The sequence below is a fragment of the Gobio gobio genome (assembly GCF_949357685.1).
Source record: "Gobio gobio genome assembly, chromosome: 2".
NCBI lineage: Eukaryota > Metazoa > Chordata > Actinopteri > Cypriniformes > Gobionidae > Gobio > Gobio gobio.
Genome location: NC_137098.1, coordinates 75,102,832 through 75,174,920, shown reverse-complemented (window position 1 = coordinate 75,174,920; position 72,089 = coordinate 75,102,832). Strand labels below are relative to the sequence as shown.

General features: G+C 40.9%; 1 protein-coding gene across 1 annotated transcript; it reads left to right on the top strand.

Moving 5' to 3' along the window:
* Window positions 1-36,063: 36,063 nt before the first annotated feature.
* Window positions 36,064-70,182, top strand: LOC307118767 (uncharacterized protein; the record flags this gene model as incomplete). The annotated part of the gene is made up of 11 exons (XM_079804535.1): window positions 36,064-36,153; window positions 36,226-36,298; window positions 44,751-44,789; window positions 44,971-45,208; window positions 45,684-45,823; window positions 47,731-48,022; window positions 49,290-49,435; window positions 54,363-54,433; window positions 55,357-55,456; window positions 66,638-66,757; window positions 70,157-70,182. The coding sequence occupies exons 2-11, from the start codon at window positions 36,265-36,267 to the stop codon at window positions 70,180-70,182; spliced, it is 1,206 nt and encodes a 401-aa protein (XP_079660661.1). The 5' UTR covers window positions 36,064-36,153; window positions 36,226-36,264.
* Between the last annotated feature and the right edge of the window lie 1,907 nt (window positions 70,183-72,089).

Sequence of the window (72,089 nt, the reverse complement as noted above, 5' to 3'; positions counted from 1 at the left end):
AAGCATGGTCCAATCCATGTGTCAGTTTCGCATATGCCTGAAAGAAATCAGAAGGTAAACATGGTTTTTCATTGGGGCCCCACCATTGATTATTTTTATACACACAGCCTGCATCTCTCCATTTTCTCTTATCATCAACAGATGCATGCTGTTGCATCGCTTCTATGTCCCCTATTTCCTCATCTAGCCGTGCTGCTGCGGTTATCTGAACAGGAAGCAGAGCCGCAGCCTTTGCAGCTACATCTGCTTGTCTGTTTCCTTTGGAAACGTCATCATTTCCTGAGGTGTGGGCCAGACATTTACACACTGCCACTTCTTTTGGCAACATCAAAGCATCCAACAATTGACCCACCAGCAGGTGATTCAAGATCGGCTTTCCATCTGCTTTCAAAAACTTTCGATGTCTCCATAACGAGCCATAATCATGTACAACGCCAAAAGCATACCTTGAGTCAGTGTAAATTGTAACACGTTGGCCACTTGCCAATTTGCATGCTGCAGTCAGAGCAACCAATTTAGCAGCTTGTGCTGAAAAATGTGATGGCAGTGGTTGTTGTTCCAGAACCTCAGTTAATGAAACAACTGCATAACCAGCTCTGTTTTTGCCCAATGCATCTTTACTGGAGGATCCATCCACGTAAAGAATCATGTCACTGTTGGCTAAAGCCTCATCTTGCAAGTCTGGTCTTGGACTCGGTGAGGTAGACATGTTGATTACTGATTGCTGATTTGAATGACATGATGATTGGATAGATCATGTGGATGTGTTCCTCCTGAACTCTGTTAATAAAAAATAATTTATGTTGTTTCATACAACTTCATGCACATTTCACTGTACCTAGCTAGCTCTACCTCTTCAGAGGATTTTCAATCTCAGCCTACAGATGGGGAAGTTACCGCTGCTGTGTAAAAAAAAATGTCTGGTGCCTGTACCTAAAGCCGGGCGCTCAAAGGAGATTAATGATTTTAGACTAGTTTCACTCAGTTCGCACATTATGAAAACATTGGAGCGACTACTTTTGCGCTTCTTAAAACCAGCAACTGCACTGGCTCAGGATCCCCTTCAGTTTGCTTATCAGGAATGGATTGGAGTGGATGATGCAGTCCTGTACATGCTGCACCGGGGCTACTCCTACCTGGATGAGCCTGGTTGTTACGTGAGGATGCTGTTCTTTGACTATTCTAGCATTTAATACCATCAGGCCACCCATCCTAAGAGATAAACTTGAGTGTATGGGGTTGATCCCTCCTTTTCTACATGGATAACTGACTATCTGACAGAATGGCCACAGTTTGTCAGACTGGGGAACTGTGTCTCTAAGACGGTGTTGAGCAATATTGGGGCACCCCAGGGGACTGTCTTAGCACCATTCTTGTTCACTCTATTCATCGGACTTTAAATACTACTCTGAGTACTTGCATTTACAGAAGTATTCTGGTGATACAGCTATTGTGGCGTGTATCAGGGATGGACAGGAACGGGAGTACAGGGAACTTGTGGTGGCCTTCAGTGATTGGAGCAATAAGAACTGCCTCCTTTTGAACACAATTAAGAATAATTTCTACTTTCGTAGAGCTAAGACACACCTGCAGCCTGCAGTTTGTATATGTGGAGAGCCCATTGAGGTGGTGCAGTCCTATAAGTATCTGGGTGTTTACCTGGATAATAAGCTGGACTGGTCCCTAAACACGAACACGGGCGCGAGTAGGCTACAGGATGGGAGGGGACAAAAAAAAAAAACGTTTTTTTTTAATCACTAAACTACTGGTTTTATTAAGCAAGTCATTGAGTCGTTCATGCAAATGATTCGTTCAAACGGCCAATTCATCAAGAATGAGACAGATGTTTGTGAATGAGTCATTGAATCTTTGACTCAACCGACTCGTTCAAAACACTGAATCATTCAAAACATGATTGAGTGTTGCTCTGAGATGCGCTACTATGCTATGATCTTGTTTGGATTCATCGAATCTATTTTCGCTGTTAAAATAGACCAAAACAGTCATTATTTTGTCTAAAATGTAAGTGACTCAATATTATTAACTTGTCTGTTGAACTGTCATATGAAATCAGTGTCACATTTTCAATCGTGTGGTGATGGTAAATTAAGTGATGGTCAATTGTCAGCTCTCTTGGTCGTCAGGGCGTGTGATGTATGTTGCTGAACTGTATTTAAATGTAATAAATATAAAAACACCACATTTTGAAATTAATTGCAGTATGTCAATTTAGTTTATTTGTGTGTGCTGCGCTCATAGACTTTAGAAAACGGAGCTCATTTGTTTGATTTCTTCTCGAGAAGCTGCGCAAGCCTCAAAAGTTTAAGGTCCTTGCACTCTGACTGAGTCCGAAACTGTCGTATTTGTTTTATTCATATTCGTCATTTGGTGGCTCTCAAAATATTTGCTACGGATACGAAAAATGCAGAAAATCGAACCATCCGAATTAATTTTTATGACGGACGGAAGTTTCAGAGGCTGCAAGCGTATAAAACGTGAGGTCGTATTTAGTTTATATATATATATATATATATATATATATATATATATATATATATATATATATATATATATATATATATATATATATATATAAACGAATAAACTAGTCAGAATATAGGCTACAGTTAAAGCTTTCCTTTAGTTTTTGTGAAATGCTCACACTCACGCACGCAGCCACGCACACACAAACATGTTTAAATACTTTTCTGTTGTTAATCAATAAATAACAATAAATTGTTGTAACTGCAATATCTCCAAGTTTTGTCTTTCACTGTAAAAATGTCATGATTTGCAAATGCAAAGAGAGTACCGCCAACTTTTCCCCCCACTTCAAGCACTGATAATAACACAAACAAATCATCCTCCTGGCGACTTTTTTGTTGTTGTCAAAAGCGGCAAATCCAGCAATTTTTACTGGTGTTTTTGGAGACTTTTGTGGTGTTTGGAGACTCGAAAGCACAAATCACTCTACAGTTAGGTCTACTGTGTTCAACGAGCAGCGGGTGCTGCCGTGAGCCCCTCTCCCGTCCAAAAGCCCTCACAGGCAGTCAGTCTCTCAGTAGCCTCGCGCAGCAGTCAGAGCAGAGAGGAGACACACACCCCTCTGCGTCCAGGCTGCAAATGAATCACTCATGGCCGCCGCCGTTCCCGCCCTGGCTTACAGAGCGGGGTGTAAATGTAAATGTTCTCTCACTCTCGCACAAAAATAAATCACTGCATTTAAATTGACTCACGGCATAGCACTCTGTTACTACCCTTGAGGTCTGTGGGTGTTGTGTTTGTTGTTGTGGGTGTGTTTTGTCTCTCTTGTGTAGGTGTGTGTACCCGTTTGCTGAGTCTGACGTGGAGTGAATCCCGCAGCTGGAGCTGATCTGCGGCAATTAGTGGGATGTATTTAGCGTAGCCAGTGAAGTGCGCGGGGTCTCTCACTTTTTCTCTTGGCGACTCGTGACCGACTGTGTGGATTACTGTGTGGATTACTGTGTGAATTAAGACTACTGTGTGAGTTGCTGTGTGGACTGTAGCGAGATTGGCTGGGTGCTGCTGACCATAATGTTTCCTCGCGCCGTCTGTGGGAAGGCAGCTGTCGGACCAGTGTTCCCGATCAGCTAGAAGTTGGGGTGGTTAGCAGCGGGTATCCCTCGCGGGTATTTCATCCGCGCGGTGGGAGCCGTGCGCACTGTGTGTTGTGGTGTTGCTTATGTTTTCTGTTTAGCATTTTGTGATAATTTGTTAATAAATACATAAACATGAGACATGTTTCGAGTCATCCTTGGTTTTTCCATCCTGGGTATGTCTATTTGTTAGTCCCACTCCCCATAGAAAAGGGGGTGGACGTAACACACTCCATTCACTCTAGTCTAGTCTCTTGCCAAGTTCGCTTGTGCCAGCTCTCGCTAGTCTGTTATCAATCTCGATTTACATAGGCCTTTACTACAAAACCCCAATAGTCTTTTTAAAGACTAAACCCACAAACATTCTTGTTAAAGATTAGATCAAATCTCAGCCCTAGCCAGTAATTTTTTTTTTAACTGCTAGGCAGTAGCTACACTTAGCTAAAACTACCCACGCAACTAAGACACACACACACACACACACACACCCACACACACTGAGGAGGACTACAATCGTTAAGTATTAAAATAAAATCTGAATTGTCTGCAAAATAATTATTTTGTTTGTTACATTAAAGATCGTGCCTAAGTCCCGACTGATTAGCCCCTGATACGTCTCTCAACATAGCCACACACACAGTTACAAATTGCCTAAACTTTTTTGAAAACACATAACAAAAATGGAGAAATTTCTTGTGAGGACCAACAAGCCAACTGACGCACAACCAGCTGCAAAAAAGCTTCGAAGGTACGATGAAGCATACCTGCAGTTTAGGTTTACAGTCACGGCTGATCTGAGACCTCAGTGTGTCGTGTGTGCCGAGGTGCTGGCAAACGACAGTATAAAGCCCTGCAAATTAAAAAGGCACCTCAAAACAAAGCATGCTGGCATTAAAAATAAACCGGCTGAATATTTTAAAAGAAAGCTTGATGGCCTCCATCAGCAACAGGCAACCATTTCAGTGCACAGCACTGTGTCTAAACAGCTCCTAACTAAGGCTGGGCAATTTTATAGATTCTGCGATATAAATTCAATATTTTTTCTCCCAAGAAAGTATCGATTTTTAAGCCGCGAGTATCGATACATAAGTCCCATTCAAATCCCCGTGTTTACCCCCATTTGCGTTGCAGGAAGAGCGATTTGGTCAGCCAGCCGCTAGTATCGCTGTAGAGCAAGTTACCCGTACTACTAACTTTACACAGACGCCGACGTCTACCTCTTCTTGTTTACGGAGATTAAAAAAAATGGCGCAGAATATAAATCCAGCGCCTTCATGCTTAAAAGCAGATGTGTGGGAGCACTTTGGGTTTAAAAAGAAGAAGGAAAGCGACAACTTAGACTCAGGGGTCAACAACATGAGTCGCCCGCAAGGACCACAGTCGTTGTCTGCGGGTCTGTTCTAAAAATAGCTCACCATAGCAGCTGCATTCAGTCGCTTCCGTGTTAATTTAAGCGCAGGGCTCCAGACTGAAGCCGAATATATACTAGTGTCTGTAAATGATAAACTGCAAAATTACTCCTGCATGTTCTGCGTCTGTGTGGATGACGGGCGCAGCGCGCGCAATCGCTCTTGTAGTCTCTGCCGACACACTGAGGGAAATGATGGCGCCGCCGTGCTCGGTCGCCGTTCAGGTCGCTCCGCTAAGACTTTGCTTTTATTTATTATTCTACTCTCTTTTACTCTCTATTTTTTCCAACGGATCATCTGCTTTGATCTGTTACGACAGCAAAACACTTCTGGAAATTGGTTACCGCTACACTGACCTGTTTCAGGACACTTTCTCCAATCTTCCATCTGAGATTCGCCGGGACGCCGAGTTGAACAATGGCCACTCGAGTCGACGGCGAAGATTCAAAAAACACCGCGGGAAACGCGCTGGGATCCGCAACAGACTGAGAAAAAGAGCATTCAGTCCTCCTCTCCCGAGCATTTTGCTCGCAAATGTCCAATCCTTGGAGAATAAGATGGACGATCTTAGAGCCAGGATAAGTTTTCAACGGGACATGAGAGACTGCAACATCTATTGTCTGTCCGAAACATGGCTCACGCCAGCGGTCCCGGATACAGCCGTGACGCCGTCCGAGAACTTCTCTGTTTTTCGGATGGACAGAACAGCCGAGGCCGGGAAATCTAAAGGCGGTGGAGTGTGTTTCATGATAAACAAGAAATGGTGCGATCCTAGGAACGTCTCCATTCTTTCGCGATCCTGCTCGCCTCACTTGGAACATTTAACTATCATGTGCCGGCCTTTCTACCTACCGAGGGAGTTTTCCTCGGTCATCTCCACTGCCGTTTATATTCCACCACAAGCAGACACGGGGCTGGCTTTATCTGCCCTCCATGATGTGACCAGCGGCTTCATAAACAAACACCCCGACGCTGCTTTCATCGTCGCGGGTGATTTTAACAAAGCAAACCTAAAGAAAGTATTGCCAAACTTTCACCAGCATGTCTCCTGTCCCACACGAGGAGCAAACACACTGGATCATTGCTACTCTCCGTTTAAGAACGCCTACAAAGCTCGTTCACAGCCAGCTTTTGGCAAATCGGACCATGCCGCCATTTTCCTCACACCGGAATATAAACAAAGGCTCGTTCAAGAGCCCCCGGTGAGGAGGGAAGTCAAACGCTGGTCATCCCATTCAGAGATCACGCTACAGGCAGCTCTTGATGACGTCGACTGGGACATGTTCCGCGCGAGTTCTGAAGACGTCAGCGAGTTCACAGAAGTGGCGCTCTGCTTTATTAACACACTGACAGAGCAAGCCACACAAACAATAACTATAACGTCCTTCCCTAATCAGAAACCGTGGGTGGACAGTTCAATTCGCACTGCAGTAAACTCGCGCACCACCGCTTACAATGCCGGTCTCCTAACGGGGGATATGAGGGAGTACAAAGCGTCATGTTACGCCCTCCGGCGCGCCGTTAAAGCCGCAAAACTCCGCTATAAAGACCGAGTGGAATCTCATTTCCAACTCAACGACTCCCGGCGGATGTGGCAGGGACTAAGAACCATCTGTGCTTTTGGAACTAAATCCTCTGCAGAGGTGAGAGCTGATCCGTTACTGGTGAACGAGTTAAACTCTTTCTACGCTCGCTTTGATGGTAATCGCGGCAGCGCGACTCCGGCGAGTGACGCGTCAGAGAGAGTCCCTCAGAGCAGCAACGGTCACGTGATCTCTGTCTCGGAGGACGAGGTTCGGAGGGCACTCAAACGTGTGGATGTCAGGAAAGCTGCTGGGCCGGATGGTATTTCAGGTCGTGTTCTGCGGTCCTGTGCTGATCAGCTCGCAGGGCTCTTTACATCCATATTCAACGAGTCCCTTGCTACATCTGTTGTCCCCACCTCCTTCAAACGATCCTCCATCATCCCTGTACCTAAGATCAGTAAACCCTCTTGCCTAAATGACTATCGTCCAGTGGCTCTCACATCTTTAGTCATGAAGGTCTTTGAGAGACTCATTAAAAACAACATTTGCTCCTCCATTCCTGACACTTTGGACCCTCTTCAGTTTGCCTATCGTCCCAATAGATCGACTGAAGATGCCATTTCTCACGTCCTTCACTCCTGCCTCACTCACATCGACAGCAAAAGTGGGAACTATGTCAGGCTGCTATTTATTGACTATAGCTCAGCCTTTAACACCATAGTTCCCATTAAGCTAACACACAAACTCCTGGATCTAGGCCTGAATTCTTCTCTCTGCCTCTGGATTGAAGATTTCCTCACTGGCAGACCCCAGGCGGTGAGAGTAGGCCAGTTCACCTCCACCTCCATCACCCTGAGTGTTGGAGCTCCACAGGGCTGTGTGCTGAGTCCCCTGCTCTACTCTCTCTACACCCATGACTGTTTGTCCACACACAGCTCCACCTCGATCATCAAGTTTGCTGATGATACTGTTGTCCTGGGTCTCATCTCCAACAACAATGAGACGGCATACTTGGACGAAGTGGAGCAACTGACATCATGGTGCCAGGACAACTGTCTCTCTCTGAATGTTAACAAGACCAAAGAACTGATTGTGGACTTCAGGAAGAGACAGCATCGGTCATACTCCCCTCTCATGATCAGCGGGACACCGGTAGAGAGAGTGAGCAGCTTCAAATACCTGGGTGTGAACATCTCCGAGGATCTGACCTGGACTACACACATCCAGACACAGGTGAAAAAAGCCAGGCAAAGACTGTACCACCTGCGCCAGCTGAGGAAATTCAGGGTTTCACCAGCCATCCTGAAAACTTTCTATCGAGGGGCGATAGAAAGTGTCCTGACTCAGTGCATCACAGCGTGGTACGGGAACAGCACCAGTCACGACTGCAAAGCCCTGCAAAGAGTGGTGCGCTTATCCGAGCGCATCTCAGGCTCAGCTCTCCCGTCTCTGCAGGACATCTACACCAAACGCTGCAGAGGTAGAGCTACTAAAATCATCAGAGACATTAATCACCCTGCAAACTCTCACTTCACCCTGCTGCCATCTGGTAAGCGCTTCCGTAGCCTGATGGCAAAGACTGAAAGACTCAGGAGGAGTTTCTTCCCCCAGGCCATCAGACTCCTGAACTCAGTCACGTGACTCACTTCACCCCCGCACACACATAAACATCCAGTCTTTTAACATTAACATCCACATACTGCAATTGCACTGCACTTTACGTCCCTATTGTTACTGCGTAACAACCTGTAATAAACCTTGCACATTATACTTCTTTATATATACATATTATATATTTTATGTTAACCACTTATTTTTAAGTCTACAGTTTATCTCACTTATCATATCCACATATTTTTTATATTTTTATTTTTATCTTATTTCCTATTTTTATCTTAACTTGATTTATTTATAATTCTACTTATGTTAATACTTTTTATTCTAATTTTATTCTATTTCTATTTAATTTCTTGTAACTGTTATTTGCACTGTCCATGGAGCGGACCTGTTTACATTTCACTGCCAGTTGTATATTGTGTATATAACTGTGTATGTGACAAATAAAACTCTTGAATCTTGAATCTTGAATCTTGACACGAACGCATAAACCGTCACTTCATGAGAATTTACCGTTTCATTTGAGAAAACTGGGTGCGTCTCAATCAGCTCCTGGTTCAGTAGTCAGGGCACTGATCAGGACACAAGTCAATGGGCTGACTCCCTGATCAGTGCCCTGACTGAACTAGGGAGCTGAATGACTGAGACGCGCACCCACTGTCATATCATCACGGCAACCCGTCAAAATAAAAGTTCGGTTTAACGTGAAGAGATTGACTACAGATTGTAGCCTACAGTAAATTTAGCTACTTCTCTATGTAATAATAATACGTCTCTACTAACAATAATAATTATGAAATAAATAATACTAATTATATAATTATTAATGGTTGCTTATTTTTCACTTGATCTTTCATTTATAAACAATGTTTACTTTTAAACAGCATACAGCCTTTACATGTTTATGTATTATTTACTTGTGATTATCATCATATATAATAAAACATTTATTTAAAAAAAAAATAGTGGTATTGTACCGACTACTGGAACTACTACTATACTCTTTCAGGAGAATTATGATGCATTATTTAAGAGTTTTAAGTATTATATAACATGAGTAGCTCTTTTTTTTTTTTTTTTTTTTTTTGATATCTTTATTTCGAACATGAGAGAAGAAAAAATAATAATAATAATAATAAAACACAATAATGTTCTAACATTTTAAAAGGAAAAAAAGAAAAGAAAAAAAAGTAAAGAAGAAAATTAAATTTAAAAAGAAAACAGAATCTTACTTTTCTGTATATACATGCTTCTATCTCATCTACGAAAATAGAATGCAAATGGGAAATGTCTTTGACATAACCAGCTGTGAAAATAGTGTGAAAACACGTCAATGAAATTGACCCGGAGGTATTTATAGCCTCGGCCGGTGACGTCATAGGCGCACCTGCTGCACAAGGCTATAAATAGATGAGCTTCAGCTGGAGCAAAACAGGTCTTTTTGTTTTCAGACCAACTCTGTGTTATGGTGTGTTACAAAGTCTCTGAAAAAAAAAAAAAAAAAAAAAATCTCTCTCTCTTTTTCAAGACTCAACTAGAGATCTTTGTTAGGAGTTAGTTTTCAACATGGCAGTGTGCAGATGTTTCTCTCTCTTTCTCATCTCTGTTACAAAGAAACATTAGTGGAAAGAGTTCTAGTTAAATCTAATCAGTTGGAAACGAGTCAGCAGAGTAAAACGCTGTATATCCATGTTCTCTTTCAAATAGAACTGGATGCGCACGTTTATTGCTGTGTGTGTTTGGGGAAGGGCATGCGGTCGCTGCATTGAGTCAGACGAGTGCAAGCATTGCGAGCCTTTACAGTTAGAATGCTTTATGCTCGTCTTGGCTACTTTCAGTCCGCACCAGTTTTCGGAGCTCTCGAATGGGTTTGTTGACGAGCAAGAGACGGGTCTGTCCCTTTCGCTTGCTCGCTCACCAAATACATGTTTCCCCGCGTGATCCCGAAGCGCGCTCCGGCGTTTCTTCGGCTCGCGCGGGGAATGATGATGAATCTCTGGGTCCGCGGACCTCGAGCAGCCGCCTGCGATCGTTCCTCACATGATGGTGAATCCATACGAGGAATTTATCGAGGTGGTTGTTCACGCGGTGGCCAGGGCAGTTTGTCTGGTACCGTGAATGAGAGATCCCCGAACGCAGTGAGCTTGAGGTTTCTGTCTAGAAAAAACATTTACTTTATGTGTTTTTGTACCCTTGACATCGACATTTTCGACTATCATGGGTGTGAAATCCTGTGGATATGTGAGAATACCCCAGGTGTGAGACGCTCACGAGCTATGGAAGCTAATATATTATTTTATATGGAATATATATTGTATATGATTTATATAAGAATAATAAATATAAAGGGACAGGCTGGTGCTGCGCTGCACACTATGGCTGTCTTGCAGGCATATCAGGCTGACCTTCTGAAGGATTTGAGTGGTTCATTTGGTGACTTAGTTAACTCTGTAGTGGCCAGATTTAAAGGAGTGGAAGAAACATGAAGTGTTCATTCAGTTTCTTCCTCAATGCACTCAAGGGGAGGGGCTATCAGCCACACAACCTCTCTTCAGTCCTTCAAGATTTAGGGGGGTAATAAGCAGAGTGTGGCGAGTCGCGCTCTCCCTTGTAAAGACTGGAGACCGGGTCGTCATCCTCAACATCCTCCCAGGGCAGACCTCGGGACTGTCATCAATATACGAAGTCCGGTGGTCTGGTGCCCAGTCTGCCCCCACGGGACAGGGCGTGTCAAACATTTGCTCGCCCCACCCCGTTATCCTCAAAACTACTCCATCCCCGCCGCCTCTGGTGATTCGGGGGGGGCAGTGGTTTCCAGTGAAATGTTAGACGTTCAGTGTTTAAATCCTGCTATCATCCAGGACATAGAACGTCTAACATCCCCTCAACAGGAAGTGTTAAAATTGTCACTCTCAGAGTCTCAGGCAGCGTGTGAACTCCTGCCAGGCGTTTCTGCATGGGTGTTAAGCACGGTAAAAATTGGTAAACTAATTTATTTGTCATCCTCCTTGTTTGAACGGCATGGTCTCCACTTCCGTGAAGGCGGAGTTGGCGTTCGTACTGTCACAAGTGACAGCAGTTACTTCCTGGTCCCCAGTAGGGTGGTGGTGGGGGGGGGGGTTGTCCAATCTCAGATCTTCGAATCTTAAACCGTGAAGCAGTTAAAGTACTTAAGATCAAGATGTTACAGTGAAAGCGGTCGTGTCGCATATTCAACATTGTGATTGGATTCAGCACGATTGATCTGAAGGACGCATGTATTCGCATATAAAGTCTGCCACAACACAGGAAGTTCCTGAGGTTCGCTCTTGGGGGCAAAAGCTTACCAATTTTGGGTCTTCCATTTGGCTAGCCTTGTAACCGCACGTATACGAAATGTATGGATGTATTACCGGCTCCATTGGGATTCCGGGACATTCAAATTTTGAATTACAGAGGCGATTGCTAAAATTAGCACAATCACATGAGATGGTGCTTCAACACAGTGTGTTAGCTCATCTAGTTTCTCTAGGGTTGAGACTCAACACCAAGAAAAGTGTTCTTTCTCCTGCCCAGAGAACGACTTATCTAGGGTTTGTTCGGTTTTTGGTCACAAGGTGGGTTGACCCAAGATCTTACTGATCATCAGCACCAGAGTGTTAGGTCTAATGGCATCAGCATCCACGGGTTTCCCTTTGGGGTAGTTGCACATAAGACCGTTTCAGTTGTGGCTCAAAGCCAGAGGACTTAGGGCCAATCCTCAGGCAAATAAAGTGGCGCGCCATGTGGCTTTGTACACTAACTATGTGGTTCAGACCACGGTTTTTGCCTTGGGTCCCACTCTAGGCGTGCCTTGTCGTCGCAAGTTGCTAACAACGGACGCTTCCCTGACGGGCTGGGGTGCGGCCTTAAGTGGTCGTCCAGCCCAATGGGAATGGGAGGGTCATCAACTCGAGTTGACGGCTGTATTTCTGGCCCTGAAATACTTTCTCCCCCAATTGAGGGGCTGTCATGTCCTCGTGCGGGTGGACAGTACAGCTAAATATCTTATATATAATCACCAGGGGGGTCTGTGCTCACGCTATCAGAATAGCGAGACAGATTTTTCTCTGGGCTCAGAACAAGTTCCTGTCACTCGAGCAGTGTGCATTCAAGGGCGGTTGAATGTGGGAGCAGATTTACTGTCCAGACAGAGTTACAGAAAACTCCAGAAGTAGTCAAGCAGATCTGGATCAGATTTTACAGAGCTGATCACTAGGGGTGTGCCAAAAAATCGATTCACAGAAGAATCTAGATTCTCATTTGCAACGATTCAGAATCGATCTGAAATGTCCAAGAATCGATTTAATAAATTAATAAAATCAGCTGGCTGTTCGCCTCCGCCCGGACGTCACCACGCAGCCAGTTTTTTAACGCGAGCGGCAAATCACTAAAACAGAGAGGAAGCAAATATGGATGAGAGGGAGATCCAACCAGCCCCGTCTTCACTTAAACCTAAAGTTTGGCGTCATTTCGGTTTTTACCGAATGCCTGGAAGCACTGCGCTGGACATGACACACACAGTGTGCAAGCTTTGCAAGATGAAGACCAAGTACTTCGGCAGCACAACAAATGCGCGGGCTCATATTACTAGGCATCACCCGGAGCTAGGGTTGCCACCCGTCCCGTAAAATACGGAATCGTCCCGTATTTACAAGCAAAATGACTTGTTTTTCACAGGTCCACACATAGTTCAATAAACACATACGGATTTTGCAGTGTGGAGAATACTGATAGCAAATATAAAGAAATCAATTTCACAATAAGTAGTAGCCTACAGGAGCTCATTTGTGCGTGGTTGCGTTTTAGCGGCTTTGTTGCCATAGTCTCGAGAACATGCGCTATGCGTGTGCCTGTAAACTTGCGCGTTTTTTTAAAAACATGTCGAGCTTGCGTTAAGTTGAGGTTGGGTCGTGAATGGGTGTCCCTTATTTTGCCACACTGAAGGTGGCAACCCTACCCGGAGCTCAGCGGCACGGAGCAGAGTCAGCCGCCAGCTGCAGACCAACGCACACTGCAGTGTTTCACGAAACTCCCAGCACTTTATTTTCATAACTTGTTATATATAAGTTACTTTGTCTGACTGAGAAATATAGATTTTTTTTGTCTTCACCGGTTGTGTTCTACATGATATTTGTGGTAGACTGCAACTTTCCTGGGAAATGCATCTATTTTCAACCATTTTGAAGAAGCACTTGTTCCAACTTATTTTATCGCTAGCTATTAATGAGTAGCAACCAGAAAATGTTTTTGATAAAAGGCACTTTCCTGAGAATTGAACTTAATAAATTTGAAAAAGACACTTTAATGTATTCGTTTGTCATTCTGTATAGCAAAGCAGATGAGAGTAGATCATGATCAGAAACCTGATTAGAAATAATTATGGATAAAATCGAATCGTTTTGAATCGAAAATCTTTTTGAATCGAAAATCGATTATGAATCGAATCGTGGCCTCAAGAATCGGAATCGAATTGAATCGTGAGATGGTAAAAGATTCCCACCCCTACTGACCACAGGGAGTGGACCTCTTCGCCTCTTCTCAGACAGCGCAATGTCCCTGCTTCTCTCTGTCACCCAGCCCCGCTGGGTCTGGATGTGATGGTTCATACATTGCCCAAAATGCGTCTGTATGCCCTCCTTCCAGTCGCTCTGCTCCTGGGAGTTCTAGCCAGGGTTCGCCAACAAGGGTCTTGCTTCTTATCGATAGCGCTGCGTTGGTCGAACAGGGTTTGGTTCTCGGAGATAGTGTCTCTCATCAACGGCTCGCCTTGGGCAATTCCGGTGAGGAGGGACCTTCTGTCTCAGGCAGAGGGCACGATATTCCAATCCAGGCCCGACCTGTGGAACCTTCATGTTTGGCCCCTGAAGGGCACCAACTGAGGGACACGGGGCTTTCGCCTGCAGTTATTGAGACCATCCTAAGTGCTAGAGCTTCCTCCACTCTGAAAGTTTATGCTAATAAATGGGGTGTCTTTGAAAGGTGGTGTACGACACAATGTAGATTCAGTCAACTGCCAGGTTACTTCAGTTCTGGATTTTCTGTAAGAAAAGTTGTCATCAGGCACCTGCCCCTCCACTCTCAGGGTTCATGTGGCCGCTCTTTCGGCTTGCCACGCCTTGGTGGATGGGGTGCCGCTCGGGAGACATCCTCTACTCGCTCGCTTCATTCGTGGGGTAGGCGGTTGAGGCCACCTGTTAGAACCAAGATCCCTTCATGGGACTTAGCTTTAGTCCTCGAGGGTCTGGTTGAGACCCCCTTTGAAACATTAGCTTGCCCCTCCACTCTCAGGGTTTATGTGGCCACTCTTTTGGCTTGCCATGCCCTGGTGGATGGGGTGCCGCTTGGGAGGCATCTTCTGCCTGCTCAATTTGTTGTGCCAGGCAGTTGTGGCCTCCATTAAGAGCCAAGATCCCTTCATGGGACTTAGTTATAGCCCTCGAGGGTCTGGTTGAGACCCCCTTTGAACCTCTAGAATCAGCGTCTGACAAACTTCTGACTCTGAAGATGGTTTTTCTTATGGCTATAACTTCTCTGAAAAGAATTGGGGACATGCAGGCTCTGTCAATATCGCCATCCTGCTTAGACTTTGCCCCAGGTTTGGTGAAAGTGATTTAGCATCCCCACCCTAACTACCTGCCTAAGGTTCCTTTGTCGACTGTACATCCTGTCACTCTAGAAACCTTCTGCCCTCTGCCGTTCACAACGCCAGATCAAGAGAAACTTCATAGACTGTGTCCAGTCCATGCTCTTCAGGCCTACGTCCACCGCACTAGCCAGTGGCGTAAGTCAGAGCAACTGTTTGTTTGCCATGGGGGCCGTAACAGAGGTTCTGCCACCACCAAACAATGTCACATTGGGTCAGGGATGCTACTGCTCTTGCCTATGAGGTGCGCGGTCAAGCTTTGCCTATAGGATTAAGGGCTCACTCCACCAGGGGAGTCGCCTCTTCTACTGCGTTAGCAAGGGGTGCTCCTTTACAAAGTGTTTGTGATGCAGCAGGTTGGTCCTCTCCGCACACATTCATAAGACTTTATAGCTTGGATGCTCATGCCACTCCGGGCTCTCATGTCCTTGAGTCGACATCACAGGCTAATGCCTGAGGCTTCTTGCGTTCTTGTGCACACCTACACAACCGTAAGGGGTCCAGGCACCATCAAGCACGGCGGCGTGGGTATTCTCGTTCCCATTTGCATAAGCTTATGCAGCATTGAGTGTAGCTTTTGAAAGGGAACACTTGGGGTTACTTGACTGTAACCCTGTTCCCTGATAAAGCGTAACTAGATGCTGCATTGCTAGGCCGTGCTGATGATGCTTCAGGACTGGTCTTCAAACAAAGAAGATCTAGTTTGCTCCAGCTGAAGCTCATCTATTTATAGCCTCGTGCAGCAGGTGCACCTATGACGTCACGGGCCGAGGCTATAAATACCTCCGGGTCAATTTCAATTTTGTTTTCACACTATTTTCACAGCTGGTTATGTCAAAGACATTTCCCATTTGCATAAGCTTATGCAGCATCTCGTTCCGCTTTATCAGGGAACAGGGTTACAGTCAAGTAACCCGAAGTGTTTTCCTTTAAATAACATACATATGCCTACACCTACGCATATACATATACATATACACATACACATCTACATATATATATACATACACATATACACATCTCTATATATACACTGTTACGTCTCCCTATTAAAAATAAATGTCTAGGAGTAACAGGGTCAGTAACATGTAAAAATAAAATAAAAATAAATGAACGGGTTCAGTTACTGATGAATTACGTGATAGCATGAATCAGGCAGAGACAGATTTGAACTTAAGTCTTTTAGTAATTCAAAATCATAAGTGAACACCCAATTGATTTACAAAGTAATAATGATCGAGGAAAGGAATATTTACAAAATATATACACACATATAGTGAAACAGAACACATAAGCAAGGGACAATGAGCGGTGCTAAAACAAACAAATCAACAAAACAAAACATTCACTAACTTATTTAAAGTCTTCAACTAACTAAGAAATAAAGACAAAAGTAAACCCTACACAACTATGCTACACTAACTAACAAACATAAATACATGGAGTAGCATCCGCTCCTTACCTGGTGTGTATAGACAATTACAGAACCTAAGGTGTTGTATAATGTAAGTCACGTGACATGCTTCTATCCCATCGCTCTGTGTCTGAGAAAAATAGTAATCAAGTTCAAAACAAATCAGCAGAACAAACTTAAGGTTATAATCAGAAAAAGAATCTTTCAAAACAAAGTATAACCAATCAAACATCAATCGGGGAGGCTGGAAACAAACAACAAGACAACAAAGCAATCAAGAGAAAACCACGCCCCCCCCTTCCTCTGATCACTTCCGGGTCTTTATACAAGGAAGGAGAGCTCCGATTGGTTCTTTGGGAGGGATGTCACTCAGGAACAGATGATGATTGATGTTCAAAACAACCAATCATGAACCTAAGAATGAAGGATAGCTGAGAATAGAAAAAGAAAGAGAAAACAACAACCAACATACGTTGCGGACGTAACACCCACCTCCATAAGAACAAACTTCTATAGATCATATAGAATTTGAGAAAAATAAAAAAAGACAAAGTCCAAGAGCTCACACCTCTTCAAACTCGGGATAACGCATCTGCCACCACATTATCTACACCTTTCTTATACCTTATCTCCAGGTTATAATCTTGAATGAGGAGAGACCATCTCATCAATCTCTGGTTCTGATTGTACATGCATAGAAGAAAAGTCAGCGGATTATGGTCGGTATAAACTGTTACAGGAAGAACAGTAGAGCCAACGTACACATCAAAATGTTGAAGTGCTAACAGTAGGGCTAAAGCCTCTTTCTCAATAGTAGAATAGTTACGCTGATGTTTATTAAACTTCTTCGAGAAGTAACAAACAGGATGATTGATTCCGTCCTTACCCTCTTGCAACAACACCGCACCTGCTCCCACCTCACTGGCGTCTACTTCCAACTTAAACGGTGTGGAAAAATCTGGGGCAGACAACACGGGTTCACTACATAGCAAAGATTTAATGTTGTCGAAAGCATTCTGACACTCAGGTGACCATACAAAAGAAGTTGAAGGGCTAAGTAAAGCAGTTAAGGGAGTTGCCACAGAAGAAAAATTCCGGCAAAAACACTGATAATACCCGGCCATGCCTAAAAACCGACGCAACTCACGTCTTGTAATTGGCACGGGAAAATCACTAATAGCCGAAATTTTGGCTGACAAAGGGCGCACTTCACCCTGCCCCACCTGTTTACCTAAATAGGTCACTGTTGCCTTTCCAATCTCACATTTAGCAAGATTAAGTGTTAAAGACGCTCTCTCTAAACGCTCAAACACACTTTCTAACAAGGAAATGTGCTCAGACCAACTTTGTGAATAGACGATCACGTCGTCAAGATACGCATGACAATTAGGAACATCAACAAGTACTAAATTAACCAGCCTTTGAAATGTAGCAGCTGCGTTTCGCAAACCAAATGCCATAACGTTGTATTGCAGAAAGCAATCCGGTGTTACGAAAGCCGAAATCTCTGATGCCCTAGGGGTCAATGGGACCTGCCAGTATCCTTTAAGTAGGTCGAGTTTACTAACAAACTTCGCCGAACCTACGCTATCCACACAGTCTTCCATCCTCGGTAAAGGAAAACAGTCTGGAATTGTTACATCATTTACACGACGATAATCAGTGCAAAAACGTTTCGTTCCATCTGATTTTTGCACCAAGAGGCACGGGGAACTCCAAGGACTAACACTAGGTCTGGCCAATCCATTTTCCAACAAATACTGGGTCTCCTGTTTCATTATAACTCTTTTAAAAGCATTAACCCTATAAGGATGTTGTTTAATTGGTTGGGTCTTACTTAACTGGATATCGTGTTGCAGCACATGTGTAAGTGTAGGAACATCACCCAAAACAGAAACAAATTTGCCAAAAAGTTCCACAACATCTTGCCTTTGATCGACTTCAAGATGTGCTAAAAAGTTCGGCAAATCCGCAAGAGTTTCGGAATTTGTTAGCCTAGCTGATAATAATGGAGTATCAGCCTCCAATACTCCATCTAAATCGACACCATGATGTTCAACCACTGGATTCGGCTCACACGCAACCCCTACTGGAAAGACAACAGGGCTTTCATCTTTCGTAGTAAGAGATTTTACATTAGAGTCACCTCTAGTATGATAAGCTTTAAGCATATTAACATGGCATATTCGTTTCTGACGTCTCCGGTCAGGAGTTCTCACCACATAATCAGTTTCACTCTTTTTGTCTAGAATCTCATACGGTCCAGAAAATCGAGCCGATAATGCAGATCCAGGGATGGGAAGCAAGACCAACACTTGATCTCCAACTGAAAAAGATCTAGACACAGCATGTTTGTCATAACGAACTTTCATTTCCCCCTGAACTTTAGACAAAGATTCTCGAGCAAGGGTACAAGTTCTCTGTAGTCGTTCCCGGAACTTGCTTACATAATCCAGCACATTGGGTTTCTCCTCAGTCTCAATACCTAACATCCTCTCTTTCAGAGCCTTCAAAGGTCCCCTAACCGTATGACCAAAAACCAACTCTGATGGGCTAAACTTAAGAGATTCCTGTACAGTTTCCCGAATTGAAAATAAAAGGAGTGGAACGCCTTCATCCCACTCATTCCCTGTCTCAATGCAATATCTCCTCAACATTGCTTTTAGAGTCTGGTGAAACCTTTCCAACATTCCCTGACTTTGGGGATGATATGCACTAGATGTACGGTGTGTAATGCCTAGCGACTTGAAAACTTGAGAACACAGCTTGGATAGAAAGTTCGTGCCTCGATCAGTTTGTACAACCTTTGGTAATCCGAAAGTTGAGAAAAACTTAATTAAAGTTTTAACAACTACCTTGGCTGTAATCGTACGCAGAGGAATAGCCTCTGGATACCTGGTAGCAGTGCACATGATTGTGAGCAGAAATTGATTACCAGATTTTGATTTTGGTAAAGGCCCAACACAGTCCACTATCACGTGTTCAAAAGGTTCCCCCAACACAGGAATTGGAATTAACGGAGCTGGTGGGATCACTTGGTTAGGTTTTCCTGCATATTGACACACATGACAGGTCTTACAATACTGAATTACATCACGTTTAAGCCCGTACCAAAAAAAATGTTGCAGGACACGGTTATAGGTCTTTGTTACACCTAAATGTCCTGACAACAAATGATCATGTGCCAACGACAGAACTTGTTGACGAAAAGCAGTGGGAACCACTACCTGACAGACTACGTTCCACTCATCCTCTAAGGTATTACTCTTACGCCACTTTCGCATAAGTAAACCATTTTTTATCAAGAACGCAACGTTGTCTAATTTCTCAGTCCCTGTCAATTTGAAACATTTTGCTAACGAGGGATCATTTTTCTGAGCCTTGATGAGTTCTTCACGAGTTATTGACAAAGAATCACTCCTTACAATATCTTTCACCTGGTCACTGTCACACAAACTGGTTTCCACAACATCCTTAGTCTCCCCATCTGCACAGAAAAAAGAGTCAGATAAAACTATATCATTACCCTTCTTAGATTGGGCACGTGTGACAATGCATGCAGGAAATGCACTCGGATATTTCTGAGACAGCTCATCTGTCTTAAGGTGGACCAATGGAGCATCCATCACCTCCAGTAAAGGTACTACCTTCCCCCCACCCAAATCATTACCTAAAATGAAAGACACCCCCTTCACTGGTAATGCGGGACGTACTCCTACCTCTACAAAATCGGTCACCAAGTCAGACTGGAGATGGATACGATGTACAGGTACCTTTGTAACCTCCATACTGAAACTCTGCACTAGTCTGCTAGAGCCTACTGACGATTGGCCTGAAAAAGGCAACACGTCAGCACATACAAAAGACTGTGCAGCTCCCGTGTCACGCAACAGCTGGACTTCCACCTGGTCCTCTTTCTTGCCTGTTAATGAAACAAACCCTTTTAGTAAGAAAGGCAAATAAGTGGGGTCTGGCATATCAACTCCTTTATCAGAAAACAAGCATGAATTCACAGAGTTTACCAATGCAACTTCTTTCTTCTGAAAGTTCTGTTTGTGCTTCAAAGATAAACAGTCTGCTATCACATGTCCTTTCTTATGACAGTAAAAACAGTCACGAGTCTCTTTAGACTTCTCACTATTTTGCTTAGGCATCTGACCATTCACTGAAGACCTCGACAAGGAACTCCTCTCAGCATTTGCTACATGAAAAACATTTTTATGCGTAAGCACAAACTCGTCTGCCAACACAGCAGCCTGCGAAAGGGTAGCCACCTTCTGCTCATTTAAATACAGCACCATCCGCTCGGGAAGGCACTGCTTAAACTCCTCAAGTAACAGAAGTTCTCTAAGTGAATTAAAATCATCAGCCTTACTAGAATTGCACCATCTATCAAAGAGAACCCCTTTCTCTCGTGCAAATTCTACAAAAGTTTGGGTAGCGGCTTTCTTGCGATTTCGAAAATGTTGCCTGTAAGCCTCTGGTACTAACTCATATGATCGAAGTATGGTTGATTTAACTACCTCATACTTAAGACCATCTTCCAAAGATAGGGTAGAATATACTTCTAATGCTTTTCCGACTAACTTGCATTGCAAAAGTAATGACCAAACATCCTTCGGCCATCCTAAGGAAGTTGCGATTCTCTCAAAAGCGTTAAAATAACTATCCACTTCAGATTCTCTAAAATTCGGTACTAAAGCAATATGCTTTCCCACATCAAATGTGGTAGAACCAGAATTGGCTGAATTATTACTCACCGAAGAGAAGTTCTGCTGCAAAGAGGAGACCGGAGTAACCCTAGCCGCTTCGATCTCCAGCTTACGAAGCTTCACCTCTTTTTCAGCTTCAATTTCAAGCCTGCGGATTTGCAGACGCAGATCCATATATATCCATATATACATATATATACCCCTATAGCCACATAACACATACCTACATATAATCATACATACATACATACATACATACTTTACAATGACCACTAACAAGTATTTCAAGTCATAACAGAGGAGCTCTCCTATTTTCCTACAGTACTTCTTGATACTTCTTACAAATATTTTCTGTATATATTTTTTTAAAGAGGATTATGTTAGGGCATTGCTTTAATTTTTCATCTAGTTTATTCCTTAATTTAACTCAGTTAATTGATAAACATAATCTTTTCCTTGTTGTTCTAAATCTATTAGTCTTAAAGTTTCCCCTTCCCCTTAAGTTGTACCCTCCCTCCCTCTCAGAGAACATCTTTTGTATATTCCCAGGCAATAACCTATTTCTTACTTTAAACATAAATACTGCAGTTTGATATTCAATTTAATCGTAATATTTTAATAATATCGACTGCAAAAATAATGAATTTGTATGTTCACAGAATCCTGCATTATGAATGATTCTCATAGCTCTTTTTTGCATTATGACTAACGGCTGTAGTGAATGTCGGTAAGTGCTTCCCCAAACCTCTACACAATAGTTCAAATAAGGTAACAATAATGAGCAGTACAAGATACAAAGAGATTTAAGATCCAGCATATGCTTAGCCCTAGCTAGAACTGCAATGCTTCTGGACAGTTTGGTTTTGATGTATTTTATGTGAGGCTTCCAGCATATCTTTTCATCTATGATCACTCCAAGAAATTTATTTTAATTTACTCTTTCTAAGTTAGCCCCCTCTATCTGTATTTGTGCTTGTTGCTTTGACTTACAGTTTCCAAATACCATGAATGTAGTTTTACTCACATTTATCGATAATCTGTTAGTATCCAACCATTGTTTTATTTTCTTAAATTCTGAAGTGATTAATTCCGAAAGTAGCTGTAAGTTGTCTCCTGAACCAAATATATCTGTGTCATCTGCAAATAATACAAACTTCACTACTTCAGATACTTTACAAATATCATTAATATATAATAAAAATAACTTTGGTCCCAGCACTGACCCCTGTGGGACACCACAAGCCATGCCCAGACATTCAGATGAATACTCTCCTATCTTCACAAATTGTTGCCTGTCTCTCAGATAACTACTTACCCAATTTAAAACTACTCCCCTGATCCCGATTCGTTCCAATTTATTGATTAATATGTCATGATTTATTGTGTCAAATGCTTTTTTTAGATCAATGAATACTCCAACTGCACATTTATTTTTATCTGTGGCATTTGTGATTTCTTCAATAAGTTCTGTTAATGCTAGTGCTGTTGAGTTTTTTTTCCTAAATCCATATTGACTATCTGAGAGTAGTTTATTTGTATCTATGAATTTCTCTAATCTATTGTTAAATAGTTTTTCTAGAATCTTTGAAAATTGTGGTAATAGAGAGACAGGCCTGTAATTTGTGAATTGGTGTCTGTTTCCATGTTTGTATATAGGAGTAACTTTTGCTATTTTCATTTTTGTCAGAAATTTGCCTGTTAAAAATGATAAATTGCAAATGTTCGTTAATGGTTTGGCAATCCCTTCTACTACTTTTTGTATGATTTTTATGTCTAACCATCATGATCAGTGGATGGTTTACTTTTGCATTCTTTAACAATATCTTTTATTTCTTTTTCATCAACTGCTGTCAAAAATATTGAGCTGGGATTTCTTTCTACAAGGTTATTATATCTACTTTCTAATGTTTGTGGAACTCGAATTTGCTCTGCTAAGTTTGGACCCACATTTACAAAAAATGTATTAAACTCATTCACCACATCCTCCATATTATAGATATTTTCATCCTTATCCGTAAAGTAATGTGGATAATTAGCCTGTCCGGTATTATTTTTAATAATTTTATTTAAGATTTTCCAGTCTTCCGGCTTAGCTAAGCATGGAGTAGGACGCATCGAGCCTCACTCCTACAGAGTTTTTTTTTCTCCATTATTTTAAGCACGTTTTGCTCACTTTTGGTAGCTTATACGTTTTTCTAAACCTGTTCTGAACAAGAATTATTTGATTTTCGGTGATTGCAATGCCACCCAAGGTCAATAAAAGCGCAAACGCCTCTCAGCCGCACCTGCGGCCTGTTGCCAACGCTGCATCCCCGCCTCGTGGTGAAACCTCGCCGTCGCCAGAGACCACGTTGGCAGATTCCAATGTTAATGCTCTCAGGACTGAACTTCTCTGCGCCCTTCGTGAAGAAATTCCAGCAATATTTAAAGCCGAACTTCACGCAGCGTTAGGTGACAACCTCTCCTCGATTAAATCTGAGCTGCTAGCACTGAAAACTGACCTTTCCTCCAATATTTCCGCTATGCAGCAAAACTATACCGGACTCAAGGATACCGTGTCAGAGATGGAGCAGTCCCTCTCCACTTGCACCGATGACATAGCCACTCTTCGTACTAAGGTGGAGTACATGTCTGGAGAACTGGTTAAATTGGAGAGCAAATGTGATGATTTGGAATCTAGGTCACGCCGTAACAATGTCCGTATTGTCGGGGTGCCGGAGGATACTCCAAATAATTTATCTACAGAGTATGTGTCAAAACTCTTGATGGAGGCATTCACACTTGAGAAAGAACCGCTTGTGGATCGTGCTCACCGGACCCTGGCTCCCAAACCTAAGCCGGGTGAACGTCCGCGCGCGATAGTGGCAAGGCTCCACTATTATACAGACTGTGCGAATATCCTCAAGAAAGCCAGAGAGCTACAGCGGATTAAACTACACAACATGACCATATCCGTCTTCCCTGACTACACCGCTAAAACAACACGAGCGCGTGCAGCTTTCAACGAGGTTCGACGCCAGCTACGGGACATCGAAGGAGTCCGGTTCGGCATCCTCCATCCAGCCAAGTTACGCATCACATACGAGGGAGTGCAGCGCGACTTCACTTCACCAGCTGACGCTAAGGCGTTTATTAGCAAAATTACAAAATAGACTGATTATAGATCGAGGGTTGCATATTGTTTATTTACAAACTGGGTTGGTCCAACACGACTATGTTGGTGAGTGTAATTATAACTTTCTGTTTTGTTTAACTCAGTTTGTACCGCACTACCAATGAGTGTAGGGGGTTATTTCATTTTGTATACGTGCCTTAAAATTACACACGTGTCTTGCAATTTTCTTTTTATTGTTAAATAGCTCTGTAGGAGCTTTCTTTATAGGTTATGGTTAGCTATATAGTCGTAAGCGTTTTCTTTTTTCTTGCTCCGCTTAGGAGCTTGCACTGCTGTCTCTGTCGTTTGGGGATGGGGCAATTTGCGGTGCGGGTGGGGGGAAGGTGGGAAGAGGACGTGGTCCAATGTTCTGTTAAGTTAATTTCACTTTTCATGTTTGTTCACATCTATGTCTGTTTCATTTTGTTTGTGTGTCAGCGCTTTTTTCCCTTTTCTTTTTATGGGGGTGGGAGGAACGACCTGTTTAAATGTGTAGCCTACTTCCAAACCAAAGTCTGTTAGCTATGGCCAGCACTCAAGGTCAAAAATGTGATGATTCAAGTGGTATTCGATTTTTGAGTTGGAATGTGAAAGGCTTAAATAGCCCCACTAAGCGGTCCAAAATATTTTCACACTTAAAGCGCCTGAAGAGTGATGTAATATTTTTACAGGAGACCCATTTGCGCGACAGGGACCATGTTAGACTCAGATGTCCATGGGTGGGAAACGTGTTCCATTCGACGTTTAATTCTAGAGCCAGAGGGGTAGCTATTCTGATCAATAAAAGAGTTCAGTTTATTCCTTCAAAGATAGTGGCTGACAAGAATGGGAGATACCTAATAGTTGCGGGCACTCTTTGTAATAACCCTGTATTGCTGGTCAATGTATATGCTCCGAATTTTGATAATCCGGGTTTTATAGACAAGTTGTGGAGTACCCTCCCTTTCCTTGACACCCATCTTTTAATACTGGCTGGTGATCTGAATTGTGTTATTGACCCCGCCTTAGATCGTTCAAATCCTCGAACCCTGACCCAGTCTTCTATGTCCAAATCCATTTCGGATTTTATGAGTAAAAACGGGTTTGTAGATCCTTGGAGATTTTATAACCCTAGTGCCAGGACATATTCCTTCTTCTCTCAGGTGCACCAGTCTTTTTCACGTATTGATTATTTTTTTATTGACAATTCCCTAATCCCTAAAGTCACTGCATCTGATTATCACGCAATTGTTATTTCTGACCATGCACCACTTAGTGTTAATATCAAATTTGTGAACCAGCCGCTTTTTTCCTCACCCTGGAGGTTCAATTCTTTGTTGTTGTCAGACGAGGCATTTAACGTTTTCACTTTGTCCGCAATAGATGAATATATAGTCTTTAATAGGAGTGATGCTGTCTCAGCTTCATTGTTGTGGGAATCTCTTAAAGCGTATATGCGTGGACAAATTATTTCGTATTCTGTCCATTCCAATAAAAACCGCAAAACTAAGCTTCAGGATCTAACTACAAACATTTATGATTTAGACAAGCAAATGGCTGCCAATCCATCCCCCAGCATTCAAAAGAAACGACTTGAGCTACAGACTGAATTTGACTTGCTTTCAACAACTCAAGCTGAGCGTCTTCTGTTGCGTTCTCGCGCAATTTATTATGAGCATGGTGATAAACCTAGTAGGCTCTTGGCCCACCAATTAAAGCGCCAGGCTGCTTCCCGTTTGATACCTCAAATTAAAGACAAGGCTGGCAAAATGGTTTCTGAACCTAAGGAAATAAATAATGTATTTAAAACGTATTATTCATCTCTGTATAAGTCTGAATCTGTAGCTGATACATCTGATTTGGCTTCTTTTCTCGAAGATTTGGCAGTGCCTGCCGTTGACCCCACCATGGCTGAACAATTAGATGCGCCCCTAAAATTAGAAGAGGTTATACAGGCTATTAAAGCTATGCATAATGGTAAGGCACCAGGCCCTGACGGGTTCCCTGCTGAATTTTTAAAGAAATGTATAGACCGTTTAGCTCCACTTCTTCTTTTAGTATACAATGAATCTTTAGAACGTGGCTCTTTGCCTCCCACTTTTTCTCAGGCAGTCATCACGCTTCTTTTAAAGAAGGATAAGGATCCTACATCTTGTGCCTCGTATAGACCTATATCCCTTCTCAATGTGGATGTAAAAATCTTGGCCAAGGTATTAGCGAGACGCCTTGAAAAAATACTTCCTTCTATTATTTCAGAGGAACAGAATGGCTTTATTAAAGGACGGCAGTTATTTTTTAATGTTCGCACACTTTTGAATGTCATTCTGTCTAATCACTCTTTAACTAGTCCTGAAGTAGTCATTTCGCTTGATGCCGAGAAAGCTTTCGATCGGGTGGAATGGGTCTATCTTTTTGCCGTCCTAAATAAGTTTGGTTTTGGGGACCGATTTATCTCATGGATTCGATTATTGTACAATTCCCCTCAGGCTAGTGTCCACACAAATGAGATTACTTCTGACTATTTTCTTTTGTCACGTGGCACTAGACAGGGCTGCCCCCTGTCTCCCTTACTTTTTGCTTTGGCCATTGAACCCTTGTCGTTAGCTTTGCAATCACTCACTTCATTCCACGGAGTATCCCGCTATAATATTGGTCTGAAATTGTCACTGTATGCAGATGATCTCCTTCTATATGTTTCTGATCCTTTGGCAAGTGTTCCACCAATTTTATCTTTGCTGAAGAGATTTGGCTCTTTTTCAGGTTATAAAGTGAACTTACTTAAAAGTGAATGCTATCCTATAAATTCTCTAGCTCTTACACTGAAACAGTCTGACATTCCTTTCAAGTTCAGTCCTTCAGGTTTCAAATATTTAGGAGTCAACGTGACCCGGACTCTGCCTTCCTTATATTCGGCTAATTTCTCCCCATTGCTTAGCCAGATCAAGTTAGATTTTCAAAGGTGGAGTTCCCTCCCTTTGTCTCTAATTGGTCGTATCAACTCCATTAAGATGAATATTTTGCCGCGGTTGCTTTTTCTGTTTAAGTGTATCCCTATATTTTTGCCCAAAAATTTTTTCAAAACACTGGACCAACTTATTACCTCTTTTTTGTGGGGAGGTAAAAATCCCAGGGTGAGGAAATCACTTTTGCAGAGATTTACGTTTAGTGGCGGTCTGGCTTTACCTAATTTTTTGTTGTATTATTGGTCGGTTCATATTCACAAATTGACTTACTGGCTTCAATCACAAGAACTGCTATGGTGTAGGCTTGAAGACCAGTCCTGTATCTCCTCTTCTTTAAATGCTTTACTGACATCTCCCCTCCCAATTAAACCATCTTTTTTCACAAAGAATCCTGTGGTTCAGTCCAGTATTAAAATCTGGTCCCAATTCAGGAATAATTACAAGTTTGTCTCAGCCTCAACCACAATGCCTATAACAAAAAATCACTTATTTCCCCCTGGCCTGACTGACGCTGTCTATATACAGTGGGAAAACTCTGGCATTAAAAGTTTTAAAGACTTGTATAAAGACCGCCTTTTCTCAAGTTTTTCCACTTTGTCCTCTGAAATGAACCTCCCGGCTGCTCATTTATTTTGCTACTTTCAGATTCGGCACTGTGCTTCGTCTCTCTTCCCTTCCCATCCTTCACTTCCTAATACTCAACTTTGGGAAGAGCTGTTGTCTCTTAAGCCCAACAAGAAATCTATTATATCAATAATATATAAACAGTTAATGGATTTGGACACCTATTCAACAGCTAAAATTCAGAAGTCTTGGGAACAGGAGCTAGGAATAACTTTTTCAGATCAGCAATGGGAAAAGGCATTATCATGTATTCGTTCTAGCACATCCTGTGTAAGGTTGCAGCTAATTCAGTTTAAGGTATTATACAGAGTACATTATTCAAGGTCTCGATTATCTGAAATTTATCCACAGATAACTGATCAGTGTGAGCGGTGTCACGGTACCCCATGTAATCTCTAAAGCACCTTCAGTTTCTGTGTGGCTTCAGAATGTGATGTCGTTGCTTAAATTGGAAAAGATAAAGTTTTCATCTAAGGGAAATTCTGAAAAGTTTCACCACAAATGGGATTCTTTCATGGATTATTTTAAATCGCTACAAACTCTACCATGTGATTGATTCTGCCCTCCCTTGTTTTTTTTTTTTTTTTTTTTTTTTTTTTTTTTTATTTACCCATTTTTATAGCGTGTGTTTTGTTTTCTGTCTCCTGTGTTACTGTGTTTTAAAATAACAAAAATTTAAGGGGAATACCTCTAAACTGTTTGTACATGATTGTTTGTGATATTTCCTCAATAAAAAGATTGGGAAAAAAAAAAAAAAAAAAAGATTTTCCACATACCTTTAACATTATTTTTGTTGTTATCTAATAGTTTTGCATAATATTCTTTCTTACAAGTTCTCATAATATTGGTTAACTTATTCTTATATTTCTTATATCTATTTTCAGTCTCTATGGTTCTGTGTTTTATAAATTCTCTATAAAATGTATTTTTCTTTTTACAGGCGTTTTGCAATCCCTTAGAAATCCACAGTCTATCGTTTTGTTTTTGTTTCCTGCTAAATACTTTAATTGGGCAGTTTTTATCATATAGTAGTTTAAATATTCTTAGGAATTTTTCATATGCTTTATCTACATCTTTTTTGTTATCCATAAACTCCCAATCTTGTGCTAGCAAATCAACTTTTAATGCCTCCATTGTTTCATCTGTTCTGACCCTCTTGGAAAATGTTTTTTTATCCTGTCTATTTAGACTGTAATTATTGTCATACACTGTAAAAATTGATAGGGGGTCACTGATATCATTAATCAGTAAACCACTCACTATATTATTTTGTATGATATTTGTGAATATATTGTCTATTAATGTCGCACAATGAGACGTTATTTGACTGTGTCTAGTAATTTGGAGATGTAGTCCCAAACTAAACACGGTGTTAATAAAATCCTCCGTCCTTTTGTGATTATTTGGGTTTAACAAATCAATATTGAAGTCTCCACAGATGAACATGACTTTTTGACTAGTTTTTGTAAATGTTTCTTCCATCCATTCCTTAAATGTGTCAATATTCGAACCTGGTGACCTATATACACAACTTACAATAACATTTTTCTTTTTTTCCATACATATTTCTATTGTGACACATTCCAGCAAATTATCCACCACCATTGACATTTTTTCCACCATCAGGGCACCAACAGCTGCTTCTGCACACTGAAGTTCGCTGGCTCTCCAGGGGGCGGGTGTTAGAGCGGTTGTATGAGCTGCGAGAGGAGGTGGAGTGGTTTTTGACAGAAATCAAATCAGATCTGGCGAAGCATCTGGATGACACTATGTGGCTTGCGTCTCTGTCCTATTTGGTCGATATATTTGACCGCTTGAATGGCCTCAACCTGTCTTTTGCAAGGCCGCGAAACTCATATTTTGCTCCTTGCAGACAAAGTGCATGCCTTCACACAAAAACTAGACCTCTGGCATGGCCGCATTAGTCGAATGAACTGCAACATGTTCCCCAGCCTTGCAGACTTTATCACTGATGCAGGCACGTCACACGATTTCTCCTCCCTATTTCAATCAGCGTCTGAGCACCTGTCAGCAATGAGAAAACAATTTGTGACGTACTTTAAAGAGGATTATCGCTCTTTTGCGTGGGTTCAAGATCCGTTTGTGTGCACAGCAAACGAGCTATCAATTGATATGCAGGAACAGCTTATTGAGCTGAAGAGTGACAGTAGACTGAAGGAACTCTTTAGCTCCTGCCCTCTTTCGTCATTCTGGGCAGCATTGATGCAGGAATATCCTGAACTCTGTGACGTCGCCTTTCCGCAATCGTGCACAAATCGAGGATGATTTGAGGCTATGTTTATCAAACATTGAGCCAAGAATTGAGGCTCTTTGCAAGGCAAAGCAGGCTCAGGTGATACGAATCTTTCGTTTGAAAGCCACGTTTCTAGCATCTGTAAAACTGCTTTCTACCATCTTAAAAATATATCTAAATTACGGCACATGCTCTCAGTTGAAAAATGCTGAACAGTTAGTTCATGCGTTAATGACCTCAAGGCTAGATTATTGTAATGCTCTACTGGGTGGTTGCCCTGTTCGCTTAATAAATAAACTCCAGCTGGTCCAAAACGCAGCAGCTCGAGTTCTTACTAGAACCAGGAAGTATGACCATATTAGCCCAGTTCTGTCAACACTGCACTGGCTGCCTATTAAACATAGCATACATTTTTAAAATTTTGCTTATTACTTACAAAGCACTAAATGGTTTAGCTCCCCAATACTTGAGCGAGCTCTTAACATATTATACTCCATCACGTCTACTGCGGTCTCTAAACTCTGGCCAGTTGATAATACCGAGAATATCCAAATCAACTGCAGGCGGTCGATCCTTTTCCTATTTAGCTCCGAAACTCTGGAACAGTCTTCCTAACATTGTTCGGGAAGCAGACACACTCTGTCAGTTTAAATCTAGACTAAAAACACATCTCTTTACTGTGGCATACACATAAAACACTTTTTCAATGAAATGATTGTTAGGCTGCATTAACTAGGTCAGCCGGAACCGGGAACACTTCCCATAACACCTGATGTACTCGTTACATCATCAGAAGAATGGCATCTACGCTAATGATAGTCTCTCTGTTTTATCCCGAGGTTTACTGCAGTCAGCCGGATTCGGGCCGTTTCCAGTTCAGATGGTGGACCTGCGCCCAGAGAAGACCAACACAGGACCCCGAAGTGTCTGCAGAGACCATGATTAGACTCCCCCTGCAACTGCCTCATCGACACGGCATCTCAATAAACCCGTCTCCGGCATGTTGACTCCGATTGTTCGAATATTACAATTAAATAATACTTAAATCGATATGTCATCCTCAATAAACCCGTCTCCAGCGTGTTGCCTCCGATCATTCGAATATTGCACTTTAATAATTATTTAATCAACTTCATCCTCAATAAACCCGTCTCCAGCATGTTGCCCCCGGTCCCTCGAATATTCCGATCTATTATGACCTCTGAGCTGTAAAGCTGCCAGAATAATAATAATAATAATAATACGCTGTTTGTTAATTGGCCAGAGGAGAACTGGCACCCCGACTGAGCCTGGTTTCTCCCAAGGTTTACTTTTCTCCATTAGGTCACCTGATGGGGTTTTGGTTTCCTTGCCACTGTTGCCTCTGGCTTGGCGTGCTCAGTTTGGGGACACTAAATTTTTCAACCAAACATCAAAATAAATCTAATTAATAAACTAAATTAACCATTTAAACAAAATTACTGATCTAATTATTGATCTAAAGCCCACACTGTCACTGTATGATAATTGAAATGAACTGATGACATCAGCGTTTTTTCCAGAATGGCTATACAGCTGAATAAAATTATGTTGCATTATTTTCCTGTTTAACACTGTAAAGCTGCTTTGAAACAATCTACATTGTTAAAAGCGCTATATAAATAAAGTTGACTTGACTTGACTCAGGTCTCACATTAACATCAACTACCTGCAAGCTTCTGTAAAAAATGCAGATGATGCCTACTATTAGGCCTAGTAATAATAACAATAAGAAAGAGGTCTGGTGCCAATTCCCAATTATAGCAATAGCCTAGTAATGATAATAGGCCTACTGATGATAATAATAATAATAATAATAATAATATTATTAATATTATTATTATTATTATTACTGCCATCACTTCCCATGTGTGAGGTCAAAATTCAGATATGTATACGTAGATTCCTCATTCGAGCTATCCACGCCATGATCGACGCAGGCACTAATGAGGGATCTATGTATATATCTATGACCCGGCCAGAATTTTGACCTCACACACGGCAAGTGATGGCAGTCTGCAGAGCTGAAGCGTTCGTCTGATATGAGGTGATATATTTGCATAAATACCGCTCGGTTTATCTCAGAAACCGATCATTTCGTGTCTTAAGACATCAATGTGTCGTCACGAGCCGCGGGGTTTAATTTGAAGTTGTCTGTCCATGTTTTTTTTACTCTAATAGAATTAGACCCCATTGACAAGCATTATATGAGTGACACACAGCAACGGTTGGAGTTAAAAATCTTCATTTGTGTCCTACTGAAGAAACGAAGACACCTACATCTTGGAAGCCTTAGGGGTAAGCAGAAAAACATCAAATTTTCGTTTTTGGGTGACCTATCCCTTTAACAGTTTGTTATCTCCCTGAATTCTCTCTTCGATATTTTAGTGAACTATCAATATTTTGTATTTTAAAACTGAGTTCATTATTTATTATAAGGACAAGGTGTCTTTTTAAACATGAATGTTATCATGTTCTTTATTATACAGCTTTTTTAATAGGTTGTTGTGATTGTGTTATTTATATATTAGAATTTGGGTGTTTTATGGGATTCCATTGTCCATTGTCTGTAATTGTTTGGTGTTGTGTTGTTTGAAATTTTTTGAATTTCCCTAAAGGGATGAATAAAGTATTCATCATCATCATCATCATCAGAATCACTGACAACATTCAAAAGACAGCTGAAAACGAATCTCTTCGTGAGCACATAACCTCATCTTAAAAAAAAATAATAAAAAAAAACTTTTCCTCTATTCCCTCCCTATTCTAGCGTATGCTATTCTAAGTTATGTCCAAAACGTAGTATTTCAGGCACTTTGTGATTTCTCGCCTCTTCATGACGGATCACTTCCTGTATTCCTCAGTTGTAAGTCGCTTTGGATAAAAGCATCTGCTAAATGAATAAATGTAAATCGATGATAGCAAAATCATGATATCGTAACATTTGAAATATAATATATACCGGTGTTTTCCCAGTACCGGTATACCGCTCATCCCTACTGTGTACTGTACTGTATAATGCTGAAATAACAATAGAAGCCACTTCACTCTTTATTCATTCAGTTAATGATTATGTTGCAAATGTTGCAACGTTCACTTGATTTTATAATGCAGTGAAAACAAAAAAGGTGTCATAAAATGCATTTAAGTAATTTTATTAAATTTAGAGACATAAAGAGTTTATTTCTTTATAAAGTCAATTCCTTGTTGGTCTAGAAAAAGTTCAGTGAGAATGAAAGACAAAAATGTGCGTCTGATTCAATCAGTACAGACAACAGACAAAATGAAACCTTAAATCTGCAGTGTAACTAGCAGCGCCATGTTCAGGACTTTTATTGAGTTTTCCTACATTTAAATCCCCTCAGGCCTGACATCTGTGGCAAAACAAACAAAAACAGGACCAAGAACGTCATAGAGCTTCTAAGGATTTCAATAATATCAGAGTCACGACACAGTTTGCTTTACAAATGAGCACATTTTGCATCTGAAATGGGCCAATATCCACATTTGCATAAGTGTCCTGAATGATGTGGCATTTTGTCCGATTTCACTTGAGCTCTTCAAGAGGGTTGACAGGAAGGGGAAAAACAAACAAACATTAACATGTTAAAAGTTTTGTTTTGTAAACGTTTTCCAGTACTTTGAATTACATATTAAAGGTGTCATGAACTGGTTTTTTAATTTTTTTATACTGTTATCTGAGGTCTACTTGTGATGGCCGCGTGGTTTTTACATTCAAAAACATCATAATGAATAAGTAATAGGCCATTTTCTGCCCATGTTTTGAGCCTCTCTCAAGACCTGCCGCACTGAAGACTTTGAAGTAAATGCCCACGGCTATGATTGGATAAGATTTACATATTTAATGAGATTCGGCTCCTCCATGAGTACACATGAGGCATTGTTTTGAAAGCATGTGGGAAACGGCAATATCTTCGGTATGTTTATAGCTTTGTAGCGCGATCCGTTTAGCTCCACGAGTTGGTGGGCGAGGCAACAGAATCAGGCGTACATATTTATCTGTTGAGGCGGCGTTTCAGCATACGATGACGTCAAGGGTTGACATATTCTGAGATCTCTCGTTTTCTGGGCCTGGTGCCAATAAAAGCTTTTCTTTGACTAACAAGGAAGTTTTCAGCTATGAAACTTACAGGATATTCTGACAGTATATCACGATTAACTTTTATATATCAAAGGCTCAAGGGAAAGTATATTTCTCAAGTCATCACCCCATTAATATATATACAGTAAATATTATATATATATATGTAATCTGGCGATCACAACAATGTAGTGCAATATTTAAACAGAAGCCTCGTGCACACTGGGAAGATTATCGTGCTTATCGCCGGCGTTTAACGCCTTGTGACTAAACAAAGGGCGCTGATCTGAGTGTGCACACTAACGCACAAAACGGCAGTTGTAAAAGCATTTTTTTTTAAAACACCTCAGGTTTTAGTTTTTTTTTGTTTTGTTTTACATGCCGTATTACAAAACTGGGCGGCCAATGAGTGCTTTTGTTCACGTGCCTGGAGCTGCTGAAGTTACAGTAAAACACAACTTGGTGGCGATCAAGCTCAAAACAGTCTTGCCGATTACATACCTAAAAAGAAGACGACGAAGAGGAAGTAAGTACAAGAACTTTATGACAAACGCCACTCCATTAGAGGCAGTTATAAAAATTCATTGCACACCAAATAGGATTCAGTGGTGAAGTGGAAAAGCTTATGCAATACATACATGAGGAAAAAGTGTGAGGATGATTGCCATCTACTGTCAGGGAGTACATTTGCACGTTAACTCTGTGCATTGCCAGTAAAAATCGCTTGGGTATGAACACAATGGTGATTAGAAAAACGTCTGGAAAAAGCTGCCATGTGCAATGAGGCTTAAGGCTGTCGATTTAACCAGATAATTCAGTGCAATTAATTATGATTGCATTTTTTTCCCCGAATATATTGGCGCTATTGTGATATTGGTTTTATACAGTTCAATAAGCAAGAATTTAACTTGACCAAATTTATAATATCGCATAAAAAATTTGCAATTAAAGCAGCGTTTCCATCCCGTGATGTGTTCAATCGTCACTTCCTGAGAAATGATATCCCAAAATTGCCATTAAATGGGCAGATGGAAACATACAATAGCTAATGAAAATAGTTCCAACAAAGCCACTTCAGAATTGTTGTGCGTCTCTGAGCAACACACAGCAGTGTTTCACTACTGAATGAACCTGTGTTTTATAACGAATAAGTGATCCATTCATAAACACAGTGTCACGGTTGATCAATTCATCGTCTCTTTCTCTTTGTGTGGTTGTGTTGGGGGTGTGGTTACTGATTGCCAGTAACATTTTCAGATCGTTGCAGACTGTCCTGTGGGTTCCTGGTGTTGTCTTCGTGTCTCCTGGGAGATCGTTTCTGTTCCGGTTCATGGGTTACTGCAGGTTCTGTGCTGCCCGCTGCTTCCCTGCGTCACGGTTTGGTTTGGTCTCAGTGTCTGCCTGTTCTCCTGCTCTCCGGACTGTCTTCGTGATCTGCATCTCTGTCTGCCTCAGTCTCAGTTTGTTCCCTTGTGTCTTTTGACTTTATGTGAGCTCTGTGCAGTTTTGTGAGAAATAAATGAGTATTTGAATCGCTATTGGATCTTCCAGTTTTCCTTTCAGTTGTTGTAACACGCAGCCACTTGCTTCGTTTCCTGAATGAATCAGTTGAATGCATGATTCAATGACTCACTCATTAAGACAGTGACCACCTACTGGTGGTTTTAGTTTCATATTTAGAGTATCATTTTATAATTCATTCATATTCATGCCACCTCTGAGCTATATTAACCAGTCTGTGCGCATACATAAAAACTATTTCAGATGCAGCTTCTGAAAAAAAAAAGTTTACTTGAAATAAATTCTATGTTGAATCAAAGTATTTCTTTCTAAAGCTACTTTTTGTGATGTCTATTCAATGCTTTTCTCATCTAACACAAAATTATCTTTTGGGGGTAATCACAATTAATCTAATTAATCACATACTGCAAATAAACCACACCAACAACCAATCAAAGGAGAAAGGATTTAATGGGGCGGAGTTTAAGGATGCAAAGAGAAAGATAGAGAAGGGTGGAGAGAGTGAAAGAGAGAAGTCATCAAGAAAAACATCATCTCCAACCGATTAATCCAACAAAACACTAAAAAGAGTAAACAAAGGTAGGTTGTGTTCTTTCTGCATCACTTAGGATGGAAATATAGACCAGTAATCATTGTGTCTCTTATTTTAAGTGATCTTCACATCTGGTTGTATTCCTGCTGAAAAGAGAGATGTGGATGTTCAGATACTTGTTTTCACTTCTCGGTAAGAATCTCTCACATCTCTTGTACTAAATAATAGCTGATGCTTAAAGCTTATTATTTATAGATTTATATTTTATTTTTATTTATATTTATTTATTTATAGCTTATTAAAAAAAATAAGTCTTCTCTCAAATGGAAAACTACCAAAACGTTTGATCTAGAGTACTAACCTCTTGCACCTAACTATTTAAAAAACCAGCAACTGGTTATGCTGGTTGTATGTGTGATTAGAAATGTATATCACAATGACAACTCCTTATAACACAAATAACATACCTGCCAACTTTTCAAAAAACCTTGGAGTGAGATTTTGTCAGGGGAGATCAAAATTATGCCGCACACGCAGCCACAAAAGTTGGTGGCTCAGATATCAAAGAATTTGAATTCATTTGATGTTGTACCCATGTATACCCTGCATTCTGGTGGTTTGTGGGGAGGCCGAAAGCCGTTGATATCGGCAGCCTACTGGAGATGGACAACATTCTGTGAAGCAGACATAGCTGAAGGTCCACCCCCAGGAAATTTTGGATTAAGTAGATGTGATTTCCTGCATTCTAGTGGATTTTGGGGTGGTCTCATGTTCGGCATCATTGCAGAGCCTTCTAGACTTGAGCTAAACATTCAACCAGAAAACTATGGTTGTGCCTAGATGACTTATTAATAGACCAGTGTTTAAGGTTGATTAGGTTGATTGATATTTTGATTAGAATGGTATTAGCTAATGTGTTCTTCATGTATTGTGCTAGTTTAGCAATTATAATGTTTGGATCTCCACAAAAACACATGGTTCACGGTTCTGGAATTTGAGACACAGTATTCAAGGACTGGCAATTATGTGAAAACAAACATTGGTCTTAGAAAGTGCTTAAATTAAACAAAGTTTAAGAGTAGTTAAAGAAGAGAAACCGACATATTTTTGCTTTTTCAATCAGGGAGTCTGCTGCCGAATTCAGGCGAATGCAAAAGAAAATCCCCTATTTTTACACAGTTTACAGTGCAGAACTGAACTCAACAGAACTGTTGGATTGATAAGCTATGTGCATTCAAATACTGTAGAATAATAATGTATCTAGAATATTATATATAACCATATTTTAAATAATTTATCATTTTGACTCCTAATTTAACATTTTCATTGTTCTTAAATATTGTTTAAATTCAGTTATGTGATGTTTTTTATAAAACGATTGCAAAACAGGGTGATTTTCGAGAATTTAAGCTTTCAAATAATACCTATAATGATTAGGCATACTTAAAACTTGGTTTGAATAAATAGTCTATATTGATGTTTATTAAACACATAAGCTAATTGATTACTAATTTTATAATTTATTTATTTTGATGGCTTATTGGTTTATGGTTTATGATTTATTTCCAATTAACTTGTTTATAATGAATTCACTGTTTTCATTAAAAGCTGAGCAATATGTCTGTATGATTCTCTGATGATAATATTAACGATGTTAAAATAATGTTAAGATTAAAAAAAAAAATTTTTAGCATATGCAGAATTATCTACCATTAATGATAAACTAAATCCTAAAAAATCCTCTGCTTCAGTCTATTGCAGATATAGATAATCATACATGCATGCGTATAACCATGGTTGCAGATGCACAGGCAACATTTGAATGTTCACAAAGCGCATTCACGAATGGCTTTGACAGTTCGAAAACGTATAGCGGCCCATAGAAACAGTCGCTAATGAGGCATCTACTTATACAAATCTATGGACAGCAGCACATAGGGTTCAGTGGCGCTCAGCAGCACCATACCGTCGGGGAGATTGAAAAGAACGAACGAGTCTCGGTCCAAGATCAGATTATTATTATTATTATTAATTTTTATTTTTTGACATTGGATGTGTGGCGTGAGTGCGTGTGAAAACAGGCAAAACCGTGTGTCAGATGGCGAAAGCGTGAGAGTTGGCAGCTCTGAAATAAGGTTTTAAGCAAATGATTCCTTTGCAAATGATTCCTTTGAGTGGATTGGTAACCTCAACAACATAGATTTGTTTTTTAGCACTAATATGCCATTCAAATCAAACTACACAGAATCACTAAATGTGCATTTGTCAAGAAATTGTTTAGAAAGAGTTTTTTTTTTACAAGTATGTGATGCTTTACTGCCATTTGTTCACTGAATAAAAAGAGTCCAGATATGTAAAGAATGTATGTAAAAAAGAACAATAATCAGGACCATTGCAAATGAATCAAAATGTGAATCAAAAACAGGTTCCAAAAGTTCTTTGTTTAAATAATTTTGCAGTGATGTCATAGAAGAACCATTTTCAGTGATCATTTCTTAAAAAAGCCATTATTTTCTTAGCGTGAAGAACATTTTCAAAGTCTAAAAAACCTTTAGGGCAATGGAAAAATTCCATGGATCTTAGCCCCCTCGAGTCAGCCCTCGCACCGGGCAATCAACTCGCTTTTTTTTCAGTGCCAAAGAGACTCAAATCATTTTTATCATTCAGCCAAGTGTTATACATCATTATAATCTGTTAAGTTTCTACTTTTATTTGTGTACAGTCACAATAAAAACGAAATGTTCTGCTTTTTGCAAAATAAAGAAAAGAAACATGATGCGCGATCTGCAGCCTCTCTGTAAATGATGTCTAATCTGATTCTCTTCAGAAAAGGAACTCTAGTGTTGGGGTAACAGCTTAGGACCCAGGACCAGTAGTGAAAAATGAAGACCAGGAGTCAGGAATCAGATCAATTAAAGAAAATTTTACTGAAGAATAGTTTGCAGTTTCATCAGCAGAAGCCAGCTCAAGAGGAGTTCGTAGGCCGCACTCCCTCCAAAAGTCTCCCCGCCTCCGTCTAACGTACAAACAATTTTCTGAACAGTTATACTGTTTTCAAGGTCTAGACACGTCATTACTGCCATGTGGAATGATTCTGATTGGTTCTAACAACATGCAATGTAAGCAACTTTCCACACGTAGACAGATAGGAGCATATATCACTAAAAATGCGTAGACTTGATGTCGCCCAGGCCCAGATTAGTCCCCAGTGACCTCGGAGGTCACAGAAAAGACGCCTCCAAGTCTAGAATCGTCTACCGAAAGGACCATCTCTAATACTGGATCGGCACAGAATCATGAGACGCACACACAAAGCTCCGCAGAATAGCAGTTTCCATCAAGGTCGGAACATCTTAACTAACTATCAACAAGGCTCTTCTCCAAAACATGCTGATACTACATTTAGTTCAGAAGTGACTTTATTCTATTTTATAAAGAAAGAAAAGTATATCAAAGAGGTACATTTCTCTGAGTCCCCAAAGAGTCCCATAGCTGTGACATAGATGACTCCAGGGGTCACTTTAGTAAGACATACAGTTAACACATGCTGAGCACTCTTCACTCCCTGGGGTGTTATTACAACACCAAGGACAGTTGCCTGTCAGCACGTCTTGACACAGACATCAGAGCAGCACCTAAATAATCTGGATTCAAAAGCACAGAGCAACTAAAACACTACAATATCCAAAATCACTCCTTGAATATAGAGAACTGATTTATCAAATGTAGGAAATGGTTATAACTTGATTATCATTAATTCTTATTTTAATATTGAACATAAAATCATTCTTGAAGGATATGTGTCTGATGAAGAGACAAGTGATGTTTGGCTTGACCCTTGACCCTTCACTAGCTTAGCGAATACTTATCACACAAACATGAGACATATGTCTAAAGAAACGTCGAAATGTCAGGTTTAAATAATGTAAATCAAACTGAAAACAAATATACACTCACCTAAAGGATTATTAGGAACACCTGTTCAATTTCTCATTAATGCAATTATCTAATCAAGCAATCACATGGCAGTTGCTTCAATGCATTTAGGGGTGTGGTCCTGGTCAAGACGATCTCCTGAACTCCACACTGAATGTCAGAATGGGAAAGAAAGGTGATTTAAGCAATTTTGAGCGTGGCATGGTTGTTGGTGCCAGACGGGCCGGTCTGAGTATTTCACAATCTGCTCAGTTACTGGGATTTTCACGCACAACCATTTCTAGGGTTTACAAAGAATGGTGTGAAAAGGGAAAAACATCCAGTATGCGGCAGTCCTGTGGGCGAAAATGCCTTGTTGATGCTAGAGGTCAGAGGAGAATGGGCCGACTGATTCAAGCTGATAGAAGAGCAACTTTGACTGAAATAACCACTCGTTACAACCGAGGTATGCAGCAAAGCATTTGTGAAGCCACAACACACACAACCTTGAGGCGGATGGGCTACAACAGCAGAAGACCCCACCGGGTACCACTCATCTCCACTAAAAATAGGAAAAAGAGGCTACAATTTGCACGAGCTCACCAAAATTGGACAGTTGAAGACTGGAAAAATGTTGCCTGGTCTGATGAGTCTCGATTTCTGTTGAGACATTCAGATAGTAGAGTCAGAATTTGGCATAAACAGAATGAGAACATGGATCCATCATGCCTTGTTACCACTGTGCAGGCTGCTGGTGGTGGTGTAATGGTGTGGGGTTTTTCTTGGCACACTTTAGGCCCCTTAGTGCCAATTGGGCATTGTTTAAATGCCACGGCCTACCTGAGCATTGTTTCTGACCATGTCCATCCCTTTATGACCACCATGTACCCATCCACTGATGGCTACTTCCAGCAGGATAATGCACCTTGTCACAAAGCTCCAATCATTTCAAATTGGTTTCTTGAACATGACAATGAGTTCACTGTACTAAAATGGCCCCCACGGTCACCAGATCTCAACCCAATAGAGCATCTTTGGGATGTGGAGGAACGGGAGCTTCGTGCCCACAAATCTCCATCAACTGCAAGATGCTATCCTATCAATATGGGCCAACATTTCTAAAAAATGCTTTCAGCACCTTGTTGAATCAATGCCACGTAGAATTAAGGCAGTTCTGAAGGCGAAAGGGGGTCAAACACAGTATTAGTATGGTGTTCCTAATAATCCTTTAGGTGAGTGTATGTGTTTAAGTAATCTGTTTAAAAACAGAGAGATGTCAGTCGTTAGCGAGCCACTTCATTAGCCGGTAATGCGACCACGCCCACGGAGCGCCCATTCTTTGAGATTCAAATACCATAAGTCAAATATTCTCTGTTTATGTAATCGGGTTGAAAAGAGAGACATGTCAGTCGTTCGCATGTGTCAGATTATGAAGTACTAATTGTTAAATAGCCTAGTGTCACATCAACAAAGCTTTTATTTGCAAATTTCTGCTTAGATGCTATAACTATAGTACCAGTCAAACGTTTTGTGTTCATTAGCCATTAAAACGTATTTTGTTTCATATTGATGTTTAAATATTATAGCCTAATGTTATTTTTTATTTAATATATGTGTATTTATGAAAAGTGTACAGCACTAGTAATAAAGGACACATCATTAGATTTGCAATATATCAGAAGACATGGAGTTTGTCAGAAATGATTTTGACCACTTCATTAAGTTTTGTTTTGTAGAAAGCCTTTCTTTAAAGTGAATTTCGTTTTGTATAAATTGTATCTTAATTTTAATCAATCTTTTTAATATATTTGCCTCTTATTTAATAAGAACCAAATATAGCAGATAGCCTTAAATCATGCATTGCACGCGTCTCATAAATGAACCGCAAACTCAAAATTATATTTGGGTATTGTGTGTATCGGATAGTTTACAAAATCAAATGATTCAGAAAATGGTTGCCATTGAAATGACTGGGAATAACGTGTCCAAATCAACCTGAATTCACCCTATACTCTTTGAAATCATAATTGCATTTCATTATGTTGTTTTAAATCCCAAATATTTTACTAATAACATTCATCATTACCAATTATTCAGTTATTTGTATTTACTGAATACTAAATACTTTCAAAAACATTAGAAATAGCAGTCAAATCGTTTGATAATTTAAAATATAATAGGCCTTTGTAATGTGCCTTTGTTGACTACGTTCTAAATAAACTACAACAAAATATATTTATTTTGTCCTGTTTTTTTAGCTCTCTCAGTCACATACCTGAGGCTCATTAATTATGCAGCTCATTATGCAGGTTATTGTGCATCCTCTTGTTCTCCCAGGTGTGATTCACAGCATTATTCATGATTATTCACACCCCTTCGCATACAGCCTTTGTAAATCAATATATTGTTTTATGTGAATGAGTAGGCTCAATGATTCTCACATCAGCTTGCAGCAAAAACTCTAGGCAACAACACCCATTAGTCAAAAGTCTTGTGGACAAATATCTATTTTGTTTTGTGGTCTTAATTCAGTTTTTTCAAAAACCATGCATAAGCATTATTCTTTCCAAAAAACAAGCATGTACATACACGTTGCTCACATATTATGGCAGCCCAGTTTGTGCTGAACACAGTGTAATGGCACTTTTGCCATTAATATGTTTATAAGCAACTAAAAAAAGCACAAATGTCAGAGCATTTCAAAACTTCTAAAGGTCCCCAAAACAGCTCAGACTCCAGAGGGTTAAAGGGGGGGTAAGTGCCTTCTGGTAACCGATGTTGATATTTCAAATCACCAAAACAAACATGCCCCTATTTTGATAGTTCCGCCCCACACATACGTAACCCAGGCAACGACTATGGCAGAATCTGAAGTGCCAGCCAGCCGAGGGTATGATGTCATCAGTAAGTGAAAGCAATGTGTGTTACTATGGTAATCCAGGTTGAATGTTCAGTGATAAAGTCATCCCTTACATCCCAAAAACACAAACACAGTTCTCATGAACAACTCGACAGCATGAGCAGGACAGTCCAACTAATAAATATATATTACAATTATGACCAGATTAGAGGGGTATATCGATCACGAAAGAGGACCCAAAAGAAAACAAACATATATTAGGAGTATATTGTCTTACTTTCCGAACACACTTTGGGAGCTGACGCTTGAAACAGACAGTGAGGAGGTTTAGACGCTCCAGGCTTATACAGTGTGGAGTGAATCGGTCTTTATCATCGCTGAAGTGAACGACAACACGATCGCAAATGGAAAAACAAGCGAACATGACACACGAGCATATTCAAGCAAAAGCCAGCATATATTAGTTCTGTGAAACAAAGCAAAACCAATGTTACTCGCCTATTGAGAAGAAATAAAGCAACCTCAGCGTACGATTGCAGGCCTTAGCGCTCCTTGAGTTTTCTCCTGCGCTGGAAAGCTGATACTTCTTGCCTTCAGCTTCGTAAGCCTTCTTTTGTTCCACAGACATTTTCCACGTGTTTTTTTTATCTGCCATCTCTCTCTTTCTGTCGTTGCTTGGCTCATATCCGTCCTGTGTCGAGTCTTTTGAATAATGACGTGCACTGAGCGCTCTTCTCCCCATCATTAGTAGACACGCCCCTTACTGCTGATTGGCTACACGTTTGTTTTGGTACTCGGTCCGAGACACTTTTATAAAGCATTTTTGAAATAACACTTACCCCACCTTTAAAGGTTCTTCATGGAACCATTAATGCCAATAAAAGATCCTTTATTTTTAAGAGTGTGTGATTTCTGCGTACTGAAACATGGATGGATTCACTGAATTTCACCATTTTATATGATAGAAACGATCATCAAATATTCAAAGGTGTTCACTACCCACCAAAATAAAAGTGTGTTTAATTTGAAAAAATAAATACACTATATTGCCAAAGTACTGGGACGCCCGTCCAAATCATTGATTTCAGGTGTTCAATCACTTCATTGCCAAGCACTAGTCATGCAGACGCTTCTACACACATTTGTGAAAGAATGGGTCGCCCTCAGGAGCTCAGAGAACTCAAGCGTGGTTGCGTGATAGGTGGCCACCTGTGCAATAAGTCCACTCGGGAAATTTCCTCACTACTAAATATTCCACACTCAACTGTTAGTGGTGTTATAACAAAGTGGAAGCAATTGGGAACAACAGCAACTCAGCCACGAAGTGGTAGGCCACGTAAAATCACAGAGCGGGGTCAGAGCCTGAAGAGGCGGTTGCTAGGAGAACGGGACTTTGACTGCATTGTGCCAAGTGTAAAGTTTGGTGGAGGGGGGGATTATTGGGATTATGGGGTTGTTTTTCAGGGGTTGGGCTTGGCCCCTTAGTTCCAGTGAAAGGAACTCTTAAAACTTCACCAAGACATTTTGGACAATTTCATGCTCCCAATTTTCTGGGAACAGTTTGGGGACGGCCCCTCCCTGTCCCAACATGACAGCGCTCCAGTGCACAAAGCGTCGCTCCATAAAGACATGGATGAGCAAATTTGGTGTGGAGGAACTTGACTGGCCTGCACAGAGTCCTGACCTCAACCCGATAGAACACCTTTGGGATGAATTAGAGCGGAGACTGAGAGCCAGGCCTTCTCGTCCAACATCAGTGCCTGACCTTTCCTAAGCCTTTGCCAGTGGTTAAAAAGGCGAGGCACATTTTTCATGCTTTTCCATGAAATTATTCCAGATTTATAACTATTTGTTTATTTCTGCAAACAGGCACTGTTGCCATTCATGCCGAGACAAATAACTTGCAAGGTAATGGTTTCTTTAATATTTAAATGAAACAACATGTTCTCTGATGAAACCAGTTCAGTCTAGGTTGCTGAGAAAGTCGTGCTCTGATTATATTATAACGCAGTGAGACAGCCCATTTCCACTGCAGGTGAATTATAAAATAATTGTATTTATTTTTGTGTATTTTCTTAACCCTTTCTAGATAATATTGCAATCAGGGGAAGGGCTCAACAGTCATCTACACTTTTCTTCGGGCCTAATGCTGCCATTGATGGATGTGATTCTTGCTGCACCCAAACTGAAAGCGAGACTAACCCGTGGTGGAGGCTGAATCTAATGAACTCAAAAAGCATTAAAGAAGTGGTCGTCACTGGCCGGATTGCTGGAGCCGAGATTCGCGTCGGAAACTCCCTGGACAACAACGGCACAAACAATCCAATGTGACGTAATTTATAAGAAAAATTACCATTTACTCATATAAAAGTAACAATCGAAATGTTGATGGTACTCCAAAAGTATGACAATGCTATTTTAACAATGCTTATTTATAATAATTATTATTTTGAATTACTTAGATATAATTTATGTAATTATTATACCCTTAATCAATTACACATGTATAATTTTAGTTAATCAATCATTAATAGGCACATAGTTAAAATGAATATAAATAGCCTATATAAAGGTCATACAAATAAGCTTTAAAATCAATAAATAAAGCTATAAAAATTACTACATGTGAGTTTAAATGTTCAATTATCTTTTTTAACTAAACTAACTTCATAACTTTTACTTGCACTGACTAAGTAAGATTTTTCTTAAATAGGTCCACTTTAGGGGGGGGGGGGGCTCTATCTACTCTTGATATCGTTTTAATTCATGTGAAGTGATTAATGTTTCATATTCTCTCTCTAGATGTGCGAAAAAATCTGGTATCCGAGCAGGACAAAACATCTCTTACGAGTGCGGTGGATTGGAAGGACAATATGTGAACGTGGTCATTCCTGGAGATTCAAAAAGTCTCGTACTGTGTGAAGTGAAAGTCTATGAAACAGGTAATAGTATGTCAAATGTGGATCAAAGACAAGACGTCACAATTTTGGTATCCGCGTTAAAATAAATTTACAAAAAACAGAGAGAAGTGAGCGAGATAAAGGGGACTATAGTGAGAAACACAAAGCAAAACATATACAAGCAACAAGCAAACATATAAAATTCTGGAATGCATACGGCAAGAAAGGAGAGAAACATTTAGAAATGAAACCGTTAGAATATTCGGTAGACTTTATCAATTTTTGCTTTGTCTTTTTATTCTCTGAACTTTTCTGGGGACCCCTTAGAACCTTCTGGAGGACCCCTGGGGGTCCCCGGACCCCAGTTTGAAAACCCCTGGTTTAGTGAACGGTGGAAGCAGAGCTCACACACGCCCTCACTCCTGCTGTCACACAGACGCACATTAAGAAATACTGCTCTTATTAGAGTGCTGTACCGGTACTAATACAATTTCATATCGTACCCAACTTACCCTGTCGACTAAAATTATTGACGTTGACTAATTAACAGCGTCGACACAGACGATTGAATCGACCAATCGATAACAAGGACTATTATTAAAATGAATGTAATGATGCGGACTAAATCTAAAAACATTCCAATTATGGGAACAAAGGCAATATTATCTCCCTTTTTGGCAAAATGTCATTCAGAGTAACAAACCATGGTCATTCAGCGAAATGGATATATTTATGTAAAAATTTAACAAAATACTTATTCTGACCTGTAATTATCAAAATATATAAAAGAATATGTGATCATACTAATTTGTATCATATTTTTATACAATTTGTATTTGTATTCACTTCTTGCTGACAAATGTGTAAAACCTAGTGGTTTGAAGGATAGTGGCAAAGTATACATATTTAAAAAGTACAATGAGTTAGTATTTGTGGCTGCACTGTGATCCTTAAATAGAAATCATTTGATGATACATTAATAGACTCTGTTTTAACTACGCCTAATAAGATTTTCTGATACATAAATATTGTCACATTTTAGTGGGTGTCTTCTGTAAATCATGGTAAAAATGTATGATAGTCATAATTTTTTGCTCAGAAAAATATACAATTAAACGGGACACATTCTAATGTATAGGAAACAAACGAAATGTAAAGCTGTATTACACATTAATTTTTGCATGCTTGAAACCCCCATTTCATCTTGACCCAAATACAAAAGTCCGGAATAATTAAGATTGTTAGTACACAGAGGCTGTATTTATTTGATCAAAAATACAGTAAAAAGGTGATATTATATTATAAGTATTATTTAAAATAAACTTTTTTCTTAAAGGGGCTATATGCAACTTTTCCCCCAAAATAAACGTAACAATAGCCTTTTTATTTTACCATTTATGACTCAAACATCTCCTGATGAGCATACTGACACCTTGTCCGCTCACAGTGGGTGCACCTATAAGCCTGTATCCTATTTTTCCTATCTTCTGTCGGGTCATTTTTTTTCCCGCGCTGTCTGCGGATGTGACGTCACCACCTCTGCGAGAGTGAGCAGAAAATAAGAGCAGTTCTGTTTTTTGGCCACAGGTGTCAGTCGCGAGTTTAAATTTCAGAAAAACGCATATAGCCCCTTTAAAGTGTAATTTATTCCTTTGATCAAAGCTGCATTTATCACGATCCTTCAGAAATCATTCTCATATGAGGAATTTGATGCTCAAGAAACATTTATGATTATTATCAATGTTGAAAACTATGAAATTTTTTGTGGACACCATGTACATTTTATTTTTTCACGATTTGTTGATGAACATAAAGTTCAAAAGAACAGCATTTATTTGAAATATAATCTTTTGTAACATTATAAATGTCTTTACTGTCACTTTTGATCAATTTAATGTCTCCTTGATGAATCAAAGTATTACTTTTGTTTTTTGTTTTGTTTTATATAGGTCAATTTTTTGATAATGTGACATTAAAAGGAAATGCTGTTCAGTCATCTATATTTAATTACTGGCATGCTAGACGTGCCATTGATGGAATAAAACCCCTCCCAGGCACATCCTCAATGTTTACCCATACAAATGTGGAGAATAATCCCTGGTGGAGGCTGGATCTGCTGGATAATTACTACATTAATAAAGTGACCATCACCAACAGACTAGACTGCTGTCCTGAACGAATCAACGGAGCAGAGATTCGCATCGGAAACTCCCTGGATAACAACGGCAACAACAATCCCAGGTTACAGTTACTCATCTCTCTTACAAGAAAAGGTTCTATATAGAACCATAAAGGGTTCCGTCAAGAGCTTTATATATAGAACCTTTTAGGGGTTCCATCATAGGATCATTTTATAGATTTAGATTTTATTTATTTATTTTTAATATAAATTACAATTTTTGAATTAAACCGCTCATAAATTAGAAAAAAAATTAAGTAACACAAATAATACATTAAAACATTATGCAATTATTTCAGACATTTCTCCTTAAAAGGGAATTGAGAAATCAACTTTCCCTTGAGCTTTTAATATATAAAAGTTAATCTTAATATAAGAATATCCTGTGAGTTTCAGAGCTGAAAACGTCCTTGTTAGTCAAAGAAAAGCTTTTATTGACAGCTGGCTCAGCAAACGATTAATCTGCGAATGTGCTTTCCTGTGACGTCAGAGAGCAGTGAAACGCAGCCTTAACCAAAGAGGAAGAACGTCTAATTCTGTAGCCCCACCCACCGATTCATGCATGACATGTAATAGATAAATAACATAGGCCTATGTGGCTGGCGGACCACTGGCCCCGGGACAGTCCATATGTGTAATCTCCACATGATACCTTAGGATGTGGCTTCCTTACTTTGCATAAAGAGGGCAGCAACAGTGGTGTTTTCCAAGGGATCCCAATATGACGGTGACGTTCCGACGTGACATTGAACATGACCGACTTTAAAGGAACATCTCGGTTACGTATGTAACCTTTGTTAACGGAACAGAGATGTCACTACATGTCGCCACAGTTGCTGTACCACTGCTGTGCGGCCACAAGTCACTGGCTCTGCTCCTCAGCGAAAAACAAAGGTGTGTTGCATCTGTTTCTGGTTTTATACCTGCGCTGCAGGGTGGAGCGCGAGATGCAAGTCTCACACGTCAATGTGCATTGGCTCATTTTGTTTACACTCAAAGGTGATTGGGCTACACTTTCTGTGATCATTCGCCTCAGTGACGGATCACTTCCTGTATTCCTCAGTTGTAAGTCGCTTCGGATAAAAGCGTCTGCTAAATGAATAAATGTAAATGTGATCCCAATACGTCTGTGATGTTCCAGCGTGACGGCTCTGTTTCCTCCTTCAGGGAACGAGGGTTACATGCGTAACCAAGACGTTTTTACAAATTTTTGTTCAGTCTTTTCTGAGAAGCGATCCTACACTCTGCATTTTGGTGTTTTATTTAATTCCTCCTGTTTTGAAATTATACAAAATTATTGTATTTTCCTTTATCTCTTTGACTCTCCAGATGTGCTGTAATTGATAGTATTCCAGCAGGTGCTTCTTACAACTACTCATGTCCTGAATTGGAGGGACGTTATGTGAACGTGATTATTCCTGGAAATAATAAGATTCTTACGTTGTCTGAGGTGGAAGTCTATGAGTCTTTATCAGGTAATTCAGTACTAGGGGTGGTATTAATTTTTTTTTATAGCACGATATGAGTAATTTTATTTCACAATAACGATGTATCACAATATAGTTATTTTTGCTTTAAATAAGGTTATGATATCATCATTTTTGATACCATTGGAATTTCATAAATCTCATCACCAATTTCAATATCACAAAAAACTAACTTAAATTAAAACTTACAAACTCTCAAGCTTAGTGAAGACAAATAAACATCAGTGATAAGAACAAAGAAACACATTATAAGTGTAACGGAGACCAGCTAACATGAGCTGTGTGTGTAAACCTCACTCCCCTGATCTCAAGAGTAACTGATGCTAGAGACTGCGGTATTTAGTAGGGCTGGGACGATACACCCATCTCCCGATTTTTTAAGAATTGCGATTCTATGAGTATTGCAATTTTTCTGTTTTTACACTAAAACATGGGGGAAAGTTAAATCATACACGTATACAGACTGTACATGATGTGCAAGATGAGTCACGTTTACAAAATCAATTAATCTGATCTTTCTGAGTTTTATTTCAAAAGCATTATATACATTGATACATTCTCTTGAATAAATAATTCAATGACAAACACATTTTTAACAGTCATTTGTCGCCACCTAGTGGTGAAACAAAGTCAACTAGACAGTCGTTATTTGTCACACCGTTCTCAAAAGGAGATAATTATTTTGATCGCCACCATAGATGTCAGTGTTTATATTTGAACTATAAACTTTTATCCTTGTACTTCTATAATAATTTGAACTTATTGTATCATAGAAATAATAATACTATGAGGTTGAAATAACAGTCCCAACACAGATTTGAATTTTGCTAAAGGGTTTAGACAGACGAATTGTTGTCATTTAGGAATAAGATTGTGTGGGTGTTTGATTTAAGATTACACTTTTTTAAAGATTAATTGTGTAGCTTTACTGTCTCAGCATTGATATCTGATGCAAAGCGTATACTAGCAGTGCAATATTTTTAAGCGCATCACAGATAAATCAATTTGTGGGAAACGTACTCAGGTTACGTATGTTCCCTGAGAACGTTCCCTTCCGAAAGGGATCTCGCACTGCGTCCTAGAATGCTTTGGGGAACGATATACCCACGCCGCCATGCTGAGGGGAGTGTCTGCCCACTGGCAGTGACAACTGTCAGAACAAGCTAATTCAAATGAAATGCCCGAACCACTCCCCCTCAGGTCACACTGGGCTGTCAGTGACAGCATTCCCTATGGTCATAGCCCAAGCTATAAGCCTCAAGAGGAAACCTTCGTACACTACATGAAGTCCTACCCAGACCATTCAAAGGCCTTGATCCAACCATTTCAACAGAAGGGGTCTATTTAAAGGAATGTGGCTAGGGAACCCGAGGGAGCCCCAGCCAGTCACTACTCTGGGAACATATGTGACCCGTTACGGCAACCAGGGACACAAGTCGGCAGCACAAGTTTCGAGCAAAATGGGAATGAAGCAGGTTTTTTTTTCAAAATTGGTGATTTTCGCTTTTTTTGCCGAATCTGTTAGTTGAGATCATGAAGAAGCCTCTCCATGTTTGAGATAGCAGTATTGGTATATTTAAAAGCATACACTTTGAGGTTGAAATCGCCTTGTTTTTAGGAGATTCTAGCATGCAGCAGAGGCGTGTTTCTCCTTTGTTTTTGTCCTGCCCTCTAATGGAAGCATGGCTCAGTGTTGCCAGGTCTGCTGTTTTTAATGTCCGCGGGTTGAAGCGACCCCAATTATGTGATATTTAGCCCCGGGAATGTGAATTTTAGTAGGCAACCATGCCAAAAAAACACATATTTTACCCCCTGAAATGCGATTTTTACCGGAGAAACCCCCCTGAAACGCGATTGGGCTAGTTTTGAGTAGCAATTGTGCGGGTTTTGTTGTGAAAACCTGGCAACCCTGGTGGCTGATACACGAGCAGCGAGCAGCTGATACGAAGTGCAAACCTCCCAGATAACACAATGTCTGAAGCAGTAAAGAACCAACACGATCATCTTTCCCTCTTCTCTTCATTTTCTCTGTATGTCTATATGTGTTAAGTTACTGTGTGACTGATATAACAACACAGCACATTACACTAGATTTGAATTTAAATCAGCGCATCAGACCGTGCATTAAAAAGTGCCGCTTCCTGTTGTCAGGGCGCGCGCGCTCTCTCTCTCTTTAAACTCAAGTGCGTCGCGTGTCAGGTCGTTGCCATTGAGAAAAAAACAAACAAAACTGTCATTTAATGATGTGGGGAGAGTAAGCTAATCGCGGAAGAATAAAATGGATAGTAAAAAGATGCCAGGGGGAGCTGAAAAAGCCAAGTTAAAAAAAAGAAAGGCATTGGAGGATGACGCAGCCAAATGTGCCAAACTTACAGATATTTTTTCAAGACAATTGAGCACACAGGAACTGGCAACTCATATATAGTCAAAATACTATATAGAAAGACGGTCGGGTGTGGTTACTTATGAATGGGAGAAACTGCAACGCGTAATGAAATTCCATATTATTCTCTCCGGTCCGATAATGTGTTATTTCGCCAACACTTCGTGGACTATGCTTGATTTACGTTTGTTACTTGCATTTATGCATTACATTAAGTGTTTCCCGCGTGAGGTACTTTGTGTTGTACATTACCATGATGTTCACGCGCGCACAAAACCACTACGGTACCTCAGCGTTTCACAGACACACCGTGAAATATTGCAAAAATAGACTGGTTACATGAGCCTCTTTTCAATAAAATCCATGCAAAAGTTAATATCAGATCATTTTAGAATACAGTATAGGATGTACCGAATATTCTTCAGTTTTATGCAAAACAGAAATATGACAAATAGAATATCAGACCTCTGTCATATGGCCAAAAGTAAAGTCCTTGAAAGGTTCTTGAATTTGAAGTTAACCAAGCTGTGGGAACGCTGTATTAACAACTATCCAAACTGTTTTAGACCTAAAAAAGCCTTTGTAGGCCTATGTTACCCTTAAATGTCAGAGAAAATAACAGAATCAGAGATTTTTTTTTTCTTATAGAAAATTGTACTTTGCATATTATACTATAAAAACACATAATTATAGTTGATTTTAGTTTATCATAGTTGATCATGACGGTTATCACATAATCCTGTTAAAAAGTCCCAATGCTACACAATGAAATCAATTCACCAAGTTTTATGTAGAAAACCAGCAAATAACAAATAAAAAGTTTTTATAAAAAGATAAAACTCACATATTTCAGCCTCTAAATCATTTTTAGTCAAAAAAGATAAATTACGGACATTTACAATGGACATTATCCTTTATTATTAACAGTATGCGGTCCGATTGTAACCATGCAGCTTTACAGGGGGAGCTTTACAGGGGGTATGGCTTATCTAAATGAGATGTAAATGAGCCCTATTGTCACTCCCAGCAGGTGAGAACAATCTTTAGAGAGGCAAATTCCTCCCTGTTAAGCTTTTTTGAGTGCCTACTTTCAAATGGCCACAACTTCTCCAAATATTATCAGATTTCCATGTGTTACACATCACTGGAAAGCTTGGACTACACTTTCGGGAATCTGTAAATAACTCAAAATGCTCCAGAACCGACTTGTGTCCCTACCTTCCGTGACTGGTCACATATTCACCCGAATGCCACCAGAGAGGCCCGACCTGGTGTCACTTATATTGGACCCTTCAGTCTGGCCAACAACCTGTCTGTTCAGAAACAGAGCCTCTGGACACTTGCCTCGGTGAGGCATCCAGACGGAGGGACTGCGAAACTGGCAGTACCCCTCAGACCGGATCTCAGAAACGTGTATCCTGGAGAGCAATACTCAGCGTATCGCTTTACAACCCTTGCTAGCGAGGGGAGTCTAACTGCTCTTTCCAAGGATCTACAAAGCACTTATGTTCTAAGGAGGCCGGACAGGCCTACGGACCGATCTAACTGGGAGGCCTCACAAGAGGCCTGCGATCGTCTGATCAGACTCAAGCAGTTGCGTGCTCTCAAGCGACCCTCGGTGAAGGGAGCACCGAGCCTGAGCTGGTAGGTAGACCAAGCTGTAGGCTAAATGCAATAGGATCCCTTCTACAGGGAACTCACATTCAGGTGCTGCCTGCTAAGGCAAGATCAACTGATAGCAAGCATCCACTAGCTGTCAGAGTCATGCCAGCTGTTTAGTGCCCAATCTCGGGAACTCTGTGGAACTGGTGAGGCCTACTAACTGATAGCAATTCATGCTAGCTGCCAGAGCATCCAAACTCGGGAACTTGCCTCCAGAGAGGCCTGGTGAGGCCTACTATCTGACTCCGCTGGTCCTGTTCCCCATAGCGTTCTAGGACCCAGTGCGAGATTCCTTTCTAAAGGGAACACTGCTTGTTTTCAACTGATTAGCATTTTTCTGATATTATATTATAGGATATGTTTAAGATACGTTTGTACAATATTTACATTCATATTTCATGTACATTTTCCAGCAAATATATATATTAAATAAGTCATTTGTTTTACATTTACACCATGTTGATCACTTTAGATATGTGCACTTGGAATAGAAACATTTTAAGCAGATGGTTAGTAAAGAGAATCATATTGTAGTTACATTTCTTAAGGTAACTAGTAAAAAAAAATTTGAAATTGAAATAGTGAATCGTTCTGAAAAACAAAACAAAAGTAGATTTATTTTTTTGGCCACATCGTCCAGCCCTACTCAGTTCAGTACTTACACACTCTATGAGTGTCATAATTATGAGAATTTAAAAAAGATTTTAAACTCATATTTTTAAGTCAGTATGACCTTGCTTTGCTTTTACTCGGACCAAATTAAATATGTCCATCCTGAAAAAAGTCCACTCTCTCATTCATTTGTCTTGTAAAACTCATTCCACAACTTGTGTGTGTTCACTTCACTATGTTGATTTGTATTTTTTTCAGTGAGAAAAAACATTGTGAGGATGAAATTTGTCTCCACTTCTGACCCAGACAACGACAAACTCCTCTCTCAGGTCGGGAAAAGAAAAATACACATTCCCTAACACTACAACTAACAGATGCCAGGCTGTACACTATACTGTAGTTCACTGCTCATGTCCACTGCTATCCCATTCATCAACTTGCTACAACCTAAAAGTAAAAACTTAAATACAAAAACAGCAAAATCCACTACAGTAATATTAGGATGTACTACTATTTTTTCCCCTCTTACTGTATTAGCCTCTTGTGATGATCCTCATTTGGATAAAAGCGTAATTCTGTCCCCATAACGTAGGATTTACCAGGCCACACACACACACACACACGCTATCCCTACCACTAAACCTACCCAGCACAGGAAAGTGTACACTTTACTTTCTGTGAAAAAAAAATAATTCTATGATTTATAAACCTTTTGAAAAGTGAAGACATGGGGAACGTCCTCATATTTCACCCTCTCCTTGTCATACCCATGTCATTATACACATTTGTGTCCTGATATTTCACAAAAAAATGCCCCCCCCCCCCCAACACACACACACACACACACACACACACACACACACACACACACACACACACCATGCTTTAAGGGAACTGTCAATAGACCATGTTTTTATTCTGTACAAACTGTATTTATCTATTGATTTAATTATGATAACTATTGTTTTCCACAAAATTAATACTTTATGTTGTATTACTTGGTTACTTATGTAAGTAACCAACTAACTAAGTAACCAACTAACTAACTAACTAAGTAACCAACTGACTAACTAAGTAACCAAAAAACTAACTAAATGTCACTTGTGTTTTTTTTATTCCGTGGTAGAAACAAGATTCAATAAGTTTTTCTGATACAGCATGTTTAAAAAGCACAATGAACAGTTTTACTTGAAAATATATATTTTTAAATTATACAAATAATGTGGATAATGTTTTTTTTTTTTTTTTTTAGCTTCAGTCTGCTCTGGCATTACGAGGGATCACCGATGTCAAAATGTCCTGGACAAAACGTCCCCAGCAAGAGCAGAAACGGGATGTAGAGGATGAAGAAGGTGAATACATTTACACAATGAGAATTGTGCCAATTCCACAATCAAAACCATTATTTGGTTTAGACATCATTATGAGTTTCTTAATATGATTTTTTTTTTTCAGGTCCGTGTGAAAAAATACAATAGCCTGGATGAACAAAATGTCTTTAGGAGGAAACAAGCTTCTAGATTGATGCTGCAAATGAAAATATAGTGAAAGGAAAAACAGTTTTTCATGTTATTAAAAAGTCAAATTACCAAGCATATTCTCTATATGAACTTCATGAAATGATTAGTATAGATGACTCTCACTCTCTCAACAACTTATCACAAACCACCACAGCTTGGCGCTATATAAAGCACGAGTGTTTCTCTGTTCATTAAAGATGAAGTGTGTGTGATATCAGAATGTGTGATATCCTTATTTATTAATACGTTTTGAAAGTGTTTCCATTATGCAAAACAGAACAGCAAGCCACCATAAACAGTTAAAACACACATCAACGCACATCTCAAGCTTCTGTACACTGGATATGATCAAACATTACAAAAAAGAGGGGGAAAAAACATAAACGTAGTCTATGTGATTTGTGCAGGGTTGGGGAGTAACAAAATACATGACATAAATTACATTAAAATTCAATGTAAACAGTGATTGGTGATTCTCAGACTCTGGCACTGCAAAAGCATCCTAAGATACAGTTCTGCTCATACATTTCATACCCCTTGCAGACTATACAATATTGTAATCATTTTTATTTAATACTGTCCTGAATAAGCCATTGCACATAATAGATCTTTACTATGGTGGCCCAGTAGTGCACAACACAACGCAATATAAAAAGCAAATATAAGTTCACAACACAACGAAAACAAGCCACAACACAAAGAAAAAGCCACAACACAAATAAATCAAGCCACATCACAACGGAATCAAGCCACAACACAACAAAAAAGCAACAACACAACGAAAAACCCACAACACAACGGAAACAATCCACAACACAACGAAATCAAGCCACAACACAACGGAAAAGCCACAACACAACGGAAACAAGCCACAACACAACAAAATCAAGCCACAACACAACGAAATCAAGCCACAACGCAACGGAAATGCTTCCAACCACTCGGGGGCACTCGGAGAGCAATAAAGTTGCCACTGTTCTATAGAATCGGCAATCTTACAAAGATATCAATACCACAATTAGTTTTAACAGTATGTAGGCTAACTATTGTTTATCGACATTAAATATTAATTCAAAATCACCTACATGCATTATAGCTGCATATTTATGCTCGAGAATGCTTTGACTTGATACCACGGTGCTAAGGGAACGTCTGCCAATTCCATCAAGTGGTTGAAACGTATAATTTATATTAGTTAAATTACTTTTAACATTTAAAAACAGACATGTTAAAATTCCACAGCTTGATTGTTTTGGGGGAAAAAAAGTAAATTTAATTCATACAAATTGGCAGACGTTCCCTTTGTGCCGTGGCAGCATATTTATACTCGAGCGTTCTCGAGTATAAATATGCAGCTATAATGCACGTAGGTGATTTTGAATTGATATTTCATGTCGATATACAACTGCACACTTAAAACTGATCGTAGTGTTTAAATATTTGTAAGACTGGCGAATCTATAGAACAATGCAAGGAAAACTAACTTTACCACACTCCGAGAGCCCCCTAGTGGTCGGGAGCATTTCTGTTGTGTTGTGGCTTTTTTGTTGTGTTGTGGATTTTTCGTTGTGTTGTGGCTTGATTCCGTTGTTCTGTGGATTTTTCATTGTGTTGTGGCTTGATTCCGTTATGTTGTGGCTTTTTCGTTGTGTTGTGGCTTGATTTCGTTGTGTTGTGGATTTATTTCGTTGTGTTGTGAACTTATGTAGGCTTTTTAAATTGTATTGTGTTGTGCACTACTGGGCCACCGTACTTTACATATAGTGCCCAAGGCAAAATTAAAGAATGTATACAAATTGCCACATTCACAAATGCTACATTCATAAATGTACACATACCCTTGAATTCATGATCGACGAATGCTTCATGTTAAATCATTTGTTTAAGTAATTTCTCACAACTCTAACTTTTTTCTTGCAATCGCCGTATATTTATATATATATATATATATTAGTGCTGGGCATCGATAAAAAAACAACAACTAATTAATCACATTTTTTTCTGTAAATCGCGATTAATCGCAAGTTTTGAATATTTTAATTTTTTAATATTTTGATATTGTAATAATTTCAGTTACTCTCCAGATTAATGTATAAACAATTTAAAGACAGCATATTTTAAATGTGTTGTATTGTCATGTTTTTATGAATGAAGGCCAGTATCACTGATACTAAAGTCTCTATGAAACATTAATGACGTTACATTACAGTATAACTGAAAGCTCCCAATTTCAACATTTATTAGGCTTTTAAAAAACAACTTTTAATTTAAGTGAACTTAAAACAATCTTTACATAAACCCAAAATAATAAATGTTATATTTACCTATGGCCTTCCCTGTTAAACATATACAGAAATGTAATAGTTATCAAACACCTTTCTTAACTGCATAAATAATAAGTGAAATATAGATTAATCATCATTAAAGGTACAGTTCCCTTTCAGTCGGTCACTACGATGTACGTCGGTAATACCGACGAATTGGGATCACTTTAGAGAGCCCCTATCAGCTTCGAGATTTAGAGAACAGGCCAATGGGCCATTGGCGTGCGAGAGCATCGCACTGACGTCATTCACTTCGGAGCCGAACGGCGTTGATGAAGCAAGACTGCTTTTCTAAAAGAAAGCCTATCTGCAAGAGAGATGCTCCAGAGAACGAGAAGGACGCTCTGTGTTGGCGAAAAGGCACAATCTGTTCTCATAGCAACTGTTGGTTTTGGTGAGGGCGTTTGTTTCAGTGAGTGCAAACACAGGACTGCACTTCCCACCTCTGTGTTGCCGCGGTCTTCCCCTGGGTGCTTCAGCACTGTTTAAAGAGCGTTTCCTCACAAAAGAGCAACACGGGTGTGACACTGCTTCTTTTTCAAGACGTCATTCCACTCGTGCGTTTCTGGATGCGGTTGTTTCCTGTCCTGACGGCCACGATCCCTCTCGCATAAACATGTTGAGACTGTGTTCGTGGGTGATCCGTGTTCTCTCAGGGGAACGGGATCACGTCGACGCGCTGGTCATCTCGCCTTCCGTGTGAGGGTTTGATTGTTTGAGTGTTCAGCGCCCTGTGTGCCGTCTAGCTGGCGGGTGACAGCGCGGGTTGCCACGGCAGCTCAGCGCTCGTCACTCGGCGCCTACACATGTTGAGACTGTGTTTGTGGGTGGTCTATGCTCTCTAATGAGAGCTCTCTAATGAGAGCATAGCCACGTCGGCGCGCTGTTCGTCTTGCCTTTTTCATAAGGGCTTGAGTGTTCAGCGTGCCGTCTCACTGCCACGCCCACTGTCTCTCATGTCTGCTGGTAGCTTACAGATGGGATTGCTGGTCCTTAAAAAAGGAACCTAGCATTTCGTTTGGGGCTCTAGCAGAGGACAGATGTCAATCGCTGCATCGGAGAGAGGGCTGTTATGTGTTGAAAATGAAGATGATGCTGAGATTCCCACTATAATAGTGGCCGCTCGTGCTGAATCCGATTCATACTTGACAGCCATGTTTTCCCGGGTGGCTGAGGCATAGTGCAACGCATAAATCGCCTTGCCTGCCCCTTGCCTTTCCTGGATGTGCATTGGAAGGCTTTTGCATTGTGGAACTATTGGTGCCAAAATATGGAACACCAATAGGGCCATAATCAGTATAAAGTTTTCCTCTCTCTCACTACCCTCATCGGTGGGGTGGCAGTGCCACTGGCAGGCCACCTCCGCCCTGCTTAGGGCACGAGGGTAGTTCTCAGCCGAGGTTGAGCTGCACACTGCGCTGGCCCTTGGCTAGACGATGTCCACCCTGGTCCAGAAACACCATTGACCCGGATTTGGTTCGGAACTGTTCTTCCCCCGGAGGAGAGCCGAGTGGAAAACCATTAGTAATTCTGTTCCGCCACTGGGATTAAAAACAGCCAGTGGTACCCAAAAAAAAAAAAAAAAAAAAAAAAAATATATATATATATATATATATATATATATATATATATATATATATATATATATATATATATATATATATATATATATATAAAAAAGAGCAGTTCCAATATCTCTGGGTCTCAGGAGTTCAGGAATGGCAGCGTGTGACGCTACAAGCCTCGCCGCTCTCATTCCCCTCCCCACAAGAGGGCGAGAATGGCAGTGTGTGACGCTACAAGCCTCGCCACTCTCATTCCCCTCTTCTCAGTGGTGTGTGGACGACAGTGCACGACGCTATGCCTCGCCGCTCTTGTTCCCCGCTGAGGAAGGAGGTGAGGCAGACCGTGTGCAACGCCACAAAGCCTTGCCACGCTCAGCCCCTCATTCATTTGGAGAGCGTGCTTGACGGTGTACAACGCTCCCATGCCTTGTCAGCCTCTGGTGCCTCTCCAAATCGCCAGCAGGGGGTGCCGGCTGTGGGAACGCACTCAAGCGGCCTTCCCACACTCGCACACCCCCGCAGCGGATGCAGGTCGTGTGTCAGACCCAGACCCCTACACGGACCACTCCCATGTCGTCCTGGGGTCCCTGCATTCCGCCTCGCTGCCCTGCTGCGGGTACGTCTGTGGTACCGATGACCCCGCTTGTTCGGTCTCTGGGGGCCTGGCTAGCACTCCCCCGCCCGTCTCGCTGGGTCATCTGTACCATCAGACTCGGCTTGCGATTCAGTTCGCCCGGCGTCCGCCCAAGTTCGGGGGTGTTCACTTCACGTCTGTTGCGTAGGTGGATGCCCCCGTGCTTCAGGCGGAGATCGCTGTCCTACTGGCGAAGGACGCGATAAAGCCGGTCCCTCCAGCTACTATGAAGTCCGGGTTCTACAGCCCGTACTTCATTGTACCCAAGATAGGCGGCGGGTTACGGCCAATCTTGGATCTGCATTACCTGAACCGCTCCCTCCACAGGATGCCGTTCCATATGTTAACGCAGAAACGCATTTTCAGGTGCGTCCGTCCCCAAGATTGGTTTGCAGGGATCGACCTGAAGGACGCGTACTTTCATGTCTCGATTCTCCCTCGACACAGACCGTTTCTGCGCTTTGCATTCGACGGACGAGCGTTTCAGTACAAAGTCCTGCCCTTCGGGTTGTCCCTGTCGCCCCGTGTCTTCACGAAAGTCGCGGATGCGGCCATTGCTCCCATGAGAGAGAGCGTGGTGTTCGCATTCTCAACTATCTTGACAGCTGGCTGATTCTTGCCCAGTCGCGGGAGCAGTTGTTTGAACACAGGGACATGGTGCTTCGGCACCTCAGCCGGTTGGGTCTTCGGGTCAACTGGGAGAAGAGCAAACTCTGTCCCGTACAGAGGATCCCTGTTCTCGGGATGGAGATCGACTCGGTCGCCATAACAGCGCGCCTCATCGAGGAGCGCGTCCAGTCGGTGTTGAGCTGCTTGAATACATTCAAACGCGGTAAAACGGTACCACTGAAACAATTTCAGAGGCTCCTGGGGCATATGGCAGCAGCAGCCGCAGTAACGCCGCTAGGGCTGCTCCATATGAGACCGTTTCAACACTGGCTACACGACCGAGTCCCGAGATGGGCGTGGCACAGCGGATTCCTCCGTGTCCAAGTGACGCCGAGATGCCACCAAACCTTCAGCCCATGGTCGGACCCTTCATTTCTACGGGCAGGAGTGCCTCTAGAACAAGTGTCCAGGCATTCTGTTGTCTCCATGGATGCCTCATCCACGGGCTGGGGCGCCACGTACAACGGGCTTGCAGTTTCGGGTCTGTGGACGAGGCCGATTCATTCTCGCGCATGCGTCGTGGAGGCACACACGGAAGACAATAACAAGTTGGATAAAGGTGTTATTTTGATTTTTTTTTGCACACAAAAACTATTGTCGTCGCATCGTAAAATTATTGTAGAGCCACTGTGGTGAGATGGACTTTAGTGCCTTTTATGCGTCTTGGGAGTGTAAATGTACTGAATGCCAATGGAGGCCTATCTGAAGCCTTTCTCAGCATCAGCTTTCAACAAAAATATCTTCATTTGTGTTCCGAATATGAACGGAGGTCTTACGGGTGTCGAACGACATGAGGGTGAGTAATTAATGACAGAATTTTCATTTTTGGGTGAACTAACCCTTTAAAAAATCATATATTGTGATTTCTGGATTTTTTTTTAAGATTATGTCTCTCACAGTGGACATGCACCTACGATGACAATTTCAGACCCCTCTATTATTTCTAAGTGGGAGAACTTGCAAAATAGTAGGGTGTTCAAATACTTATTTTCCTCACTGTATATATATATATATATATATATATATATATATATATATATATATATATGCGCAGAGCATGAGCAAGAAAGCAACAGAAACATGCATGAGAAAATAAAGCGCAAACACGCCTTTCAGACAACATGCGATCACAATTCTCTTTCGCAGATTATTGGGTTTGAATGGTCAAAAATATGTAATAATGCACATCCTGACAAGTATTCAGTTAAACACAGACATGAAGAACTAAAACACACCATATATTGTCACAGTCTGGATGTTTAATCAAAGCGTTTCTATCTTCTTTTTATTCAGCTACAGCGCTAGCTTCACATTAAGGATTTCCTCGATCGGTCATTATATGACTTCTGTCTGAGGTGTGTGTGGCGTTTCTGCTCGAGGGCGCCCTCTGGCCTCCAGTATGAATGTTTAGTGCCCAGCACTGCTCACTCCATCCTATTTTGGGAAAAAAAAAAGAAAAAAATGTAAATACATGTATATGACAATCCATATGTTTTTCTCCAGTGTACAGGAGTTTTTCCCAACAGTGAGAGACTCATATTTCATATTAAAGACATAGACTCGTTCTTGATTTTGCATACCTCCTGACAAATTAAGAAATTGATATCACAGATTTGTATAATAATAATAATAATAATAATAATAATATATTTTATAATAAATCCTTAGACATTTCTAGTGATTTTAGTCATAGACTGCCTGCATGTCAACAGGTAACCCTGCAGTTTTTGTAAAATAAGTTTTCTGTAAAATAGAAATATTATTATTATTATTATTATTATTACATATATATTGTTATATTTATTCTTTATTGTTATATTTATTAGTCATAATGTATAAGCACAAAATGTTAATATAATATAATATATATATATATATATATATATATATATATATATATATATATATATATATATATATATATATATATATATATATATATATATTTATTAGGAATGCCACAATTCTCAATATAATATTGAACCGTTCGGTACGGCATTCACGGTTCAATACGCGCGTTTGAATTGCGTTTTTTTCGGTTTTGCATTTAAATAATTATTTTTCTGAACATTCTATCATTTGCCTCCATCCCAATCCTAAACTACACGACATACATTCACATCACACGTTAGTGGTAGAGTTAAACGAAAGTTCATTATTTGCATGCATTTTAAAGCATTGCCGGTTAAACATTTCATTTGCGTGCTCATGCACTGTAACATGCTGAGCGTGCGCACTAAAAGCATGTCAAACACATGATTACTGGACTAAGTAGTCTTACTGTGCTAATGCTGTCAAATACACACAAGGTTAACATAAACACAGTCGGTTATGTCTGAAGTGAAAGTAAAATCGTGTGTGTCTGTATATTAGATGCGTGCAGGTCTTAAATTGACAGCAGCGCAGCCTAGTGCACACGCTGCAGCTTGTCCTTAAAGGGACAGTTCACCTCAAAAATTGTGTCATTATTTACTCACCCTAATGTTGTTCCAAACCTGTATGCATTTCTTCCGTTGAACACAGACAGTTGATTACCAGACAGCTGATGGTAGCCATTGACATCAATATTATTATTTCCTACAATGGGGACCAGCAACTGATTGGTTTCCAACATTCTTCAAAATATATTTTATGTCCAACAGAAGAAAGAACTTTATTCAGGTGTAAAACAACTTGAGCGTGAATAATCAATGACAGAATTTTCATTTTTGAGAGAAATATCCCTTTAATGTTAATAAAACAACAAAAGACAAAGAGAAAATCCCTCACTGCTCTTGACTGAAGAACTTTAACACAGTAGCTTTAATAAGAATCAATGTATATTTTATAGTGAAGTCTACGTAGTGTTTTTATTTTTACATTTATTAACTTACTTAAATGCTGCTGTACAGTTCGGAGCTGCCACTGTAAATCTTTAGGCTATATATTTTTATTTTATATTATACTATACACTAGGAATGTGTACAAGGTTTTTTTTTTAAGTAAAGTTTTAAGTTTAAGTAAGGTTTTCAAGTCTTTTAAAGCTACAATGTGTGATATTTTCCCCCATCTAGCGGTGAAAAGGTATATGACCATCCAGAGACTTTTCGTTTCTGTTCCTCTCAATTCCGATTTCGTTTCAACTCCTACGGTGGCCGATTTAGTCCAAGATTAACATGGCTTCCAGTTCGACCTCGTCCACATTCGAAACGGTGCCTGTGGGATATTCTGTGCGCAGTGGGATGGTTGGAACTCAACTGGCCTAATTATTCGCCTAGAAAGAACTGCAGCTAATCCAGAGTGAACTTTGATGATAGTAATGTTTATTCAGGCATAAACAGGTTTGCGTGGATATGTACATAAATGTGGTTTCTGTGAGATAACAAATAAGGATGGTAAATATACATGATAATGACATGACAGAAGATACACAGTTAAGAACTGTATAACTATACTTATAAGTTACATTTGTATAATGTAACCGTAAACCAGAGCTTATTGTACCATATATAGGCGCTAAATGCAGCTGCATTAAAAGGAGCGGAGCTGCCGCTGCTGCTGCTAACAAGCGAATTGAAATAAAAAAGTTTTTTTTTTCTCCTTAACCTTTTTCTGTTCCTGTCGCCTAAGAATAGAATAGCAAAAAACTGATGTGACTAGCCATCAGAACCGAACCGAGGTATGTATTGAACCGTGGACTAACTAGATTGTTGCATCCCTAATATATATACACACACTTTTCATTTGTTACTTTTCCAAAAAAAAAAAGAGTTTTAAATAGTATATTAAAAAGCACAAATCGCAAATTTAACCAGAATATTCGCAATTAGATATTTTCCCCAAATCGTGCAGCCCTACTAGGAGATACTCTTTGCATTAATATTATTCATGAATACGGCCCCAGGATTTTTATTGACTTTTCCTACATAAATCCCCTCAGGCCTGACATCTGTGGCAAAACAAACAAAAACAGGACAGAGTCACGACACAGTTTGCTTTACAAATGAGCCCATTTTGCATATGCAAATGTGGATATTGGCCCACTTGCATAACCCCTGTATGATGTGGCATTTTGTCAAATTTCACTCGAGCTCTTCAAAAGGATTGACAGAGAAACCAGTTTTCAGCAAACGACCCAGCTTCAGCCTGGACAGGCCTGAGGAACATCACCAACTACAAGTCACAATCCCCCCGTTCTGTAGAGAATCAACAACTGGCTGAGGATCTGAATGCATTCTACTGCAGGTTTGAAAAGCCCAGTCTCACACCACACACCCGCTCTGATCTGCACTTCACACGTCCCCCATCACCTCCTTCACCCCACCCCACCCCCCATCACCTCCTTCATCCCATCTCCCCCCCTTCAATACCATCATGCCTGATCTTCTCTCAGCTAAACTGAACCATCTCTCCATGCCATCCTCAATCTGTCAGTGGATCTCCAGCTTCCTGACAGACCGACAACAGCGAGTGAGACTGGGGAAACTCACATCCAGGACTCTCACTACCAGCACTGGCGCCCCCCAGGGGTGTGTTCTCTCCCCGCTGCTCTTCTCCCTGTACACCAATGACTGCACTTCTAAAGACCCCTCTGTGAAGCTCCTGAAATTTGCAGACGACACCACTGTCATCTGCCTCATCCAAAACGGTGATGAGTCTGCTTACAGACAGGAGGTTGAACAGCTGGCTCTCTACTGCAGTTATAACAACCTTGAGCTCAACACGCTCAAAACAGTGGAGATGATAGTGGACTTCAGGAGGAACAGCCCAGCTCTCCCCCCACTCACCATCATGAATAGCACTGTGGAAGCAGTGGAGTCATTCAGGTTCCTGGGCACTACCATCTCTCAGGACCTGAAGTGGGACAATCACATTGACTCAATGTCATTGAGTCTGTTTTATGCACTTCCATCACTGTCTGGTTTGGTTCAGCAACCAAATCTGACATCAGGAGACTACAATGCACAATCCGGACTGCAGAAAGGATTATTGGTGCCTCCCTGCCAACCCTCCAGGGCCTGTACTTTTCCAGAGTGAGGAAAAGAGCAGGTAAAATCATCACAGACTCCACTCACCCTGGACACTGCCCGTTTGAACTGTTACCACCAGGATGGCGACTCCGATCACTGGCCACTAGAACATCTAGGCACAGGAACAGTTTCTTCCCACAGGCCATTTCCCTCTTGAACAGTTAAAATACAACTTGTGAGAAGCTTCTGAAGGGAATTAAACCAAATCATTCTGACAAACTTTGGTTCAGGCGTTTCAGAGCCAATAAACCAACATTTGAGATACTGTGATGCAACTGGTCCAGTGGTTAGTCCAGTTATCCAATCACAGCCTCTGAGTTTCTTGTTGGGAATTGAGGGAATTATTTGGTGTGGGTGTTTCCAACATAGTTTATGCACATGTCTTCTTATCAGAGAAAAAAATGTATCCGCCTCAATTGAGAATTTACGCACATCTTGGTGTTTCCATCCAGGGTTTTTTAATGTGATATCTCTGGATGCAGGTCAGTGGCTGGAGACCTCTCTGGACACTGGTCAGTGGCTGGAGCCCTCTCTGGACGCAGGTCAGTGGCTGTAGCCCTCTCTGGACGCTGGTCAAGGGCTGTAGCCCTCTCTGGACACTGGTCAGTGGCTTGAGCCATCTCTGGATGCAGGTCAGTGGCTGGAGCCCTCTCTGGACGCTGGTCACGGGCTGGAGCCCTCTCTGGATGCTGGTCAGTGGCTGGAGCCCTCTCTGGATGCTGGTCAGTGGCTGGAGCCCTCTCTGGATGCTGGTCAGTGGCTGGAGCCCTCTCTGGATGCTGGTCTGTGGCTGGAGCCATCTCTGGATGCAGATCAGTGGCTGGGGCCCTCTCTGGACGCATGTCAGTGGCTGGAGCCCTCTCTGGACCCAGGTCACAGGCTGGAGCACTCTCTGGATGCAGATCAGTGGCATGAGCCCTCTCTGGACGCAGGTCAGTGGCTGGAGCCCTCTCTGGATGCAGGTCACAGGCTGGAGCCCTCTCTGGATGCAGGTCACAGGCTGGAGCCCTCTCTGGATGCAGGTCAGTGGCTGGAGCCATCTCTGGACGCAGATCAGTGGCTGGAGCCCTCTCTGGATGCAGATCAGTGACTGGAGCCCTCTCTGGATGCAGGTCACAGGCTAGAGCCCTCTCTGGACGCATGTCAGTGGCTGGAGCCCTCTCTGGACGCATGTCAGTGGCTGGAGCCCTCTCTGGACCCAGGTCACAGGCTGGAGCCCTCTCTGGATGCAGATCAGCTGCTGGAGCCCTCTCTGGATGCAGGTCAGTAGCCGGAGCCATCTCTGGATGCAGATCAGTGGCTGGAGCCCTCTCTGGACGCAGGTCAGTGACTGGAGCCCTCTCTGGACGCAGGTCACAGGCTAGAGCCCTCTCTGGATGCATGTCAGTGGCTGGAGCCCTCTCTGGACGCATGTCAGTGGCTGGAGCCCTCTCTGGACCCAGGTCACAGGCTGGAGCCCTCTCTGAATGCAGATCAGTGGCTGGAGCCCTCTCTGGATGCAGTTCACAGGCTGGAGCCCTCTCTGGATGCAGATAAGTGGCTGGAGCCCTCTCTGGAAGCAGGTCAGTGGCTGGAGCCCTCTCTGGACACAGGTCAGTGGCTGGAGCCCTCTCTGGACGCAGGTCAGTGGCTGGAGCCCTTTCTGGACGCAGATCAGTGGCTGGAGCCATCTCTGGACGCAGATCAGTGGCTGAAGCCCTCTCTGGACGCAGATCAGTGGCTGGAGCCCTCTCTGGACGCAGATCAGTTGCTAGAGCCCTCTCTGGACGCAGGTCAGTGGCTGGAGCCCTCTCTGGATGCTGGTCAGTGGCTGGAGCCCTCTCTGGATGCTGGTCAGTGGCTGGAGCCCTCTCTGGATGCAGATCAGTGGCTGGAGCCTTCTCTGGATGCAGATCAGTGGCTGGAGCCCTCTCTGGACGCAGGTCAGTGGCTGGAGCCCTCTCTGGATGCTGGTCAGTGGCTGGAGCCCTCTCTGGATGCAGATCAGTGGCTGGAGCCCTCTCTGGATGCAGGTCAGTGGCTGGAGCCCTCTCTGGATGCAGGTCAGTGGCTGGAGCCCTCTCTGGATGCAGGTCAGTGGCTGGAGCCCTCTCTGGGACTCTGCACGTGAACAGGAGACGTCGCTTGGCTCTGGACGTGGACAGGTGGTGTCGCTGGACTCTGGACGTGGACAGGTGGCATAGCTGGACTCTGGAAGTGGACAGGTGGCATAGCTGGACGTGGACAGGTGGCATAACAGGGCTCTAGACGTGGATAGGATGTGACAGGGCAGGCATGACATGAACAAAATCAGGCGTGGCAGGCATGACGCGAACAAAATCAGGTGTGGCAGGTATGATGTGAAAAAATCCAGACATGACAGTGGGTGCATGGAGACACTCTGGTGCAGTGGTTACTGTGGAATGGCGGGGCTCCTCCTCACCATTCCCACAGTAAAACATGAGCTGCACAGTCAAACAAAAGACCATGCCCTTTTGTTTGACCACAAAAAAAGGGCATGGTCTATATACTCCTCCAGGAATCAATGTATCTTACCCCCTGGAATCTGGGAGTGTACCGGTTCGTTCAGTCCATTTCTAAAAATGTCCTTTAGTGCCACGTCGTTAAAATACACAAGATGACAAAGTTCAATAAAATCCACAACAAAATCCTCAATGGGACGCTGGTCCTGGCGGAGGCGCAGGAGATGGCAAACTGCTGGGTTAATTTTAGTGGGTCGAGTATAGCATCTCAGAGAGGCAGACGAAATGCAATAAACACTGTCATCTTAGTGTTTCCATCCAGGGTTTTTTAATGTGATATCCCAAAATTGGCATTAAATAGGCGGATAGAAACATACAGTAGCTAATGAAAATAGTTCCAACAAAGCCACTTCAGAATTGTTGTGCGTCTCCGAGCAACACAGCGGTGTTTCACTACTGAATGAATCTGTGTTTTTTTTAACAAATCAAGTGAACCATTGATTCAGTGACCCATTCATAAAGACAACCACTCGCTTCGTTCCTGAATGAATGAGTTGACTGAATGATTCAATGACTCGCTCGTTAAGACAGTGACAGTGACCACCTACTGGTGGTTTTAATTTCATATTTAGAGTATCATTTCATAATTAATTTATATATTCATGTCACCTCTGAGCTATATTAACCAGTCTGTGCGCATACATAAATGCCATTTCAGATGCAGCTTCTGAAAAAAAAGAACAGTTTACGTGCAATAAATTCTATTTTGAATCAAAGTATTTATTTCTAAAGCTACTTTTTTTATGTCTATTCAACACTTTTCTCATCTAACACAAAAAATACTTTAAATTATCTTTTGGGGGTAATAATATTGAATCTAATTTAAACACATACTGTAAACAAAACACACCAACAACCAATAAAAGCAGCATGTCACGTACTACACATGGGAAACAGGGGTTAGATCCAATAGCAGTTTTATTGGGATATTCCGTAACGTAATCCAGTCCAAGCAGGGGTCAACATCCAATTAAGCAATCCAAAACACAAGACCAGAACAGGTAAGAAAATAGAACACAGAAGTGGCATGATAAATACAAGGACTCCGTAACAAACACTAAAACAGACAGGGTATAAATACACACAGAACTAACAATCATGATGGGGAAGAGCTGGGAACAATTACAGTGATGAGTGCAGACAAGGATTGTGGGAAATGCAGTTCCAGAATAAACGGTGACAATAAGAGAGAGACGTCTAATGGACCCCAGGGGAAACACAAACCAGACACTGTGACACAGCAATGATTTAAGAGGGCGGAGTTTAAGGATGAAAAGAGAAAGATAGAGAAGGGTGGAGAGAGTCAAAGAAAGAAGTCATCAAGAAAAACATCATCTCAAACCGATTAATCCAACAAAACACTAAAAAGAGTAAACAAAGGTAGGTTGTGTTCTTTCTGCATCACTTAGGATGGAAATATAGACCAGTAATCATTGTGTCTCTTATTTTAAGTGATCTTCACATCTGGTTGTATTCCTGCTGAAAAGAGAGATGTGGATGTTCGGATACTTGTTTGCACTTCTCAGTAAGAATCTCTAACATCTCTTGTACTAAATAATAGCTGATGCTTAAAACTTATTATTTATAGCTTTATATTTTATTATTTATATTTATTTATAGCTTATTTAAAAAAATAAGTCTTCTCTCAAATGGAAAACTACCAAGATGTTTGATCTAGAGTACTAACCTCTTGCACCTAACTATTTAAAGAACCAGCAACTGGTTATGCTGTTGTATGAGTGATTAGAAATGTACGTCACAATGACAACTCCTTATAACACAATTGATTTCTCTTTTTTCTGATTTCAGAGTTGGTTGCACCACTGTTGTTTTAATGTGTTAATGCATGTCTTTTACAAATAAGGTTTTAAGCAAATTATTCCTTTGCATGAGTGGATTGGTAACCACAACCGCATAGATTTGGTTTGTAGCACTAGTGTGCCATTCAAATCAAAAACCTTTAGTGCAATGGAAAGATTCCATGGATGTCAAAGGTTCTTCATGGAACCATTAATGCCAATAAAATAACTTTTATTTTTAAGAGTGTATGATTTCTGCGATGTGAAAAATGTGGCCAGATTCACTGAATCCAGGAATTCAAATGGAATTTCATCATTTTATTTGATAAAAACTATCATCAAATATTCAAAGGTCTCAACTACCCACTAAAATAAAAGTTTGTTTAACTTAAAATAGATAAACTATATTGCCAAAGTACTGTGACACCCCTCCAAATCATTGATTTCAGGTGTTCAATCACTTCATTGCCAAGCACTAGGTATGCAGACGCTTCTACAAACATTTGTGAAAGAATGAGTTGCTCTCAGGAGCTCAGAGAACTCACGCGTGGTACTGTGATCGGTTGTTACCTGTGCAAAAAGTTCACTCGGGACATTTCCTCACTACTAAATATTCCACACTCAACTGTTAGAGGGATTATAACAAAGTGGAAGCGATAGGGAACAGCAGTGTGTAGTGGTAGGCCACGTAAAATCACAGAGCGGGGTCAGCGCATGCGGAGGCGGTTGCTAGGAGAACGTGACTTGCCTGACTGCATTGTGCCAAGTGTAAAGTTTGGTGGAGGGGTGGGGTTGTTTTTCAGGGGTTGGGCTTGGCCCCTTAGTTCCAGTGAAAGGAACTCTTAATGCTTCACCAAGACATTTTGTACAATTTCATGCTCCCAACTTTGTGGGAACAGTTTGGGGACGGCCCCTCCCTGTCCCAACATGACTGCGCTCCAGTGCACAAAACGTTGCTCCATAAAGACATGCATGAGTGAGTTTGGTGTGGAGGAACTTGACTGACCTGCACAGAGTCCTGATCTCAACCCGATAGAACACATTTGGGATTAATTAGAGCGGAGACTGCGAGCCAGGCCTTCTCGACCAACATCAGTGCCTGACCTCACAAATGCGCTTCTACAAGAATGGTCAAGAATTCCCATAAACACACTCCTAAACCTTGTGGAAAGCCTTCCCAGAAGAGTTGAAGCTGTTAGAGCTGCAAAAGGTGGGCCTACTCCGTTCGGATTAAGAATGGGATTCAAATGTCATTCAAATTCATGTGCATGTAAAGGCAGGCGTCCCAAAACTTTTGGCAATATAGTGTATATCACTATTATTTAGTAAAAAGTACTTCTCAAAGTAATAACAACATTAATTGTAAATAAAAATAATAACAATGACTATTATTATTATTATGAGAAATATCACAATCAAAAGCGCATCCAAGTTTGTTTGTTTTGTAAATTAGGTGTTATATTTTAATTTGATAAGATATTAAACTTCAATTTATTAGACATGCTGTATTAAACCAATTAAACATAATCTATAGAAATTTCAACAAATCAAAAAATAAAACAGATTTAACACTAAGCCTTTGCCAGTGGTTAAAAAGGCGAGGCACATTTTCATGCTTTTCCATTAAATTATTCCAGATTTTTAATTATTTGTTTATTTCTGCAAACAGGAAGTGTTGCCATTCATGCCGGGACAGATAACTTGCAAGGTAAAGGTTTCTTTAATATTTAAATGAAAGAACATGTTCTCTGATGAAACCAATTCAGAGTAGGTAACTGAGAAAGTCGTGCTCTGATTATATTATAACGCAGTGAGACAGCCCCTTTCTAAGATGACGCATTGCTGCCCTTTCGATCATCGATAGATCTCAAAAACGAGTACTCGGGGACGGGGCATGTGCAGGGGGCGGGGCATGTCCGTCATTGAGATAATGAAAATACTAT